Genomic DNA, 71,215 nt, shown 5'->3' with positions numbered 1-71,215 from the left:
AGACTGTAACAGGTTTTTAGTCCGGCTACTTGCGCAGGTACCCAACCAGCAGTAAGCTATTTTAACAGAGCTTCTATCTTTCTAAGGGTATTCTGAGTAACTATAACCAAACAAACAAACATATATATATATATATACTTAAAAAAAGAATTGACTTATTTGCTTATTTCTATCATTTAATTTATGTCTAGTACTGCGTAGAAAAGGCTTTCGTACTTTAAAGAAAAATTTGCAGAATGTGCCAATTTTTTTTATCCGATTAACCAATGAATTGTTGATAGATTAATTGAATACTAAAATAATTGTTAGTTGCAGCCTTACCCGGCTGTTGATTGCAGTGGAGGTGAACAATTCGGAGGCAAGTCTTCCTCCTTCGCTATTCTGTCCACTTTGGATTCAATGGGATTGAAACAAGCCCACAGCATGTTGGTGCAACCACCGTGCTTGATAGTCGGCGCAAAGTTACTAGCTTCCAGTGCCTCACCTCAACCACACCAAATGTACTTAGCGGTCCAATAGATCTTAAATTTTCGTCATGTTTAAGCTCTGCCTCGTACATGTGACCAGCTGCAATTTTCAGTTGCGTGACCTTAGGGTTTCCCTTCTACAAAAACAGAACCTTCGATTTTCTAAAGAAAAAAAAAAGACATTAATTACCACAAAAACGAGCACCGCTGATATATTTTTGCGTGCGTCCTACCTCAAAACCATTTGAATGTGTTGGGAGTTTTTTTTTTAGGGGTGATTATGAAAGGGTCTCAACAAGCTTTTTAAACTTTGCATCAGAAGTTCATCAGGATGAAGCTGGGTTATAGATCCAACGGACCAAGTCTCGATCCTTTCAGAAATGTGTTTGCCGTTTTGTGTGTGTGAGCCTTGACGCAGCTTTTTGGGAGCTTGTCTCCTCTCTGTGATATTCATCGATCCGTCTGCTTAAACAGAGGGGGGAGAAAAAAAATCTGGGCAGCACAGCAAAAATGTGCTTCCTCTCTCGGGTTCACTTCCTCTGTGTGTGTGTGTGTGTGTGTGTGTGTGTATGTGGGGGTGGGGGTGTGTGTGTGGTTTCGGATGTCTCTCCCCCCGCATCCTCTTCTCTTCCCTCCCACCACCGCCAAGCGGCTGCGGCCGCCGGGGGAATGTTTGTGGTTGACTGTTTGCAGGCTCAGAGTCAAACACAGATTTCGGGAAGATCAGTGTTAAACTGGTGGAGCTCGAAACAGTCAAAACAAAAGAGGAAATGCGTCAGTCATTTTTTTTCTTTCTGTTTTTTTTGTGACTTGGACTTCAAGTGCCTGGTCTGCAAGCTGCTTGTCGACACACATTTAGACTTAAGAAAACTTCACCATAACCACAAGACAAGGAAATAAAACAAACGTTGTTGGCATCCTTCCTCGTATTATTTATACCATTAAAGGAAGACGTCGCTCACAGTAAGCTGAAACCCATTTAGTTACTGCATTTTTTTTTTTTTTTTTTACCAAAGCTGACTCACCAAAGATAATTAGGGTCACTTCGGCAACCACAGGAAATGAGGAATTGAAAGGTGGGTTAGTAAAAAAAGCAACAAAAAAAAGCCTGTGCTTTAAATTTAAAAAGAAAATGTACCATTTCCTCTCGGAGTTCAGTGCATTACCAACACCAAATAATAACTTGTATTCTTAGAACTGAAATAAAATAGGTTACCTGTGTATAACTACAACGAGATCCTATCATCATGTCAAAGCATAACGCATCGGGATCTGCTCAAAAAGGAGGCGTCGTCAAAGTCAACTGACTTTATTGAAGCTCTGTTAAGAAAAATGTACTTAAGAATTGAAAGAAAACAGTGACTGAATATGATCAGTCATACCTTGAACACCATGCTAGTCCATCCTGCAGACTAAAGACTGTCAGTAAAGATTAGGGTTGGGTGTTGCTAAGAACCTCACAATTCAGTTGCAGATTTTTAGGCCACAGTTCGATTCAATAACAATTATATCCATATTGATTTAAATACTTTGCGAAACACGTTGATCTTTGATTTAAACATATGAGGCAATGATGACTAAAACCTTCACATAAACATGTTGTAGTTGTACAATTGATTTGTATAATCTATCTATATCTAGGCATTTATATGTCTTTTACTTTTGTCTAGACCCTATTTGAGTTTTGGAAATGTAATAAACTGTTTTCCGTGCTCTACATGCTCTGGGTTATGAGATTGACAAAGTTTAACAATATCTTGCGCTTGTTTTCCACCCAGTCACTTTGAGCTCAGCACATTGGTAATGATAACTGTCAACACTTTGTCAGAGGTTCAATTCCTCCAGGAAAGGGACATTTACTTAGGGACAAATTACGACCACTGATTGGTCAGTTGCTGGCAAACCCACTGGATTGATTTGACAGGTGGGTGTCAAGTCAATTCCACTCATGAAAGTTGGACGTAGGAATAAATAACTTCTAAACACATCTCTGTGCATTAGTGACGAAAAAGAGAAAGATATTGATGAGGCAATGGCAGCAAAGGATTCACTTGCGCGTTAATCAAAGTGGACATGCAGTTGTAAATATGCACCATCAACGCCTTCATGATAATTGCAAAAATATGTCCATCTTGTGGCCTTTTGTCTAGATATTTGGATACGTCGGTTCATCTATGGAGTGTGGACCTTCTGTACTCTATTCTCCAGTTTTTAGGTTGCTTAGATTGAATCTAAAAATGTCTCCAGTCTCCAATTTACAATTTGAGTGTCAGGAGAACCTGATATTTGGAAAAGCCTTCACATCACCATGGGATCTGCCATGCGATATTCAGTGAAACCTAGCCTCCGCCGGATTCAACAACAAAGGATGTCATCACAGAACACAAGGTAATTACGGTCACATCATTAATGAAGACCCACAGAGATCTTTGCGATCTTAAAGGATGTTCTTGGATATCATGGATCATCTAACAGGTCCACTGATGTGCAGCCTGGTCTCCCAGGAAGATATGAATTACAGAGTCACCGTCTTTGTGGGGTGTTACATTCCTACCTGGAATCTGTTTCCTTGATCTGCTCTGAACTATGTTTCTCTTTGCTGTATAGCATGCAGAGATGACAAAATATGTTTCACCATATCATAATCAAAATATATTGGCAAATATTATTATAGCCAATATATTGTGTTCCTACAAAGTGATGCTGTATGCATTTATTGCAGAATAGTGCTGAATAGTGTGCATATATTGGGATAAAGGATGTACAATTCACAGTGGTAAAGGTACATTAGTTTTAGTAAAGGAATTAAACTATCTTAAGATTTTTTGCTACACAAAATGGGGATCACAAATATGTTCTTTGTATTAGTCATAAAACAACATCAAAACACACTTAAGTTTGTGTTTTCAGTACAACAAGGGGTATGAATACCTTTGCAAGGCACTGTGCAGATAAAGAGAGCGGTGACTTCTGCTCGTGGTAGAGCTGAGCTCCATGGGTCTGATGTCCCAGTCATTTGGGTCACTGGAAGTGATACCGCCTGCAGGACAGAGTCTGTGTGGACAAGAGTGAGAACCAGCACTAAGAGCCAGGCTCACGCCCCCACTGAAGTAAAAATGTTTATAGCCAACTCTTATTTGTTGTGTTTAAGCATATACAGAGGAGTGGACATTCTCCTTGTGGCCAAACAGGAAGTGATCCCCGTCCCCACCTCCCTGTTACATCACAGCTTGGTTGCAGTTTTTGAGTACCTGCCATATTTGATGTTTTCCCACTTGCAATGAACAACAAGAGTCTAAATTTATCATTTATGTGAGCTAAAAATAAAGATTCACCTTGATTCAGTGTGTATCTGAAACATGTGCAGTGATTTATTGTAAACCGCCACAGAGGTTAAGCCTCTCCCTCTGATGCTTGTGCAGATTTAATTCCTCTGGCAACTGCTCATGATCTCTCGTCGTCTGCATGTTTTTGTTTCTTTTGCTGTTGCAGAGCTCCGGTTTGTTGACTAGGTTTGGAAAAGTTCTGCATTGTTTATATATACTGTATATTTATTTATTTATTTTTTGGTGATTGTTTTTTCATGTACTGCGTGAGGAGCAAATGTGCAGCGATGACTGCATGAGCCCAGCTGTGGAATCATTCCATAAATCCAATCTGTCTGTATTTCACAGTGGCCAAAATAGTGGATAAAATGACCCAAACACGCAGGCCGGCTGAACAACACAAACAGCATTGAAAATTCACTGTACTTTCACACACACACACACACACACAACGATTGCACAATTTGATTTAGGACACTCATCTTTCCCCCCGGTGGGCATAATCTGCTCTGCAGCTTGCCTCTGAATGAAACGCCTCGGTGGGCCTGATTGGATTTGATAAGACCTGATTCAACTGAGGCAGGAGGGAAAGGACACAAATGCATGCTTGCATTGTGCTTGCAGGCGTGCATGTGTGTGTGTGTCTCTTTTAGATGCTACAGGATATTATCAGGGGTCAGCTCAAGGTGTTAGCCGCTTGTCTGTCTTTCACACACACACACACACACCCTCAAATACATTCTGCACGTTAATGTCTGACAGCATGCACCAAAAGCTCCAAAATCAGCAATGCTGCAAACTAAATGCAAATAACAATAATAATGTTTTTAAAAAGTTGGTTTTGTTCAGCTGTCAGCCCCAGTTCAACAAAAGTGCCGGCATCCCTCTTAGTGCTGGTTATATAATGGATTTCACATCTGCTACTGACTTTTTTTTTTTTCCCCCTCACTGACCTGCATGTTGCTCTCCATTCACTTAGCTACGTTGAGGTATTAATATCAACAGGAAAACAGTCACCAGGGAGCCTTGTCTTCTATTTTTAACAGGCTGGAAGCAAAACACAATGACTTCCACTGCATACCTTTTCTATCATGTCTTGCGCTGACAGGAGGTGCCTTTACTTTACGTTCCAGTGGCGAGATGAAGTCATTGAAACAGAACTGTGACAAGCGCAGGTGCAGAAGAACATGAGTGATAACAGATTTTGCTGTAATTATATGGTATCTATTAGCACAAATGACATTGGCTAAAAAGCTAACATTGCTAACATGAGGTTTAGCATTACTAACCTCATGCTGTGCTAATCATGACATGCTTAAAACTACGTTACCATCGATTTTGTTAATAATTATAAATATTTGAATGAAGTTAAAACACTAATTCATTCCCAGATGAAAATGATTTTCTTTTTTCCGTTTTCTGCTGGGTGCTATTTTAATTTATTCTCCCTTAGTAACATGACACAGTAACATTAGATACCACATTTCAAATACACTTTGTACTTCCTAAGATGTATTAAGTTAATTTCAAATATGTCTCTCAAAGAGAGCAAAGGGTTCAAGAGGTTAAATATGATTAATTTTCTTTTACACATATTAACGGGTAAACTCACATTATGACAAAACTATTGTTTTGCAGAACACTTCCACACCATTGATCCCAAAAACCGCACACTATTCAGAATGGTAGCCCATCTAAAATCACATATGCTTGAAAAATGTGACAGGACTTGATTTTCCAGAGAAATTGCTTACTTCCATGGCATTTAGACTGGTATAACATTCATTTTCAATGTGCAAGATGTTAAACTAGAGTTTAAAGCAGCTTAAAGTTAGGTAATTATTCAGGTTTTGGTCTATAAGGTTGCATACATACTTGACAAACTTCGATTTAGATTTAAAACAATAACATCTCACCGTTATTTCTGTTGACCTACAATGACTTTATGCGATGAGTAAAGTAAGGAAGCTATTGCAATGTATTAATGTATCTAAAATTAAGGCCTTAAAATGTCTTAAATTCATAAACAAATGTAGGTTGGCCTTATGTCTGTTAACCACATACACATCGTGTTTTTTTTCTTGCAGGACGAGCTGCTAACATAACCCTTGCTAGCTACCTATATAGCAAGTTTTTGTTTACATTTATCATCGGTAAGTGGAAATTTATTGCCATTTAGCTGGATGATGCTCATTTTCACCACTTGCTCACTTCTGTTGCCAACCCATATGAGGCCAAGTTCATTCTGTGCAAAAAACTTTGGACACTATGGAGGTTAAAGAGAGCATACAGAGAGCCACATACAGTGTGAGAAGCACAAAGCTACTGCCAAGAGCAGCAAGCAGACCCCAGAAATTTCACAGTGTTTGCTATGCCTGATTGTTAACAGCAGGTTACCCTCCATCCCTATCTTACAGAGTCTTAAATTTGACTTGCTAAAACATGCAGGTGCACTTACAGATGTTTTTAGCTGCCTCATTGCGTCGTGTTAGCCACTTCTCTAATAATCTTATCTCTGGTCATAATATTTATTCCATGATCCATCATCTGCCCTTTGTAGAGCGCCCACTCTAATTCTTAACAACGCTTTACAAACTTGACATTTTTTTGCAGTTCATCAGCAATTTATGCTAATGGTTCCTTAACCATTGATGTTTCAATACTTTAACCAACATTATTAATACCACAATAAACTACAACAGCCTCACTAAATATGTGCACAAACGTGTGTGTGTGTGTTTTAGACAACTTTTTGGCCAGTCTTTGTCATCGTAACAGATGACGAGCCAGCATGCGGCACAGTGGAGAATCTCGCAGTGCCCATAGAGGTGGGGGGGCTGTGTCTTTGCGCTGCTTCATCTGCTCGTTGGATGATGATGTTGAATCTTTGAATCTGTATTTGTGTGTGCCAGTGTGTGTGTGATTGTGAGTGAAGGTTGGGGTGTGGGTGGAAAGCATGGCTTTGGAACAGTTGGACTTGATGAGCAATGCATGCACTGATGGGACTCTTTGTGTTGGTGAGGTGATTCAGAGCTGTGGCCGCTTATTTCTGGTGCTCTGAATTGGACGTGATCTGCACCAAATGTTTGCATGGTTTCACTAACAGCATTTGTTTTCTGCTCCACGCAGCTGTCTCAGCTAGGAGCGACCATCCATGTCGACGGGGAACATTTGCTTTCTGAAATAACGTGTTAAAAGTCCGTATGTGTGAGTTCATTTCTGGTATGGGTTGGAAACAAGACATGCAATGAAACACACCAGCATCTAAACACGCATATACACACATGCTCGCAACGTCTCCTCGCTTCATTACAAATTCAGGCGTCAAACTTGTTTGACGTTGTTTATATAACCCTCAGGGGACCCGAGTACCCACATAGCAGTCGAGGTACGGCGACTTGCACTAATGCATTGTACCGTCACACAAAGACCCGCCTGGAAGCTTTTATGTAACGCCTCGCGCCAAGATTTCTGAGAATTCAAATGCAAGGTGGGCATCAAGCAGCAACCCTAACCACATCTGCTCTTGTTGTTTTCTTACATGCAGTCTGAACCCGTCTTTTAGAGCATCTGGGCGTCAATGGGTTATGTGAGATTCTCGGAAAGCATCAAAAGAAAATCATTCAGTAAGTGCACAGAGCCTCTCTGTTCGTAGAAAACATGTCTCTAAATCAGACTTAGTCTAGTTTTCATCTAGACATATGAATGTAGACGCACTCAGTGACTAATTATTGGTTTTTGGGCTTTGGGTGCAAACCACGGAATCCGGTATGTCACACATCCACGGAGATAACATGTAAACTCACCTGAGATAGGACAGAAACTATTCAATTGTTACATGTTTAAATATGAAAATGAAATTAATGTTTGTTTTTGATGTTTATGCAGACCTATAAACTCATAAAAAATGACACATTAGAAGCCCTGGTTGCGAAAATCAGTGGAAATCTGAATCAGTGCAACAGGTACTCCTGCTGCACTGATTCTATTCTTTGACTAATAACTTACAAATAAATCTTTGCTAACCATGCTAAATGGAAAGCGTCACTCAGTTTCCATACAAAAGAGGCATTTCTCAGATTTGTTCAACAGTTTAAGTGTGCTTCCAGCAGTAAAATATTTAAGACTTTATTGTGTGCACACCATTACTGCTAAACCTTCCAGTCATCACAGCCATGCGTCACTGCTTTATGCTGCACACTTTACCACAGAGGTTTAGACAAAATAAATATTGAGAGGCTGTCCATGTTAGGAGAAAAAACCAGCGCTCATCCAGAATGAGAAGAAAATGGTCAATACTTCCACTGTTCCCCTTGTTCCGTAGCTCCTGGGCTGACATCAGGGAGCCGTGTAGCTAAAACAAATAGGAGTTCAAGGCTTGTATTACATGAGCAGTAATTGAATTTGTGCAATTGTGGTGATGAAAGTTGCTTTTTACCCATGCTGGTAATTACTGCTGGGAGACAGAGCATAGAGCTTTGCTGGTTGCTAAGGCAGGTTTGGTTACTAAGAAACTAATTAGAAATGTGTCAAATTATTGCTGCTGGTGCTTTCCAGCGTTACCATGATACAGTGGGGACGATAAAGTGAAAAGAACGGCAAAATGCCTTAAGGTTTTGCTCTGGGTGTTTATCCCCAGAGCGATGGACTTTGTTGGTTCATTTGTCTCTTGCTCAGGGTCAGAATCTAGATCTTCATCACATCCTTGTCAATCAACAAGTCGCCCGCACATTAGGCCAGAAATGTTGTTCTGCCAACAGAAGCAGTCGTTTAACTGAGTTATTACCACGGCAACATCAAGCATAGCAGCCTGGACTGTCTCGCAGGGAATTCATCTGAAGTTGGGTTGTTACAGAAATCCATAAAGAGAGGCTGTGATGTGCATATGAAGTGCGGCTGCTACCTGATGCGGGATGGTGGACGGAGTTTCATTTCCTGTGAACAGTACCTACCTTCCTCCCCCGGTGCTGGTGCGCTCAATCCGGTAATGGAGCAACAGGGAGGACTCAGTGACGGCGGCAAGAGAGCTAGAGTGTAATAAAGGAGGGCAGGTTTTTAAGTCTTGCCTGGAGTCTAACACAGACTGAACAAGCTGTTTAATCTCTAATGGACTCTTAGGGGGTCTTTGAATGTGTGTGCGTGTTGGGCCGCTTCCCCGTACAGTCCCTGATCGTTTGACTCCACTCCGCTGCAAGTGTGTCTGCGCACGCCTTTCCCTCTCCCCATTCAGCAACCAGTGATGACTCATACTAGCACCCCTCCGCCCCACATCCTTCTCTTCTTCCTCGCCGTCCTGTTTTTGTCGCCGCCTCTTCCTCTCTTCCTTGTTCCCGTCCCTCCTCTTTCAGTGGCTCAGAGCAGCAGATGTGCCTTGGGCTGGTAACCGTAGATGAAAACTTCGGGTGTGAAGGTAGTAACGGCCCACGTCCTTTAGATTTTGTTAGTCACTGACAAATAAGTGGTTATTATTGTGCAATTAATAACTGTTTACAGTGTTAAAGGTCTTCATTTTGGGGCTGGCTCAATAGAAACAAATAATAAAACAAATGAAGACACAATGTGGAGATTGTGTTTTGCAACAGGGATTTGAACTCAGGACAAAGACGGGCAGTCACGGCCTGCTTTCACTAGACCTGTAACGATGCAAAATTTTGTTGGATGATAAATTGTCCAGGAAATTATTGCGATACATTTTTTATTTTGAGACCATTTTCAACTAATATAATAGTAATAGTAAAGGCTTATTAACCCTCCCACCATGCTCAGGAGGAGCGCGGTAGATGTTACTGTCGAACGGTGGGGAGATGAGGAGGTTGTCCCGTCAGACCATCAGTTCCCGAAACCACACATTTTCAAAAACAATTGTAAAAATGCATGTGGCGTCAAAGTGACTCCACTGGACCACACACAAGGCAAAAAGCTTGTGGGGTCCAAATGACCCTGTTTCTTGAGAATATGAGAGCAAGAAAGCAAGAATATTCACCGAAAGATTAAAAAAAAAACTTTAATTTCGAAAGTATTTTAGAAATGAATCAGTTTCATTCAACACTGGAACTGAAAAACATTTTACATGTCCAAAATAAAACAAACAACCGAAACAACAACTATTAAAATTAATTATGACATCTCTGTAACAAAATTATAATCATTCAGTTTAGGCAAGGAAAATATTCAAACGTGGCAGGTAGTGCAAAGTAACTACTTTGTCTTGGGTGTCATATGTTTGCAAGATTTTTCAAAATGCTGCTTTTTTTCAACTATATTAAAAGACAGCGTCTCTTTCATGACTTGTCCAAATGAAAGTTATTGCGCTCGTTTTAATTTCATGTTAGTAATTGATTTCTTGGTTGTGACTCTTATTAAGCTAGTTTAAAAACTACAGTTCGTTAAACACTAAACGTATAGTTCTACTGTACTAGCAGATAGCGGGACTATTTTTCCAACTATTATTTGCTTGTATATGTAGTTGGTGCGTTTTGTAATGTTTTGCTTAAATGTTTATCATAATGACTAAATATACAGTATAGATGACATGATAAACATTTTTGGAAAAGTAGGAATTGTCTGTTTTAAATCAAAGCGGTTAGGTCATGTTACACGTTTTTGTTTTCAGTTATTCTGTGGTGGTTTTATGGAAGGGTAGGGTATCGTTATATCGTGTGAGTTTCATTCTCCAAAACAACTTTTTTCCCCTGTTTTTAAAGGCGCGGCTCAAAGCTCTTGGTAAAATATCAATGGTTGTACCCTGTGTTTGCAAAAGAGTTAACCAGCAGATACAGTCCAAACACTAAAGACGTTGGGAAAGAAAATCTTGGCTCCCTTCGCCTCTCTTCTTGCAGAGATGGAAAGTACAACAAAGGCAGCTTTTCCTCCTCCCAGTTCTGTGCTGCTTCCAACTCCTCCACCTCCTCTACTAACTCCTTCTTGTCTCGCAGCAGAGCTGCACAGCTGCAGACGGCACTCTTTTTCAGCTTTCCGTAGGGGATGCAAATCTGTGTTCAACGAGTTCATTTCTGCTGTTTTCATGATGTGTTACTGCGCATCGAACAGTAGTGCTGATATTTGTGTACGGCTTAAGTTATGTGTGGGTGTGTTATCTGTGCATCTCTGCAATCTGTCATGTAGAATGTTACAGGCATGGATGCGTGGCCTATTTCCCTACGTGTGTGTGTGTGAATTGTGTATGTGCGTGTGTGTGTGTGTCTACAGCTGTGGCCTCTGCCCTCTATGTAAAGCGAGGTTATGGCATCCTGTTCCTCTTCCTCGCTGCCTCCATCTGGAGTTGATCCAGCCTCAGTAAACTCTGCTTTACAGTGGGATACAGCTCCATTATCACAGTGGAGAGCGTGGGCATCCGGACCAAGGTTTGCTGTGTTAGTGCATGGATGTGTGTGTGTGTCTTCTTGTTAGTGCTGTTTAATTTAACAAACTGGCATAACTTATTTTTCTGTTAACAATTTTGCTATTGTATTTTATTTGTTTATTTTTTTTAAAAAGCTACAAAATAAAATAAAACGTTGAGCCGCCACGGACGGCGTTGGACGGCGGATGACCTACCTGCTTTTTCGGGCCTAGTAGACTCTCCTCATCAAAATTTACAATAAAGTGACAAGTTTGCTTAGCGTCGTTGTCCATTTATGCAACCAACAGCACAGCATCTATGTCTATGTCAGTAAAATTAGCTAAATAAGAGCAATTCTAGGTGACCAACTGCTTTACAGGAGTTGGCGTGCTGCGTCTTGTTGTTTTGACGTCAAACATGGCGGAGTGCACCGCTTTCTGAAGAGCGTAATGTCTCGTTTAAAGCGTCAATACAAAGTGCCAAATTCAGAATAAACACTTCTGAAAACTAACCATACATGAATGCAGCAACAAAAACAGGACCAGTCACGTCAGAGAGTATGTGATTTACCATTAAGCTGCTGTCATATCCTATTTTGCCATGTATGCTAGTATATTGGGGAGAAAAAGATGTTATGTGGCTCTCAACAAGACGAAATGATGCGTATTTACCGGAACATCAGCCCTTGTCATGTATGTAAAGCACAGTTTTGATGTGTTTATGTTCTGAATAGTTCATGTATATTAGTATCAATGCTGTGGAAGAGTTGAGGTACAGATGTGGTGGAATTTCAAAACATTTAAAAAAAAATCTTGTGGCAGTCTGGCCAACATGATGATTGAGCTTCATTTTTTGCTACAGTTTCAAAATCATTGTAATGCGGGCGTTTTTCTCTGTCATTATGTCTTCCTTTGGCATAGAAATACTTTATGGCTTTAGGATCATTTATTACCTTTAGCTAGCTAACTGGCTACTTGCAGCTAAAATTTGGTATTGAATTTGTCATTTTGTTTTAAAAAGTAGTGGAACTTGTAGTTATCTACTCAGATAATATGCTTGTATAAAAAGGTTTGTTTTGTGGCAGTGTCCTGTTAGTTGCAGTAACAAGGGACTTCATCTTTATTTTTCTGCTAAAGAGGAAGCAACTGCGGCTAAAACTCAAGCAGATTATATGTCGTTTGAAATTTCTTATGAGGCACAGTGAACATGTTTGGGTCCGTTTCCATCTCGGTTCTGGCAACCGAAACAGCAGCTGCCTTAAAGGCGCCGATTTGCGGCCGGAACGAACCCTGGGATAGCAGGCTAACACCCGTGCTAACGCGACACATATGCCTCAGGTTTGTCAATACTACCTGCCAGCAGCGTTCTATCGAAGGCGAAATGTTCACACGTCGATGTTGGCGCGGAGGCAGCGACAACGTGGGCTTGTGCAGGTACAGATGTGAGCCTGACAATGAAAACACAGACGTGGGAGCGAGAGGGGGAGGAGGCGGTTTGGTTATGAGGAGAACGAAGTGTCGGTTGGGATAAACAATCTCGATTCTGCCACAGCACCTTTCCATGAACAAAATCAGACGAAGGAACAGAGCTCATCGATTTGTGAATTAAATTATTTTTTTCTCAAAGTATAGAGTGAGCACACTCTGCAAACAGCAAAAGTGGGTGTAATAAAGCATTGTTTTGCATGTCTATAAAAGTGATTTTCACTCTGTGTGTGTGTTTGGCTTGGCTCAGCATTCATTTCTTTGTCTTTGCATATTGCTGAGGGAAGAAGAGGAAGTACAGAGTACAGAGGTGCTGCTGTTGTTTTTTTTTTTAACAGAGCACAAGAAGCCATGTTACTTACAGAGAAGGCTTCGGTCTCTTCGGTCAGCCATACTTTGATTGTTTCCTGCTGCTGAAAAGGTCAACACATTCGTTACAAGAGGCAGCGATCTTGTTCGGCTTTTATTTCAAAGGTTCCAGCTGAAAACCTTTGAGCTGTTACAACCACATAGCTCAGACAGGAGTCAATTTAAACGGACAGAGCTGGGAACTGGGCATTCGCGCTTTTGTGGCCAACCTCACGCAAAAAGTAACTTTTTTGTTGTATTTTTTCAACTCTAAAACGTAAAAATTAGTCATTTCAATTAATTTTTTTTTTTCCAGCAAGATTTGTTTGTTTCAAACAGACACCAGAGCTCCTAGTTCGAAAATCAGTCTTCTCTAAACATAGATTGGCGAGATCACGTGAGTATCACTATGTAGGGGAAAATAAAAACTAAAAAATGACGGATTGAATGAGAAGGAAGGACGAGAGAAGGTGTTATAGAAGTTTGAGGCGGAGGAAGGCAAGTGCCGAAAATGAATTGGGTTGTTGAGAAGAGGCGTTGGAAAGGGAAAGGATGTGGAAAGAGAAAATGGTGCAACATGTTTTTTTCCTTTTATCCTCGTCTTTCGTGTAGGATGATCTCACCTGAACACATTTAACAATTTTTTTCCTCATCCAATCCCTACAAGGAAATGACAGTTGTTCACTCTCTTGAACATATTTTAAAAACCGAGATATGGTTGTCATTTTCAAGCTAATGTCCCTTCATCTTATTTGGCTCTTTAATATTCAAATTGGGCAAATTGTTAACGACATGAATTATATTAGAGATTTTTTTTATTTTCTGAAAGACCAACAGTTCATCAAACAGAAGCAGCCGGTATGTCATTGAAATAAGAATTTTTTAATATTAATTCATCAGAATTAAAAACATGCATACATGTTTCTGTACATGCATGCACTTCTGTCTTATTTTCTGATACTCGGTTTGTAAAACTACACTACTTCACTTTCATGAACCCTCATATTAAACCCAGCGAAGCCTTCAACTCCATAATTAGGTTCTGAAGTGAAAAAGGCAGCTCCTGCTCAGCTTCCTGGACATGATTTAGCTCGTCTTCAACCGTTTCCTCTTCGGCGGATGAATCCATGCTGTGAACTTTGACCCCTTGAGGAAATGAACCAGTGTTAGAATGACATGCTCTCTCATCGTGGAGCTCATCTCCTCGTTAGGAGAGTTCCGTAGACGCGTCTCAAACCCAAGTCACAGCTCTGTACCAGTGAGACGATCCTCTAATACACCTCGGTACTGATCGTTTTTTTTTTTTTTTTTTCCTTCCCAACTTTCTAACACGCCTGTTGTCACACCGATGCACACACACGCCCACACACACACACCTAGCCCAACTGTCATCAGATGACCTTCAGAATTCAGCTTGATTTTTCTGATTTCTGGGCGTCCTGCCAAGGCGTCCGACAGCGTTTCACCGCAGGCTCGCTGTGTCCCAACATTTTGCAGCTCTTAATTAGATTTACTGCATGACTACCTGACTACCTGTTTTTTGGCTCTCTTTCTGGCTAAGAGAAACACATTAAGCGGCACAATTCTCAGTAGCTATTTATTCGTGTCAGAGTTATGTTTTTTTTTGCAGCTTCAAAGCAAAAGCAAAATACATCTTAATAAACTTGAAGCGACAAAACTTGGCAACTAAAACACATATTCCTCTTGATATATTAAACACTGCCATTTGTTTTTATTAAATGGATTATTCTGCCGTTGTTTTTTCCCCCCCTGCTGATTAAATGTAAAAGTAAGACTTGCCTGAAAGAATCTGCTATATTTGAGCTAGGAGTAATCATGGTAAAAAAATAAATAAAAATCAGTGAGCTCAAAAACAAAACAACTTAATCTGAATATATTTAAAAGTTTCTGTTTGTCTGATAGTTCTGATATGCAGAGAAAATGTCAAAGATTAGAACATGGCATTTCTTAATTACATATTTAAAGAGAATAAATAGGGGAAAAAATGACTGGTAGCGTATTGCACAAAATAACATTAATAAAATAAAGTGTCACCGTATGAAACGGCAAATCAAAATTAAGTCTTTTCAACCCTAACCCTTTATTGGATAAAATAATTGTAGGCTAGCTACCAAAAAAAGCTAACTCAGGTCTGCCTGCAGACCTACGTTCTGGTTTGGTTGAAGTGAACTCTGGCGCAGTTTGAATGCCAAGTGGACCAGAGACCGCTCCAAAAGCAGAACGTGGATGATAGAGGACGGCATTCTGGGTAAATACACACAAAACAAACACGGGAGTTTAGCGCTAGCTGGAGAAATGGCTTGTGGTCTTTAGGAAATCCTACAACTGCTAAAATATCACGCCACTCCATTTTTGTCTACATTTTGTGAAGAAGTGAAATTGCATTACAGCCTTTGCAATGAGTCTCCTCTTGATATATATTTGAAAAGTAAAAAAGAGAAAGGAGCATTGACAGGACACCAGTCAACACCCGTGAAGTCTGCCTCTACACCTGCAGAAAGGGCGAAAAATAAAACCGAAAAAGCACAGCAGCAATTAACTTATGCATATATTACAATTGTAGCATACATCACTGACAGTTTAATACAAGATGTATTTAGTGGTAACTGTGGCCCAGCGTAGAGTGAAAATCATCTAAATCCAAACACCTAAACATTCCCTTTTTGTAATTCAAAACTGTACACATTTTATGGCATTTTTACACATCAATTGGTCATGACTTTCAATTTTAGAGACATTCTAATCATTCTCTCTTAAATCTTGGTAACCAACTTCTCCGCTACTGTATTCGTTACATAGGCGTTCAACTGTGAGGGATTCGGGAATCTGGATTCTGCTCGGCCTTTTGGTATCAGGGGTCCAAAGAGTTCAACACTTTGAACCAACTGTTTTAACCACGAATGCTTCAGTATTCGAAGCCCCCCTCATTTTCTGCAGTATAATTTCCCCGCTGCCCACAGCAAAATGTTTGCATTTTGACATAAATGCTGTCTGGTGTGGTTATTTATTTAGGTCTAACAGGCGCTCAGCGGGCTGCCATTTGTGGCATATTACTCTTGATTGGACTCCGAAAGGCGCAGAGGTGAGAATGTGCGTTCAACAATGGGTTCCCATTTTCTTTGTGGCGTTCCCGCTCACCGCCACGTGCTAATCACAGCTGCATGCCTGCTGAAAAAGCCTGCAGTCACTTTGTGATTAAAGCTGAGGTAAAGAAGAGTTGAGGAGAAGATATTTTTGACCTAACTTTTAAGAAGACTCAATTCTAACCTTTTTTCCGTGTTTTTCTATGGGTTTTTTTTTTTTATTTTACCTAATTTGATGCAATCTGTGTGCTTTCGCCTCAGTGCTCATCAAGAAATCAGAAATTTTCAGCTTCAAAAAAGAAAAGTTCTAATTTTGTCCCCACACACCATGCCCCTCCCCTCCTCAAACTCTCTCCTCCCAGAGGCGCAGAGATATTTTTATCCTCCATAAAGCTCAAACACTAATGAAGCATTGACGACACAAATTCATTTCCATGATTTTTTTCTCCCCCCCCAGCATCTGGCTTCTCCTTCTCTAACTTTTTTTTTTATGTTTGCATTATTTAAGACTTTTTAGTTGGGCTTTCAGATATGAATCTTCCATTCTTCCAATAACACATAATTATCAAGTGATATTTTCAATTTTCTGTCAATTCTAAACATTTTTTAAGTCAAAACCACGACGGGCAGCTGGATGAATGACTGCCGAGCGCCCCAACCACCAGGGCTTAGCATGTTTTCTAGCCCATCTTCAGCGTTTTACGCAAAACGTCTGGGTGTAAATAATAACGTTCAACGTGCCTACAGCTGCATTTCGCTAAAACAGCCCCTCCAACTCTGACTGTTCTTATTTTTTTTGAATTTGTGTAAAATCGGATCACTTGGTGGACGTGGAACTACTTTGAAGCGTAAAATGGTCCTGATTGACTGCGCTGCGTTATGAGGTTGGTAACTGAGCGAGATCTTAGCCGCCTGAAAACAGGATTAGGGTGGATTAGGGAATTAGACCTGACAGTTGCTAACCTGCTTTAGGCTGACCAGTGCTACAGACGGGTCACCAAGTCATGAGGATTGTTCTAAATAAACTTTGAATAGGGGAAGAACTGTGTCAGACGTGTGAGGAGTTCGGGATTTGGCTCCTGAAATCATAAAGATTAAATGGCTTCTCTTCCGTTTATGAGTTGAGTTTTTCTTCCAGCATCTATACGCCACATCTGGACTCCCACTTTCTGCCCCTGGCTTTAGTCGTCCAGGCCATCTGGGGTTTTGTAATTCCAACAGCGGTTTTATTTTATTTTATTTTTTTTAAGGGTTTAGATTAATGAGAATGCAGCCTCTGTGACAGGCATAGCGCTCTCCACTTTCTGCCTTTTCAGCTTTTGGCCCTCACACACAGCAGCTGTTCACATTCACTCAGCCTACAGGCAATCAGAAGAAGGCAACCGAACTTATACCTTTGATAAAATATGAGAGAAACATTAAAAAATGCAGAATTTCAACTAATTGTGATAGTTTCAGTTATCTACAGTTGCATCGCAATTTGTCGCTTCGATTACCATTTATCGTGAAAAATATATCATGAGAATTTTGTATTATCGTTGTGTCGACAAATTTTAATTTGATGTTTTTAATGACAAACAAAACCGACAGTTTTATCGGAAATTATTTGTACTATTTTCTCCACAGTTTGTCCACAAGAGCATCAATAAATATCAGCAACTTTGAAAATAGGATTAAATACAGTTACTGTCAGTCAAGTGATATAAATCAAGCATATTTTGATTTAATTTGTTTTCACATTTTCTGAAATACAGAACTGTTTTCATTTTGTTCTGTTAGAACTTCATCTGCTCAAGTTTTTTTTTTTTTTTTTTTTTAACCTTTGCATTAGATTAACAGAACCTTAATAGCACAAGTGGATTAGGTTTCTGGGCTGATTACAGTCTTTGTGTTTGTAATTAGTCTGTGTAATTAGTTATGTAATGTAATGAGAATGAAAACCGTGAGATGGAGTTTAATTGATAACATCCGGTGTCTCATAGAAAGATCCAGACTTTAATTTGGCCAATCAGTAGGGGGGATTATATTTTAACACACTGAAAGATTTCCAAGAGAATTCATTGCTTTTTTTACTTTCCACTCTATGGTTCCCTGTTATTTTTTTCTACATATACAAAAAGCTGAATTTGTCTTTTTTTTTTTTTTTTGAAAGTAAAAGAAAAGTGTAATAGTCTTCTTTCAGCCAGCTGACCTGTAGGGCGCTGCAACAAGTATGGGAGGTATAATTATACTTTATGCTCAACACAACAACAATAAAAAAAATCAGGCGTTTCTTCTGGCATGTCATTATAAGACCTTTAATCTGTTAGGACGGTGTGATGGATTATTCAGCAGTTTTAAAACCTTCGTGAAATTTGACTTTAAATATCTCAAGTATTAAATTTCGAATACTTTGGTCGTACTGAGCTTAACCCTGCATCTTTTGTTTCACTCATTCTATCCCACTCACATGGCCGTTTTTCTCGCAGCCTTAAACCTGAGGCCAGGAAGTGTGTCCATGGTAACGTCAGGAAATAAAAAAAAAAAAAGGAACCTCAGCTTGTTTAGCCTCGGCTCGGCCTCTGTGGAAGTTCTCACTGAATATGTTGTTTTCTTCCTCACGTAAAACACTCGGATGTCTCAACCTGCCATGTTTGTCACTGGTAGTTTTTGACTCAAAGTTGCAACAAACCTGCTGTTTGCGTCGCATATTGGTTGACGAATTATGCTAATAAATTGCAGTTTGGGCAGAATCAGGACAAGTCCCGGAAACTGGACATAAAACTTTGATTATTCTGGTAGCTTTTCTTTTTTCATTGACCCTTAACCTCTTGCTTTTCCAAAGCTGTTGACCAACCCCTCCCCCCCAAACAAAAAAAGAATAAAAAAAATAAGGAACATCTGTATGCAGGACACATCCACACAGTGTTCACAGTGTTGGTGTGTGACTGCCTGTTGTGTTTGTGTGCCGCTTGGAAGGATTGATTGTTGGCCCTGCCTACACAAACTCCTCGGCAATGCCGTTTTTCTTCAGCTCCGGGGAAAATAGGAGGGCGTTAAAATACGAAAACGTGCATGTAAACACATAAATTTACACATGCAGCTGCGAGTCAGTATATAAAAGAGATTGCCGAGCATTAAAGGGATGTCAGGTTTAGATTCTCAGTATACTGCCGTGTGTGTTCTTGTCTGCGTTTGTGCAGACGCAGCAGTAAATCGGCTGATAGATTAGGAAACAAAACAAAAATCTGATTCCATGGTGGCAGCTGCAGGATTGAAGGATTGGTTTATGGAATAAATACCAATAACCGTTCAGTGATATATTTGGTTTGGTTTAAGTTTAAATGAAAGAAAATATTCAGGCCGTCAAGTTTGCAGCAAATCGAGATATAAATGTGGCAGGAAGCATGAAAATCTTCAAGCTATGTTGCTGTATACCTCATAATTTAAGACCAAAATTGTATTAAAAGAGCCTCATTTTTGACGATTTCCGAGCACTGCTGAACTTTGTCCTCAAGCCCCCTTCAGTAATATTTAATCAGCATCACATTCAGCTACTGATCAAGTTTCATTGTGGCTGAATTTGGGGTTGTGTGAGGCTGTAACTGACCAACATGGCCGATCAGAAAACATGTTGTTAAATTGTTCGCTTCATTGTGTGACCCATCGACGTTAAACCTAGTCTGGTAGTCATAGCCTTCAGAATAAAATCAGTTGGGTTGTCGATTTACTCCTGATGGTTCCCACATGAAACAAAGAACGGGATTGTAATTTCAACTTTGTTTTATGGTAGTTTGTGATTACACATAAAATGTTGGAATGATTTTGTTTTCATCGCTACACATTTCTCTTGTTGAAGCCAATATTATGGGACATTTTTTGAAGATATTGATCAATATAATATCAAGACCAAAAAAAATCATATTTTTAAGTGAATTAAATTCATGGACAGCTGTGTATGTCAGTAAAATACACTGTTGCTAAGATTATTAAGGCTAGCTAAATATCTGGTGAATGCTAACTTGTAAATACCAATATGAAAGAAAGTTTGACGTAAGAGGACAAATGGTTTGACAATTATTATAAAAGTTGACTTAATATTGTGGCTATGACTTAATAACTCTTGGCCATTACCGACTATCTTGTACCCACAACTAAATATCTAATGTGGAATCCAAATGCACATTTCACCAAAGCCTTCACTGATTGTCTAATCTTTTTCTCCCAAAAGAGAAGGGTGGCAGAAACGTTTAATATTCTGAGCATTGAGCTCTGAAAATCTATTACTATATCTAGAGGGTGTTTCTGTTGGAGTCTGTTCATCCAAATCAAAACAAGAAAGAAATGTTTTAGTGTATATCTATATAGCCGGATAGATAGCTAATACACGCCAATGTATTTTTACTTGAGAATCCATATTTGTACAAAACACTGCATACAGCTCACATAATTGCTATTATTTATACATAATGTCATATAATTGTGAAAGGCCTCCTTGTAATGGAGCTATCGCATTGCTTGGTCTTGACCCAGAAATCCTACTTTTCTGAGTTACATGTAAGAGTTTCATGGTTTTGTCTCGTTTGTCTCCTGCTGTTCGCAAGGTTTTAATGCTCGTTTGGTTTCTTGTCTTTCAAGCCCTCTTCGCTCCTTTCGCTCCGTCGTTCTATTTATGCCTCAAACTGCAAACTTCAAAGTTTTCCTTCAACAAAGGAGCAAAACAGACGTTTGCGTCGTGACTTTTCTTTTACCGATTGGTGAGATGAGGCTCCGAGACGACGGCGTTCGGCCCAATAAAGGAGACGAGTGAAACATTTTCAAGTTGGTGGATAATATAATAACAAAAATTTAAAAAAAATACAAACCAAAAAAAGTCTGAATCAAATGCTCTATTTATATACATGGCAAATCTTCTTTTCTCTTCAGCGGAAAATGGGCCAGTGGCCTATATTCTCCGGTGCTTCGCTGCTTCTCGTCAGATTAGCGCTTAGCGCTTCCTCCTTCCCTCTGTTTTTCTCCTTGTCTTTCTCCTGCGCTCTCGCTCTGGGCTTTTGAACTGATAAGTGCTGGCAGCCCTTGCTGCCTCATTGGACACGAGGCCCTCTTTAAGCACTTTTTCTTTTTTTTTTTTTTCTCCACCCCCTCCCCACTCCTCACCCTCTCGTGATGTAATCCAGCGTTCAATATCTCCGCTTTGGCTCTTCCTCTCATCCCTCTCTTTTCGCCGTCCGGGGCCGCTGGCGTAAACGGCGACGGTTTGCGGCGAGTTAATCCTCTGCTGAAGTGCAAGGAATGTGTGCAAAAACAATCAGGACATTTGAGGAAGACGCACACAGAGAGGATGTGGCGAACAAAAAAACAAAAAAAAAAGCCAGCACAAGTATTTGGATGAGAGGGAAAGCAGAAGCGGTGGCGTTTTATCAGGTGTTCTGATCTGTAGCGCGGCTTTGTCGCCGAGAGAGACATAAAAATACGACTAATGGTTAAAAAAACTATTCTAATGTCTCATCCTGGTAACGTGATCCCAGCGTGACGGTCCGATTCTGTCTGTGCAGGACGCTTTGTTGGAGAAAATTGTCATGTTCGTGGTGAAAATGGCAGCTGCTAAGAATCCATCCTGGCCGTAATCTCTAGGCTTTGCATTTGACCTTCCAGTGACGGTGGGATGTTTTAATTTGTGTAGCGCGTAAACTGCCGTACCAGATGGCAGCGCTCTGCCGAGCCCCCGGAACATGACATCTTGAATAAACGAGCAGCAGAAATGTCATGAAAATCCGCATTAGTCGAGTTTTACAGAAAAGAGATTTCTGCTTTTATCAAAAAGTAAGTGCTTAAATACTGCCTGAATAAAAAAATAAAATAAAAAAAAGTTTCTCCTGTGAATTAGAGGTAGGACAGAAATTTTGAATTGAGGATGTGGCAAAATATTAGAAGCAGTTAAAAGGGAAGTATTGACGTGTTTGAGCTTTAATCATCAAAAACATACCTGGAGTGTTTCCTTGATTCTTTCGTGGATGTTTGAGAAATCCTTTAATCTCCCAGTTATCGATTGGGGAATGAGATCAGCTTCATGTGTAAGTATCAACCAATCACCGATTTCCCAAAATTAAGAAAATTGGCACCAATAAATCGGCTGGCCAGTAAAACAAATCGGTGCAGCCCTAGTTTTTAAAGAGACAGAGGTGTTAAATTAAGATAGGGGCATCAAACTTAGTTTCATTTTGGATCATATCAAAAATCTGAACGTTCTTAAAGGGCCGGTTGTGCCAGAATGTAATGATAAAACCCATTAGACTATTAAAATATTAATAAGTAAATATTAATAAATACTCCCGGATTTTGCTATTGTCTTTGTGGGTTTTTTTAATGTCTAATTGATCAAGTAGTGCTAATTTAGAAATATTCGTAAGGAATTTTTATGATATTTGTGCTAATGTATGACCTTAAATGTGACTTTTTATTCCTCCCTGCATCGGTCATGGACTATAACTTGAGATCAAGTTAAGTTAGTTAAATTAGATTGAACTAATTGCTGAGGCAGCAATTAGTTAATTCCAGTGTTTTTGACTGATTTTGAGAAAATGTAAACAAAATAAGAAAAAATGTGGGTATCTGTTGATTTTGTGTGAATGTTGCAGATTTCTGAAAATCTGCAACATTTTGCAGATGTTATTGCGAAATGTAATCTGGAGTCTAGAGGGCCACATAGAAAGCTACGGTGGGCCAGATTTGGCCACCGGGCCTTGAGCTTGACACATGGGATTTAAGAAGTCATATTTCGGGCGTGGCGTAGTGGTTAGCGCGACCCGTATTTGGAGGCCTTGAGTCCTCGACGTGGACGTCGCGGGTTCGACTCCCGGACCCGACGACATTTGCCGCATGATTTCCCCCCTCTCCTTCCCCGTTTCCTGTCAGCCCACTATCATATAAGGGACACTAGAGCCCACAAAAGACCCCCTGGAGGGGTAAAAAAAAAAAAGTCATATTTCTCTTAAGTCATTTTTGAGTTATTTAGCATTCTCATAACTGAAGTCAACAAAGTTACTTTATTGTGCTTTAAAGTTGTGTCCTGTATCTGCTGATGACCATGTAATTTATCTGATCTATTTTGCCGTCACTTTTGGTTTACTTAGCTCTAGTTTTAGGTTGAGACAAAGGTTTAAAAAGAACTGCAGGGCCTCTTAAAACCGAAACAGGAACCAAAACAAACCCAGAAGGAGACTGAAAACGAAGCTTTCTCTCTTCTGTTAAAGCAAGAAAGGATATACAACTGCTCGCTGATGCCATGCTGTCTTTCCGTAGCTCAGAGGGACGCCACTTTTGGACAAAGCTCTTCCACAACAATGCGCAGCAAAGGCTAGTCAGGCCCCACAGTGACTCGGACTGTACTTCCTCTACTTTAGCTCCCGCTGCCTGCAGGAGGTATGGGCTTGTTTGATGTTTTACAGGAGACACACAGAGAAGCAGGCGGGCTCGGTCCAGCGTCAGAAACAGATCGATGTCTGAACACCAGCTTGGTCGGTCGGGTTTTTCAGTGGTTCACACGTAGCTGGTGGAAGCCGTGCAGCGTGGGGCTTTTAGTACGTGATGAGACATTACTTGTAACCCTGTGAGGCGTGAAAGCAGGAGGTGAGCACATGGCGTAAACGTGGTTGTTAAATGAGCAACGCGGCGGCAGAGGGGTCAGGAAGTTTCCCATTACTTTAATGACAGTGGCTCTGAAATCTCTGCATCCTTTTGTGTCCTGTCAGAGCATATAGTATAAAGTGCCAGGAAGAAATATGAGACCAGTTATCTTTATCTGACTCTTTGTTTCTCATGAGAGAGATATTGCTGACAGCAGGAGGAGTTCAGATAGGTTTCAGTGAGGACACTTTATCTCCTTGAACCAATGAACAGCAAGTCCTCACTTTATAGTGCTTCTTTTCATTTGAGGGATTATTATTTTAATGGTGGGTTTTTTGGGGGGAGGAACTTCACATTGGTATTGAATTACCTTGTTCAATGTTTGGCATATGAGCAAAAACAACTGTTCCAGGTTATTTTGGTACAAGTGTACAACTGTAATATCAAAAGATTCTGAATAATTAAAAATTTCTCTTAATCCCAAAAGGAAATTAAATATTGCTGTAGTTAATGTCACCCAAGTTTCTTCAAAGAGTTGTAGAAAATTATGGCTGTAGGTGGGAAGGATCTCCTGTAGCAGTCAGTGTTACAGCACATCTTAAAAAGCCTCTGAATGAAGATACTGTTGCAATTGACAGCCACATGACTTTAGAGGAGACTATATCTGCGTCGTAATCTAATGACCTTGAAATGGTGTCAGCTATAGAAATCTTTAAAATCACGAGTCAGATCTTAGTTTAATGTCAGATATTGAGATAAAATTCAGAACCAGGATTTTTAAACCAAACAAGTAAAATGTAAAATTCCAAACTCGGCACAACTTGATTTCAGTGTCTGTTTTTTATTATAAACAAAATGACAACAAACAACTTCTTACCCATTACGTGAGTTCAGAAACATTGATTGGTCGGCCAGGAAAATTATGGCCAACTGCCCAAAACTTAGTGGGTCCGGCGGAGCAGCGCTGACAAGCTGCTGCACTTAAAAATAACATCTGATGGTGTCCATGGTCAGGGAAGGTTATCAGTAAATGTTGGTGTGTGGCTGGATGGCAGCGTGGGACCTTTGTGGAAAAGCCTGTACAGTAGTCATGTGCCAATAGCAAGTGTCACATGTGAATGCATGTCGTCACATGAGCAGATGAAGTTCTGCTACATTAGGCTGCAGTGAACAGCAAAAAAAAAAAAAGTAGGCGGAATCAATTTGAACATCAATTTTAACTTTAAGCACAAATGACTGCAAGTAAGTTAGTTCAGTAACGCTCCTTTTGCTTGTAATTCTTCCTTGCAGCGGGTTTTATAATCAGGAAAATTTAAAAGAAAAGCAAGGCATGTGGCCTCATTTAAAAACAGTTATTATTTTCAGCAATCTGTTTCATTGGGCTGGGTAAGACTAAGAGATGGATGTGGAGAGAGATTTTTACAGTAGATATTTGGTTCCTTCTGCCGCTGTGAGCTCCTGGTCCTCCTACTACGTTCTCTGAGAAACTCACTTCGCTTTTTTGTCATCAAAATGACAGATTTGGCAGAAAGAGACGTATTTCGACAGGGGGTAAGATGACTCAAACAGTGGTTTTTAAGTGGCGAGGCCTGAATTAATAAACACGATTACGTCAAGTTATTATGTAACGGCTGGAATAAAAAGCTGGGCCGTTTCAGGAGAGCCACCGCCACACTTAGAGAACTCGTTCGACGCAGTTCATGGGTGTTGTGAAGATTGAGAGTGGGTGGGACTCCCACTCGCTGCCTCTCAGCTCATTAAAATAAAAAACCAGAGAAGTGAGCAGAAAGGGAAAAGAGACAATGTGAGGTTCTCAAAGGCCAGGATAGATTTAATGAGCATGATGGAAACTAACGGCTCTGTGTTGAGGAAAACGTGAAGGGAGAACAGAGAACAAGGTAGGAGAGAGAGAGGAGCCAGTGTCCTTTATTACAAGTCAATACTTTGGGTTTGTTCCAGGGATGTTAGAATATCTTGCTTCCATTTTAACGAGTCTGTTTGGTGCAAAATAAAGCGTCGAACTTTGGTCAATAATGATGAGTATTTAAAATAGGAAAGTTTAAAGAAGAAAAATGTCACCAAAATGAATTATTTTAAGGGTGATGGTTTATAGGTAATGAAAGTCCAAATTGAGTTTCTGTGGAAATTAGAATATGGCATTGGACTAATAAACGAGGGCTTTATTAGTGAACTATTGATGTGCTGAAAGGTAAACTGTTAAGTTTATTGGTGGTTCAGTCTTCACAGATTTTTCTGTGAAACGAGACTATAAAATGAAGCTTGGGAAGCTTAAATATTTTGCCGCGATCCGATTTGACATGCTACAGATTGGCATTGGCAAAAAGCAGTCAATACAGGAATACCTTTTTGTTTCTTGGCATTTATTGGCTGTACCTCTTTTTTTTTTTTAAAGTCCACATTTCCCTGCAAAGTAAATTCCAGCAGCTGAATACACTAAGGAGCCTTAGGAAGATGAGCGAGAGAGCCGACAGCTGAAGTAGACAAAAACACAGTGTGTGAACGAAGAAGCAAGAGAATGGAGATCAATAGATCTGGTGAGCTGGCGAAGGGAACCCAGACGCTCTGTTCGGTTGTTTTGTTTGGAGAACAGTAAAGACGAGGCTGTGTCTCTTTCCCTGATCGCCGTCAGAGATTTTTCGAGCTGCTTTCCCGGTGGTTTGGTTGCTATGGTAAAAATCTAAAGGCTCGTCTCCATGCTGAAAGTCCAGCGCAGTTGGCCAGAGTGTTTGAAGAAGGGGGTGTGTGTTTCTTTTTTTTGTCTTTCCATCTCTGTGTGAGATCATATGATCGTTACATCGTGTCAGTCCCTTGATGGCCACTTTTAAAATACCTCTTTGTCCTCGCTTGTGTGTTCTTGTTTTGACAGTTTTCTGGTTTTAATTCCAAATCATTATTTTCCTTTTTTAAGCCAAGCACATGCATGAATCTGAAAAGAGGTTACACTTCCTGAACTCGGAAGGACACGCTTCTTTTAACGCGTTAGTCGTGTTAGTGCGGGAGCTTTTACTCTTCAAGTAATGAAGAAGGTGCAAGGTGAAGTAAATAATGGGAATATAGTGAATGGGGGAGGGGGGATATCCTTTGCCCTGTCGCTAGGTAACAGTCTCGAGGCCCAAAGGCAAAGCCAGCCCTGGTCTCCATGGCAACATCATTGGTGTGCAGAGTAAATGGAGTTTTCATGGTTGTTGTCTGAACTGTATAGTGTTTTGTACACATTACTACAGAGAGACAGGCGATCAGATCGACTTTGGAACCGACTGGATGGAAGCAAGTGAGCGAGGTCACATTATGTGTTCACACTCTGCCTCATGTGTTTAATTAAAAACACAGATATTTATTTATCTTCTGATTTTCTATTCCCAAAGCCCATTAGAGGTGAGCACAAAGAAGAAGAAAAAAAGGGATCATAAGGTGGCAAACAACATGAGATGTTTGTGTGTGAAGATCTTATGTTGGAAAGCAGCAGATCATTAAAGGCGGTTTAGTCAATTCAGCGACGGCGTGGAAGAGAGCTGCTTTACTCCTCAGTCATCGAAGCTCTTGGACTCAGAGAAGGGGGGCAATAAATGCACTTTCATCAAATGAAAAGATAAAACATGTTTTGAAACATGAGCCATTTTTACCTTACACTTTGTTAGTGACTGAAAAGTAGAAGTGAAGAAAACGGTGGCGTCAACATCATCCCCACACATGGATAATCTAAAAAGCAGTTTTTAATGTCTCAGCTAAATGGAACGAATTAATAAAGTGATTTTCTAGACTTGCTGAACAGGACCTAGGAGGGCAGTTGCCCAGGGCTCCCAAGTTTGGGGCGGGGCTGTAGATTGTGAATGTTTTTATAATGAATGCATGTTTTACATTGTAGCTGACTATAAGACTAATAGATGTGCGTTCATTTAATAATGTTATATTTTTATTAATGCATACGATACTCAAATATAAAAAAATTCTGAACATATAAAACATCTTTTTGGACTAACATTGTGCCATCTTCCATGGGATGTGTTGGCCTTCCTATTAATGTTTTGTAATTTGCATGAAAGTTCAAATTACAAAACATTCTTATTTTAAATGTTTAATTTTTGGGGGTAGGGCACCAAAACTGGCTTTAGCCCAGGTCTCCTCATCCGTCTAAATCCGGCCCTGATTGTCAGCATCAGCCTGATCTTGGTTTGGATATACAGTAGATTCTCTGGGGAATACACACAAAATGGCTGCTTCATTAAGGCTAATTGATCTGTTTGCTAATATAAGATACTAAAGACATTTACAAATGTTAACTCCAAATCATTTGAATTACAATAGCTGAATTTGAATGATTTTTCTGGGGGGGCAATAAGCTACCTCCATACCTGGAACTTCCTGAAAATGAGTCAGCTGTCACAGCTATTTCACTTTGTAATTGTAATTTCACTGACAGTCCTCTGCCCTATAACACACACAAGGCAGGCAGGCAGCATAGACAGCGCAGCAAGCAGGCAGACAAAAGCATGTTTGTGTTCAGGAGAATTTCAAGCACAGTGGGTCTCTATGTATGGAAGCAGTGTCAGGCTCGTCCCAGAGAGGCCGGGGAGGATGGTGAGGGTGTAGCTGGAGAGGATTTCACAGACTCTGTTCCTTCCAGCAAGACTACAACAATCATTTAAAATGTGCATTGATCCTCTTACTTTATTTTTATTTATTTGTTTTTTAACGTTGTGCTCATATATGCAATGAAATCTCAAGAGAATATGATCTTTATCAGTGAGAGCGAGGATGTTTTTCTCTTGTCTCCTTGGGAGTTTATTCCGTCATCCATTATCCACATTTTCATCTTTAACAACAAGTTTGAATGCTTTGAAATGTTTTATTATATTGCTTAGTATAAGATTTCATCATACAAGAGATTGCTTTTTATTAAAGTATGGCAACCTTTTTATTACAAGATGTTGTCAGGCACCAGCATGCCAGAGGCGTCCGACCGATTACCGAATGTTTGCTGTGGCAAAATTGAGTTCATGGGTAAAACACTTATATTTAAAAAAACAAAAAAAAACATTCAAGATTATGAAAATATGTCATGCAATATAATATACAGTACAGATGGTGGAGATGCTCATTCACTTTTTTCCCCCCCATTATTTATACATCTAGTATTTTTATAGGAATGACTCATAAGTTTTGATTGTATCGTTTATCGGTACAGTGAAAATGTATGATTGTGATCACAATTTAAATATATTGTTTTGCTAAATTGCAATTATTGTCTGAAAACTCTAAAACCTGACAATATTGTCGGAGTTGTTACTTATACAATATGTTTCCATTGTTGGGTCCATCAATAAATATTACTTAAAATAAAATTAAAGGCATGTGCTGTGTGCAGTTTAACATACAAAACATACTTTTTTATGCAACTACTAAAAATATGTGGGGGGGGTTTAGGAGCAGTATTTATATTTGCCATGTTTGTGGAACTGCTGAGAAGTTGTCAATACCTTTCTACCATCACTTTTTATCATCATCACAATAACTACCACACCATATCGTGACAAAATGTTAACATAAAATGACACGTTGAGTGCTGTGGGCATCAATTTCCAACATAGCAATGAATCTGAATTAAATTTGTATTCAGTGGTTCTACTATATGCAAAAACAGTGGAATAAACCTACATGCCTCACTGTTTAAAATCTCTTTAAAAACATCAATGCTGTAGCAGATTCTTGATTCTTATGCCACAGTTCTGGGGGCTCTGACTTTAACGGAAGAAATAAGACCCAAACGGTGTGTGTGAAGTGAAAGAATATAAATCTCTGCAGTTTTCTCATAACTGCAAAGCTCAGCAGGAAACTTTAAATTTAGATTGCTTCACCTCACACCAGCCACTCCTGCAGGGCATCCTGGTTTAAGGCCTGGCTCATACTGGTGCACAGGGATCAGAAGAAGAGGCAGGTTGCAAATTTAAAGAGAGCAACCAATCGAAAACTACTTTTAGTTGGTCCCCTCTAACGACACTGACTACAGCATCTGCCTCAATTTCACCACATTATGTCATCCCAAGATGATGATTTTTTATTTATTTCTGGGCCACTCTAAGACTTCCATTAGCCTGGTGCCAGGCCCCCTGCTATGAAAGTTTTCTGGGGACGCCACTTCTTGAAGCATCGCAACATTTGTTTGATATGGCAGCTGGCAAAAAGACAAAGTTATGAAATGTACACTGATGTAGAAGTAAAATCTGTGATAAACATTGGAAAAGGTGGAAAAAAAGAGCAAGTTTTTTATTATTAAATAACATAAACCTGGTTAATTCAAGGCAGAGAAAGAGTTAGAGCAGCATGATGTGTCTGCACAGTGAACTAGGTAGGTAGATGAAAACCCAAAGTGTAGCCACTTCATGCGTCGATGCGCTTCCCACATACTCGTTAAAAGTACACAAAAGGTACATAAAAGCAGTGGCAGTCCATTATGGTGCAAAGTAGGGAGCGCTCTTGGCGACCTGAGACGAGAGTAGAGGCCTGAGGACCCAACACACACACACACACACACCTTCTGTCATCGAACGCAACAATTGCCGAGCGTGTGTCTGTACACACAAAGGGACGCAAGCCCCCTGTTGTACTAAGTGAACGACACCAGCCTGTCCCAAGCAGATGAATGTAGTGTCCAAAGCAAGGACAAACACACACACACACAGTATAAAATGCAGCCTCATCACAGAGCTCTCACCCCGAGGCTGGGACCGTGGGTCAACCAAACTAATCAGATGCTTTAGCCACTATGTCTGATTCTGCTGGTTAGCTTAGCACAGTGTTTCTCAATTCCAGTCCTCACGCCCCCCAGCCCTGCATGTTTTAGGTGTTTCCCTTCTGCCACACACCTGGATTGAATATTTTGGTGATTAACATGCTTCTGCAGCACTTGATGGTCATGCAATCGTTTGAATCAGCTGTTCTGGAGTAGAGGCACATCTAAAACATGCAGAGCAGGGGGGCCTGAGGACTGGATTTGAGAAGCACTGGCTTAGCAGCTAATTAGCAGCTATTTTGTTAAGAAAAAAAAGTGCCACAGGTGGCCCTCTTGTGGCAGCAGTAGGGAGCTTCGTTTTTATGTAGGTCACAATACTCGCCACGCGTCTTGTGGGCTTTCTGTACATTTTCTCTATTCGTGACGAGACCGAGTGGATCAGCAGCAGACTGAGCTGAATGCCATTGCCCATGATGCACCACTGCCGCTGCTCGCCAGCTGCATGGATGCCAGGGAACGAGGAGGAAGAGGGGGGATTGGTTGGAGTCGAGTCGGGGCTGCCGTTTGTGACGAGTGACATGGGAAATTTGTTTAAACGAGGAGGCATATGGGAAATTTAGAGGACCGGATTGGTTCTGATCTAAGATCATGGTTATGCTAGCCTAAAAGCAGCTGTTCCGCTCTGACCTTAAGCACTTCCACAAAACTAATCTGTCGCCTCATTAGGCCCACCAGGGGCCGGAGGACTGAGTTGCTGAAGCAGCCGTGGGCTGTGCTGTTTTTGTGTCTTTTCTTTTGTGTAGACAGTGTGCCGGTTCCTAGCAAAGGTTGGTGTGTGACAACAGAGTCAGACTTGAGCAAGAGATTCTCACAAGTAGAAACATCAAGGTTTCCAGGACCTAAAAGCAACAATTATTTCAAAGATGGACAAAACAGTTATGTAATTTATTGCATTTGTTAAACTATAGCAGAAATTTGAATTAAATACCTCTGTCATTTTCTATTCTTTGTGTAGCTATAAAGGGATTAAATTTGCGGGTTACTTAGGAAGGCCATTTTGGCATTGGTGTTCCCAAACACTGGTTGATGGTCCATTAATCAAGGGTATCCAATAAGCATATTGGGTTCATTCCTTTTTAAATTATGTGGAATTATCAAGGATCCTTTTTCAAAAAATACTGACATGGTGTCTCTGTATTCACATAACAATGTTTACATCTTTATATTATCTTATGGACAATCTTTTAAACTTCAGATATTCACTTTGCCCATGGGAAGGAGATAGAGTACAGCAAAGGTTTCACAAAAATTTGGGATGTTGTGAGGAAAACAAAATAACATTGTCTCTTGCTGGTTGCGGTCAGAGGGCAGTGAAGAGATTCTCAACCTTGATATTACTGTCAAAGTCGTCTTGATGTGTTTTTTTAGAGTTTTGGATTTAACGTCTAGTAAAAGGTGTCAATAATTTGTTGTTTTTTCTGGGAATAAAACTAAAGGAATTGTAGAATCTTGCCAGTTTAATTGAACAAACCTAGAACACTGAAGCCTTCCTTTGTTGTTGAGTACAATCGATCTGCCCCCTGGGTCTTTCTTAATTAAAGTTCCAACCTTTGTTTTGCTGTGGTTGGTCTGTTGGATCAATCTTTTTCTTTCAGCTGCCTTTTAAGAAAAACATTGAGCAGGTCCACATAAGAGAAGGCATTTGTGTTTTGGCTTTTCAGGGCCCACCCTGGTAGTATGCTATTGCCATTAGCAAAGACTGTTTTCCACTGTGGAATCTGGGAAGTCGGTGGGCTGTGGCATACGTTTCAATCTGCCTAACAATCTCTCTTCTTCTCTCTTCTGTTATCTGTTGACTTTGAGCAGATCATGGCAGAGTACACCTCTTTGCTCAGCGACCTGTCTGAAAACATAACCAACGAGGACTTGGAGCAGCTCAAGTCAGCCTGCAAGGAGGACATCCCTGAAGACCAGAGCAACAACATCACCTCCTCCAAGGAGTGGTTCAGCTACCTGGAGAAGAACGACAAGCTTGCCCAAGGTGAAAAAGCTCAAGTTCCAGAATTCTTACAGTGCCCGCCTTGTTTCTGTGATTTACCTTCAATCCGTCTTTGTTAAACCAAACCCTTCCTCATGCAGATAATCTGTCTTACATCGAGCACATCTTCGAGATCTCTCGGCGGCCGGACCTGCTGACCAGGGTGATAGAGTACCGCACCACTGTGCTGAAGATCTCCGAGGACGACGAGATTGACACCAAGCTCACACGTATCCCCTCAGCCAAGAAATACAAAGGTAAGCACAATTCTGGAAGCGTGGATTCAACAATGTGAGAAACAAGTTAGACGTTTCTGGGACTGGTTTCTTGAGACTTGCCCTGTTTTTGATTTTTATTTTTTCCCACCTTCTTTCCTCCTTTGTCCTTCTGCACGGGATCCGCAAATTGATTCCAGCAATGCACCTTGAAGGGCATCTCTGTTCCTGAAATACACACAGAGGAAGGACAGGCAGGGAGGCGGCTTAGGAACGAGAATCTGTGGCACAAGTCTGTTCCAAACGCACAACACCTAAGGGTGGTGTGGCAAAAAAAATAAATCCTGGCTTGTAAATTAGATTTAAAGTCGATGTGTAAAGTAAATCATTCGCCTCGGTGTCAGGCATAATGAAATACAGAGGCAGGCTGTAAGTGGCCAGTGCTAGGTGTTGCAGCTGTGTCCCAAATATCAAATTGGCTTTTATTTGAAATGATGAGCTTTCTACAAAAGATTTCATTTATTTAAGCACCTGTTACCCTTGCCTCCTCCGCTTGTATCTCTGTCCAGGTGGACAAAGATGCAAAGAGCAAAGTTGAGAATTATCAAACTGAGAAATGAGAGAAGCAGCACTCTTCCAAACAAGGCCACTGTCTGCCCTCTAGTGGTTAAACAAAGCAATCGCAAGAATGAATTTGTGGTTTTTGTTCCAGCCTTTCTGACAAGTTTTTGTTTTTTGTCTAACAAGTTTCTAATAAGTAAACTGTCTGTTGTGTGTTTACCTGGAATAAGCTGCTTATCATACCAACAGAGATTCTAACTTTCATAGCTTTGTTGAAAACCTATGAAAGCTTTTCACCTTAAGACATGTAGTTTGGAAAATGTTAGAGCTCTATGTAAGTGTGACTTTTTAAAATCATTGCATTCCTTATAAACAAAATCTGGCCCATCAGTCAAAAGCTTTTTCACTAAAAGTAGAGCACTTAACTCCACAATGTTTTATAATGTGATTAAATCAGGCTTTGAATTTTAATAAAACATCATTAAAAGCTCATTTTGCAATAGTCGTTGCAAAATTTAATAAAACCCTTGAACGCATCTTAAATAATTTTGCCTTGAACAACATGTAGGTTAATACTGAGGATGAAAAGACAACTAACTGACCAGAAATTCATAATTTATTGTCCAGAGTTTTGATTTAAATGCACATAGGATCTTCAGCATGATAGAAGTATAATGATTAAAATTACACAAACTGTTTATGATTTTTCTATGGCATAATGCACCACAAAATTACATTATTTCTTAAAAAAAAAAAAATTAACGAGTTTTGCATTTTGCAATCAACCGCACAAAATGTAATGTTATTATGGATTTTATTACATTTTGCGTCCATTATTACATAATTTGGTTTTAATGATTACATTTTGAAGCACGTTTTATATTACATTATGTCATAATGCAGCGTTAAAGAGCTATTACATGAAGTAGTGACTTTGGAAGGAAGAGAAAGATCGAAGGAAAGTGTTGACTTGTTTATTGTTTATATTGACGACTTTCTTTCTCTGTCTCCTGCTCTCTCCAACACACTCACATCTGGAAAAACAAAGACATCATCCGCCAGCCCTCTGAAGATGAGATCATCAAGTTGGCGCCGCCTCCTAAAAAGGCATGAGGTCAATGTCCAGAGTCCCAATCTTGGCACCTTGATTTCTCCACCTCCGGCACTCAGATCATCCAACCAAACATTCCCCAACAGCCCTGTTAACCAATCCCGCCTCAGTCTCCCCGACACCACCTCCAGACATATACACACACACACACCCTCCCCTACCATCCCCTGCCGCACCCTTGCCTCCTTAAGTACCACAAATGACACGGGACCACGCAAGACGCTGTCTACAACGTCGACCAATCAGATCGTAGCGACGCAGCCCCTTCCCCAGCTGAGGGGGGGATGGGAAGTTGCGGGGGGGAAAAAAGACACTTTAAGATAAAATTTGGAGATGGACCAACGTAGTATGTGTGTGATGAGAACACTGAAGTCTGTCCTGGATGCTGAGTGGGTCAGTTCTGAATGAGTGTTTCGTGACGTTGCGTGTTCATGTCGTTTAAGTGGTTTGGTTAAGTATGAAACAAAAGCTAGGCTAACCCATGATGAAGCAGAAATTACAGATCCTGCGTTTGAGCAAAATGAAAAATTACAAGGCTATATTTTATTCTGAAATTCTGGAAAAGCCTACAGAACTTAAGATATGAAATTATATTTGTGGGAATAAGTGCAGTGACACTTCACTGCAACTCATATTTTGTCTTTGCTAAAGCTAATTTATCGAAATTTAACTTGATTGTACAACATAGCCAAACTTTTAAGACCATATTAATATTTGAGCACTAAAACAACTAGATGATGGAAAACGGTTTCAGAAGATAACCGCCAGGTAAGGTTCAATGGTTAAAAAAATAAAAATAAATCTTACGCATTGTTGTTTTTTTTTCTGTGAAGGTGCTTGTGTTAGCTTGTAGCTAGCTGAATAAATATTTGAGCGTGTTTGTGTTAAGAGGAGTAGTCTAGATGCTAACCTCACATCTGTCGATTAGCCAAGAGTTAGCATTAGTGCTAAACTTGAACAAAGATCAAGTCGTTTTTGCCTCCCTGTTTCAATACAGTAAGCTGAGCTAAGCTATCTTCTTCAAGCTAGCTACAAGGGAGCGTCGGTTTCCTAATATCAGAGCGTGACTCGTGGGAAAATATGTCTCAGCAAATCTAGCTGTTCCTTACTACGTCATTAGACTGGTTACTTGAAGCTAAATGCTAATGTCAAATTTTATCAATGGAAGAGTCTCTGTTCCCCCAAGGCTCTATGAGCATTCCCTTCACTCTAACATGATTAACGAGAAACAAGAAACATGTCGAACATTTTAGTGAAACATATTTAAAATTGCCGATATTTGCCTTTAGCTTATAGTCACTTCAAAGAGTTATTTACAGCAGATATTTAGTTATAGCATTTATGTCTTCGCAATGGAAGATCCTTTTTTGTAGGGACCTTTCCATTATTGGAACCAGTCAGAGTGAATGTTCTTTTTAGGGACAGGTTAGAGATGTAAATAAATAATATATTACAAGAACATATAGTAGAAGTAATATAATGATCCATAACTTATGCTCTTTTGGGCAAACTCTAGCTCTAGCAAGAACCACCTATAGGTTCAGTTAGTGTAGCTAGTTTCAATAAAAGTTCAGCTAATCCCAAACCATCTAACATCTCTTTGTAAGCAAAGGGTAGTTGAACTACATCATCCATACGTACATTTTGGGAGAGTTATTGTATGTAGCCTGTTTTAAGTATCTTCGTTGTCATTGTATTTGTCGCTCAGAAAATAATTGACCAGTGTATTTTGAAAGACTACTCAAGGCTTCTGAGAGGAAAAATAAAAAAAAAGATAAATCAGTTTTACGTGATCGTTCAAATTCCTTACTCAAACGTCAACGGTCCCTATAATGCACACATTATCGGACTGCGCCATTTCCGCCATGCACCGACGCGAAAAGAAAAGCTAGCAGACTGTTGAATCTAAACTTTAATGACCACTCTTCTGAACACTGTGTATCTTCTCTCCCCACGACGAAGCCTTAGCAGAGTTTTTGCGTTTACGTCCCCTGAATTTTTATTCTTTTTTTCTTTCTTTCTCCACAACTCTTGAGCGTTCAGGCGTGTGAAAAGCAGCGACGGGCGTCGGCGGCACACGCGTTCGGTCAATCAAAGCAGCTCTCCATTTTAAAGAGAGCTGTGTGATCTTTCTTTTTCTTTTTAAAGATTTGCTAAGGACTTCAGTGTTGGTGAGTACAGAATGTGTGTGGTCTACTTTCTTTGTCGTCCTCAAAGCTGTGGGATTTGAAACTGAGGCATCGCGATCTTTCAGTTGTAATGACTAGTTACTTACCCGAGCACTGACTCTGTTCTCGCTTGTACTCCTTTGCCACTATGCTCCAATTCAGCCCTAGTGCCAACGATCGAGACGTTTCGTTTGGATCACGGTTTGTGTGGTCTGTTTTGTTTTTACTTTATATAGCTTGACTTGTATTGTATTGCTGGACAGATTTGTATCCTATGCATCAATGTCTGTAAGAAAAAAAACCTTCACAAACTGCAATTTTACAGAATGGAATTCTGTGTTTGTCCTTCGCCCGGGTCTTTGACAGGACCGTGGCTTGTTTTATATTAAATTTGCATGATCTCTTTGCAAAGTAGATTTGACTTTTGGTCGTAGAAACTTGACAGTACGCACCTTTAGAAAGAGGAAGGGGGTGAAATAGCTGGAAACTGGGGTAAAAACAAACTTTTTAATGTTTCGGCACTGCATATTACTTTTGCTGCATTCCTGCATCCATTTAATTTTCACATTTTAATATCCGACTCTCAATTGTTAGTAATATATTTTAGCTGTTTATACCTATTATTAAGTATATAATTTGGTTTAATGGCATTAAATTGAGAAAATGTATTTTTTCACTTTGCCTGTTGAGTAAAACATTGCATAATTTAGATATTAACGTTTTTTGGGGGGCGGGGGACTTTTGGGTAAGTTAATTGTCACTAGTTTGTATCTGTGTTGTTGCCGCTCTTCCCGTATTCACAAATAACCACGTCATACCTTTGTGTAACAAATGCATGTCAGTATATTTGTCTTGGTATTGTAAAAAATCCAGAATAATAATAATTATCAAACGGCTCAACTCTCCCCTGCAATTTAATTGGACTGTGTTTTCCTCTCTAACGATTTGATATTACATCACACAGCCAAGCATTGGTAAATAATTGGTAAATAATTGGCTCGGCTTTATTTCAGTGGTTGTTGAAAAAGCCCGGCGTTGGGTACCATTAGAATCCTGGTTGTTGAGATACAACTGGTGGTCTTTTTTTTTTTCAGAACCAAAAATCCTACTGGTATGAAGGGACCAAATTTATTAAGTGGTGAATGGGGGAAAATAACATTCAAGTCTTGAATCTTCTTGAAATGTGAGGCAGAGGCTACTTTTTGAATTTAATTTAACAAGTAATAGTCAAATATCCCAAATGTGGACTATGTGTTAAAAATAGCATGTTGAACATCTGAGGTGTCAAATTATTGATTTTTTTCCCCCCAGTTTCCAGGCTTGCCCTTCCTTGACCAAACACTAGGTGAATTGGTGTTAGCTCTTCTTTGGATTGGAGCTGTTGAACACAAAGTGACTCCATCTCGCAGCGTGGCGATGACCTCTGCATAACGCTTATTCCCAGTGTTACAATGCACGCTGCCTTGGCTAAATGTCGAACTGCCATTTAACAGTTCTGTTGAACAAGTTTGGCTATTTGTACAAACCATACCAAAAGACAGATTTTTCTTTGCCTGTGTTTCCAATATTTGACACAATATCACTAAAAGGGGTCAGGGGCCAATGATTTTACCTTCTTTAATTTAAAGTAGGTTTTGAATACCAGCTTGTGAATTTCAATGTGTGATTTTTCTTTTTCTTTTCCCATCTCTCCCCAATAGAATTTCAGTTAGCCGTGGACTAAACAACGGTTTTGTTTTTTTGGATTTTTTTGCATAGATTTTTGATTTATCCTGATGAACGCTTTGGTTTGAACATGTTTTGAAACCGCGTTTCCGTCAAAATGTGGCTCTGCTGAGCTTTTTGTTGTTTTTCCCGAAGATTACTTACACCAAGTTGTGCTCCTTAAAGTCAGCTCCCATAAATAGCACAGTCCCTCCGACTTTTAACACAACGCAAGTCACATTTTTGACGTAGCTTAGCTTATTTTCTGTGTAGCCATTGGCGCATAATATCAACATATCAGCCACAGATGATGTCAAATTTGGATTTACATGTACAAAGTACATATCAGCTCGGTACATGCTGCAAAAGTATACGCCTATTGTGTTTAAGGTGAATACATAATTAGAACCAATGTGTGAGGCAAACATGCTTTGGACGTATTTAGCATGTGATGCTAACAGTCGACTAAAATCCATTCCAATATTTTCCCTTAATAAATGAGACTGTGTTTTTTTTCTTTACATCTTAATTGGTTGTAAATATGTATTTTGGATGTAAGTCGCAGTGTTTGTTTTTAAATTGATTAATTTATTTAATGCCTCTATATTGTTGGTTTTACATGTCTTGATTTTGTTTTACTAACTGGAAACATGTCGAAGGGTTGGTTAAAAACCATGTAGACCTTGTATTAATTTCTATTACTTTCTTCATTTATGATTTGCTGTTTCAGCATTGGGTGATGGTTTTTCAAAGGTTTTTAAAAAAAAAAGAAGAAATAAGTGGTCATTTATTTGTATTTTCCAATATGTAACTTTATGTTCAAACTGTGTTGTATTTTGATGAGATGTGTCGTGGTCACTGCTTGTACAACAATTTTCTTTTATTCAGAGTTTCCAAATCATGACAAAAATATGGAGGTTTTGGCAAAAGTTACTACTTTGGTCGTTGCTAGCATGTTAGCTCTGAAAAAGGGGGAAGAAGTCTCAAACTGTTGAAACTAAACTATCCAAATCTTTCCTATTAATATCACAGGATAAAACTATTGAGCTGGAAATGTAAGTAAACTCAAAACTAAATATGCTACACCTCTAGCTAGCAACATATTTTATAGCTAGCTAGCTTGATTAAATCATTGAGTAGGCTAGGTGAGCTAAATCTTTTAAATCAAGTATTTAAGCAACAAAAATAACAAATGCTAACAACGTTGTCTTTTTATTACCCTTTTCTATTACTTACAAATTACTAGCTCATTTGTTAATGTTTTTTTTACAATGTGCTGTTCAGGGTGTTTTGATTTGCTGCTTTATAGTTCAAGGTAAATGTTAGTGACTAGTCGAAGGGCGTGTGACGTAAAGAGGAGGTAGCTTTAAGCTGAAATGAGTTGAGTAAGTAGTTAGTGAGCGTTGTGGGGGGAAAATATTTAAGATGTAAGCTGAGCAAAATATGAAGATTTTTAACATGGAAGGTATCAATTGGTGCAAATCCTCAGTTGGCACAGCATGAAGTGAAAATGTCACAATGCAACTTTTGTAGATGTATAATTTATTCCTTAACCCAACTATCACTGTAATGAGTGCTGGTTGGAGTTGCACAGCAACAAACTAGTGTGTTTTTTTTATTATTCTTTCTTTTCAAAGCAGTAGAATTGAGTCTCGTATTACCTGCACACGTTGCAACTCGGTGGAGTCGCAGGCAGCTGGGCTGAACGGAGCAAAACGTCACGGTGTTCCGGGAAAACGATCTCGGTTTCCGGTAAGAGTTTGTGGCTGAATCTGAGATCATCTGCGGGGTGCGCGAGCGAGTGTCTTGTGTTTTTGCGATAGACATAAGAAGAAGCTACACGGAAGTGACGCAGTTTTTAAGCGCTTTTCGTTTTAAGTTTGTCAGACTATGTCGGGATGGGAGGTTTCACTTAAGGCTGGAAACATTCCTCTGGCGGGATTTAGGACTTGATGGCAATCTTAATGTTTTTTTTTTTTTTAAATGTAAGTTTTTGTGTGTGGACAGAACCAGTGTGTCAGCATCACTTATGCATATTTTTGTTGTACTCGAGAAAATACGAAACGTTTTGGGTTGAGCAAGTTTTTTTGTTGTTGTTGTTTTAATTTCTCTAATTATTCAGTTTGCTGATTTCTCTCATTTCCTGCTTGCCCGTTTCGTGAATTGCATCGCCCTCCAGTGGTGTAGCAAGCGACAGTCCGTCTTGTCCTCTTATGTTAGTTAGAACTTAAAAAATAAAAGTTATCACGTAGATGTGCTGTTGTTCAATGTTGTTACACAATTGATTTGGTTTGAGACAATAAAGTGACCCGGCTCTTTCCCAGCGTTATTAACACAGGTGTGCTTAATTTACGAGGTAACGAGGAGCGATACTGCATCGATTATTCGCTCACGTTCCGCTTACATAACCGCGATAGACGCCGTCGGCTCAATGCTGTTACAAGTTGTCTGTAAGAGCGCCCTCTGCTGGGGGTGAGAAGTACTTCAGGATCATTTTTGCAGTGATTGTAATAGATAAGAGGGAAAAATAATCACGTGGCTTTTTTTTTTTTGTCATGATTTATGAGACTGAACTGAAATTATGCCATTTTTGTCATTGTGCTAAAATGAATATAAATATTATATATTAAAATATATTTGCTAACCAAAGTTGCTCTGTCTGGATCTTTTATTATTAATGTAGCTGAGAGGATACCGTAAGTAAGGATAACTGATTAATTTAGAGACCTGATGAAATGAGACATCCAAAGTTTCTTTAGGATTGACCTGCATTGAGAAAAATCTTTATTATTAGTAAAGATCTATATTGTTTCACGGATGTAACGTCGATTTCCCAGTCCAAGATTCATGACATGAACACCACAACCCGTTAAACCAATCAAGTAAAGTTTATTTGTATAGCACATGTCGGTAACAATGGCGTTCACAGTGATTTTCTGTATTATATTTATGGTATAACCAATTATGAAACAAGCACATATTTGTCAAATGTAATCAAAATCATCAATAGTAAATAAAATATATGTATTTAAAATATATTGATCTTTGTTCAAATTGAAGCATTGGTTAATAGGAGCTCAGTATGTCAGCATCTTTGCAGTTTTCTGTAAGTTTCTCCCAGATCTTTGGTGCATAGAAGCTGAATGCACATATGGACTTGATGTCTTCCATTGATTGTCACATAAAATAAAAATACATCGTCATAAAAGTGTTATATTTTTTACAGGAACACAAAACTACATAAATCGATACAGAACGACAGTTTTTTACTGGATTATGATCATTAGGATGTGACTTTTAGGAAATACAAACGTTTAAAAACTGCAGCTGTGTTGGCAAACAAACAAGCTCTACTACACTAAGAAAAAAGTAAATTGTTCATCTTGGACTCACAATGTTTTCATTAAGCTCTTGCCAGCTGGAGTAGAAACTTATGAATCACAAGTGGATCTGTTTAAAAGTTCATTCTGTATTACAAGTAAACATTAGTATCAGCATTATGTCAAAAAAAATATTCCCATCCTTACGAAACCTCTTAGTAACCATAGCTACCAAACCCTACGGAAGAAGATTAGGGCCACTGAAAAAAAAACACCAAAAAAATTCTGACTTTAATCTCAGAATTATTTTGTACCCTAACATTAAAAAAAATGTAGAACAGTAAAACATTTTTAATGTTTGACCTACATTTCTCTTCAGCAAGCAGATTTTGTTGTGTAAAAATATTAACAATTTCTTTTCATAGACATGCAAAAACCAAAGGGTATAAAAGGACTATTTAAAAACGAAACAATACTCAAGTATTGCATTGAGAAAAATTTTTATTTTATTTTATAATATTTATTTGACTTATTTGACTTTATTTTACAATACTCAAGTACTGTTTCGTTTTTGCGCTTGAGATTAGCTTTTTATCTAAATTTATATTTTGGTACATTTTTTCTAACATTCGTGAAGAATAACAAAAAACAAAAATGCAACTGTTTGCAGGGCACCACTCCACCTTTAATCAACGTTTGTTGAAATTTTAAAGATTATGAATATGAGATAAGAACTGAAACTGATTATGGTCGACACTAAACGCGATCAGAACGCCTTTTCCACAGAACATGTGTGTGTGTGTCTAGTGCAGCTGAAGGAAAACCAGTTGGTTCGCCAGAGTTGGCTCCAGGCAACAGTTGCGGGTTAATTAACTGCAATTAATAAACGGCAACCAACAGAACGTACATTTTGCAAGTCTCAACATTCAACTACAACAAAGATTTAATGCAGAGCCGAGCGCAGAAGATGGTGAAAAATGTCATTTTTAGAAACTGTTCAGACATAAAACCAGGAAAACAGGAGAATCTGACGATGTGTGTTAGAAACCGAGGAGTATATGGTATATATATTGTCTCTGTTGTTTGCTGGTCTGTAATGTTGGTTTCTTATCTACTAATAGATGAATTAAGGAAAAAAAACCAAATAAATCTGAGGGACACTGACGATTCAAGTGAGGATGATCATCCCATCATATTAAACACACTATTGGGTTTTGATCACTGTTGGGTTTTTCGTTATTGTGCCAGAAAGGTCTTGCCATATTAGGTTTAGTTCTTTATTTCTTGTCTTGTGTATTTAGTCCAGTGTTAGTTCTTCCTCTTTGGTTTCTAGTTTCCTTTCTGTGTTAGTCTCCTTCCCTCAGTTCACCTGCTCGCCCCTCGCAGCTGTTCCACATTCCCCTTGTAAAGTTACCTTTGCTCATTTTAGCCATTGTCAAGATTACATTCTTTTATTTTGGTGACTTTCTTGTCAAGGTATCTGTGGTAACTGAATGCAGTTCAACCTGAAAAGGTTAACCGCAATAAGCAGAAAAGTTTAGCAGGAAAACAGACAAATGGATAAATATCAGTTAAATTTCAGCTTCAGTCGATAAGGGAACGAGGTCAGTAACTGGGATTGAAGTTTATTTGAGAAACCTGAAAATATTTATGGAAAAATCTGTGATTGATTGTATTAATGACAGGAATTGTACTGACATAATGAGTTGGTGAATGACAAGGATGGCTTTAATGCATCCTCATTTAATCATCTGTTCTGACCTTGTAAAAATCGACTGGATGCTACGTCCACGATTAACTCAACTGGATCCAACGTCATAGTCCACTTCTCCCAGTGTCTATGAATCCATGAAGGCCGGATGTCTGTAGTTTTTGACCCGATTCTGGGGAATGTTTTGAAGGCGGGGCTAAATCCTGACGGGTTGGGGGAAATCCAAGAGGGATAATACTGCATGAACTGAGGAAAGTTTCCTCTTTAAGTGAAACAAAAGCGAAAGTGTAGACAAGATGGGAGTGGAAAAAACAACTGAGTGTCAGATTCCATTTAATATTTACAAAAAAAACAAAACAACAAATCTTAATATTTAGAATCTTGAGTTAAAAAGAGTCAGACTGTTGGCATTGACTAATGCTAATCCATCCTGAACTCTCTCCAGACAATGAGGTAAATCTAGATTAATTTAGTTATTTGAATTCGGCTTCTCTGACTGAAGTTGTCCTTAATTGTTTTTTTGCAGACATTAAATATTTCATAAGCTGATCAAGTCTCTTTTACAGAACAATAATCTTGATGCCTTAGTAATAAATAATGGCAGCCCCACAGCTAACCTAACGGTTTAGTTAAAGATAATTGAAAGGTTAGTTGGTCTCTGGTCTGTCTTGGTAATCTGGATCTCAGCGCCGCATTTAGATATAGTAGATTATAACATCATAATTGACAGAATGGAAAAGCAGACAGGATTTACCTGATGCGGCGCTAAACTGATAATCAAAAATTAAAGCAAACAAAACCACCTTTGGGGTACCTCAGGGCTCCATTCTCAGACCACTTTTATTTAAAATCTACATGATATTATTACATTACTTTATGGAGCACTATGGTATCTCTATGGTAATATAGACCAGAGTTCCTGAAATCCATTCGTTGAGGGTCGGGTGTCCGGCAACTTTTGGACGCTCCCCTGGTCCAACACACCTGAATCAAATGGCTTAATTACACCCTCAGTGTAGGTCAAGTTCTCCTGCTAATTACCTTATTATTGGACTCAGGTGTGTCAATGCTGAGACACACTGAGACTGAGCTACACCAGTCATTACGACGCCCTGTTTCCTAATAAACATGATTAAAAAAAACAAAACAATTGGTGTTCTGTAAATCCCTGAATGGCCTTGTGTCTAAAAACCTTTCAGCTGCTCAAATCCCAAAGCATTAAGAGGCTTTTCTGTACATATACTATCGCCCCCAAAAATGTACTATACCTTCATAATTTTCATATACTTGAGTATTATGTCACAAAAATCCCCAAATAGAAGTGGAATTCATGATCTGAGCTTATTGTTTTAATAATATATAAAGTGCAATGCAAGACATGCATTATAGAAACAAATGGAGAAAAAGAACAGAAAAAGTATTTGCCGCCCCCCAACTCCCTCAAAATTGCTGCCCTGGGCTACTGCCCCTGTCAGCCCTGACTCAGACAATGAATGAATTCATACAAGTTGTAACGTCTTTCTATGTGTCCTATGAGGGACAAATCCATACTTTTCTGCCTTAAACACCAATGAAAGCAAAACACTTCCTGTTAGCAAAAGAGGAACAGCCACAAGAATTTGTTTATCAAATATGCTGCATTCAAAGCATGTACGAACTAATCTAACCGTGGACGCTGACTCACTAACCTGCGCCACTTGTTTTGTTCATTATGGGTTTCCCTAGAAATGAAAGTGGAATAATTCAGTTTTTTTTTCTTTTAAAAAAGAAGCAGAAGCCCAGCTTCGTAATACAAATATAACTCAGCTTTCCCCAACATAACGTGGAGGTGATTCGATTGTTTTGTTGATTTCGTTTTTCCTGAAATGATGGTCATCCAAGTGGCTGACACTCCCTTTGCATACCAGCCGTGTCAGACAAGCAGCAGTACCTTCCCCAAGTGGTTTCTAGTTTCATTTCTGCTCTGCTGTCAGAGGGAAGAGGCACTGACTTCACGGAGGCAAACAGAGCCTGAGAGGCTACTCTGAAAAGGTAAAAACAACTTGATACATTTTTTACACCTTATAAAATACAACCTCTGATTATTTCTAATGAGCCTGGCAGCAGAGTGTGTATTACATTTCTCTATTTGAAAGGCTTGCCTTGGTAACAGATCAGTACAGGATTTAACTCAGGATCATGTGGTCTGGCAGTAATCACAGCTCAGTGTTAGACTTAAAGCATCAAAGGCCTTACCTCTTTTATCTGATGCAGTTAGACTGAACTCTGTTTACTTAACCATATTGTACTACAGTTACTATTATCCCTCGTTTGGTGTGTGGTATATCTTTATTTATTTTTATTGCAATCTGGGCTTACAGCCAAAATAAACGCAATCCAAAACGCAAGTTCAATAAAAACAAAGCAGGGTAAACAGAGTCACAGGAAAAGAAAGTCAAACATTTACTACTTCTAGTATCATCAACACAAAGCATAAAGGCTCTAGCTTTCACCAGGATTCAAAATAATTTAAATCTAACCCACAAGGGACGAAATCCATAGATTAAAAATATCAATTACAGCCTAATATCTGTTCCGGGCAGAGAGCCTGCTAGCTTAAATAGCTAGCAGACACTTAGCTAAGAAAAACATCCAGCTGTGCACCGTTTGTCCGCCAGGGATGTGGGGTAGCTGGTGCGCGTCTCCAGCGGTCATTGGGTTTCAGGTGGGGTCAGTTCTGGACAGATGGCCAGTCCACCACAGGGCAACACAGAGGTCTGTTAAAAGGCACCTGGTGATAAATATTAAAAAATTGATAATTATCGATTATGTTCACGTTGTATTTTAGGCCTAGAAATAAACGGTCCAATGAATGAGTCACAGATGTGATCTACATGTTGCGGATTTGATGACAAAATGTTTATTTGTGACTGCAGAGTCTCTCTGCCTCATTCATTAATTATTTAATCCTAAATGGGTTGGACAGAAACTTCCCTCCAAGTCAGAAGTGGGGCAGCTATTCGATTCCCTGATCAGGGTAATAGGGTACCAGAGCTCATTTTAGCTTCCATACAGTCTGAAGTGAAGCAAAGTTGCCTAAAAGTTGGCATTCGGTAAAATACATTATGTTCAATAATTCAGAATCTGCCAGTATTCAGTTTTCTTCATTTTGAATATGCTTCTAAGGTTTTGTACACAGATAACTGGGTCTTTATAAAAACAAATATCTCCGTCACATTGATTTAAAAAGTAATATTGTACACAGGATCGCTTTTCAGAAAAGTTTATATCCACAGGAACCCGCACAAATCCACCCTTCAGTGTTGCTTTAAACATGCCAAACCCATAGGGGGCAGTGTAGTGCCAAACTAAAACCTATGTCAGTCAATCAGATTGCTTCAAAAGAACCACAACTTCTGGTTAGAGATTAAATGTAGTGCCAGGTGCATTTGTGTGGACAGATATATAGGTTGAACTACTTTTAATTAGCATATTAGAATCTAAAATAATACTAATAAAATACAAGATAATGTCGATTGGGAATCATATCAAATTAAGTATGTGGCTATATTAGCGTATTATTTATCCCAGACTAATGTGCGGAATCCTGATTGTTTGTACACATGCAAACACAATTAGAGAGTTTTCTCAAATCTTCATTTTGGTTGGAGTTTTCATAAGTCATCGTTTTCAGTGATATAAAACAGTTTTCATGTGGACGAAAGGCCAAAACGCATAAAAATGCATTCTTTCCCCCAGGTATCTGGCTATGTGTGGACTAGGCCTGAGTCATGATGTTTTACTTTGCAGTTTCACAAATCTTGCATGTCTTTCATCTGCAGGTGAACAAGACAAAAATGTCCAGAAAAACAGCACTGCCCACATCTGCAGGCAAAAAGCTTGTTTCGGAAGAAATCAGAGATTACTTTACTGTTTTGGATGTCATTTACGCAGATCAGTTTGTAGAAGAGACCATAGACCAAGAAACTGCTGAACAAGCAGAAGAGAAGTTTCTCAGAGGAGCACCACCTGAATGGTTAAACTTTCACATCAGTGATCTGGCTGAGTCAAATGGCACGGGATCTTCATTCATCAAACGAGATGGGTATAAGAGACTTGTGCAGCAGATTCACAAACGGAGAAACTACATCGGAACACCAACGGTTAAACTGCTTCACCAGCAAGGATGTGGGGGAACCACACTGGCCATGCAAGTATTATGGGACATGAGAAAAACCCTCAGATGTGCTGTCTTAATGGGTTCCCCTCTAGAGTGCACAAAGATTGCAAAGGAAGTTGTTCACCTTTTTACAGGAGGCAGCAAAGATGACCTCAACACTGTGCTGCTCTTGATAAATGAGGAGTTCATTTTGGAGCATCTTCAAGACAGCATCATGACAGAGATTGAAGAACAGCAGATAGACATTGATATTCCTGTGGTAATTTTATTCATCTGTGTGAGAAGTGACCACGCCGTCCTCAAAACCGAACACTACAGAGAACAAGAGGGGTTCATGAAGGCTCATGACACTGACTACGTCACCCTCAAAAGGACCCTCTCAGATACTGAAAAGGAAGAACTGGATACCAAAAAGGAAGAGCTCAGCCAAAAATATGGAGCCAAAGCCTCCCAGTTCCATGGTTTCAACATACTGCATAGTAATTTCTCACAGGATTATATACAAGAAGCATGTGCTGTCCTTAACATGGTTGAAAGGAAAAAGAAACCCTTGAAGACCCAACTTTTGTCCTTCCTGTCCTTGCTGAATGCCTATGTACCAGGCTCCTACCTACTAGAGTCTGACTGCTTAGACTTCCTCAGACATGACAACTCCCTGCAGGGTGACCTTTCAGTGGTGACCCGAAAGCAGCCTTTCAGTCATCTCATTATCTCTTTTCAACATGACAAAAGGTGTGAGAAAAGAATCCGGATGGCTCATCCAATGATTGCAAAGCATTGCACTGAACTACTGGCTATTGCAGGGGTGGCCAGAAGTGACACGGCAAGAGACTTCTTGCTCCAATTTTGTCCAGATGAGGTCTCTCCATGTTTGCTTGGCTTCATCAAGGACTTGCTGACAAAACGAGAGCATAAAAAGGATGGGTCGATCGAAGATTCGGATCTGGAGAAATTTTCTACTCTGATTTTACACATTAACGAGGTAGAAGACAAAAACCAGAGTGCATTGGTTCTCAAGGTGGCATCAGAGAAGTTTGATAAGAACTCTTTGTTCCCCCAGGCACTTGCTAGGCTTTGTTATGGAGAACTTGAAGACTTCAAAGAGGCTGAATTTTGGGCAAAAAAGGCAATAGAACGAGACCCCAAAAAATCCTTTATTGCCGACACGTTGGGCCAAGTTCATAAAAACCATCTGAGGAACAAAAGGTTTTCAATTGAACCAAGAGAACTGTTGCAGTTGGCCCAGAAGGCTATTGAAGCTTTTGAGCATGAAGAAAAACTTGCTGAAGAAGAACACAGGAAAAGTTTGACAGAAGATGAGAAATCTAAAGTCCTGTGGGGTTTAAACACCAGAGGGCAGTTTGGTTTCCTGCAGGTCTATAACATTCTCTTTGACCTACTTGTCTTCCAAAATGAGACGTGGAAGGAAGTGCTTACAAAGAGTGTGCCGATGGGCTCAGTCCTGGAATCACTTGGAGATACCAAACTCTTTAGGTTCAGGGACCTCGTAGAGAATCTCAGGGAGAAAGTTGAGAAAAAAATGGAATTCTTTGACAACTTTCTCACTTATTCACAGTCTGTCCTGAGAAAAGACAAAGCTTATGTTTCTAGAGAAGCTTCAGCATGCTACAAAAAGTATGTTGGAGACTCTGTCCCTGAACACAATGGCAGACTCCAACAGACTTTCCAAAAACTGAAACAGAAACTGGCCATCACCTCTGCTGGGGTCCTCTCATGTCTAGACCGAACATGCACATCACACATTGAATATATCATAGAGTGGTGGAGGGAAATTTCACAAGGAAATAATTCCACTACTGAGGCTTTTGTCAACTTTATCCTTGCGCAGATCATGCTTTCAAACAAAAACAAGGCTATATCCAGTTCTGATTATAAAAATGCTTTAAAACTAAAAAAGCCACCGTCCTCTGTCACACAAGCAGAGTATCACCTTCTATCTCTGCTTCTGTCTTGGCCTACAAATGATGAAGACAAACCAGTTCCCCATCTCTATCAGTTAATAAAAAATGCAAGTCATGCTTATGAGCGAGAATACAAGACGATGTTTCGATCAAGATACCTCCGACCTCTGTTTTTTCTTGGACCAGGCATAAGCTTGAAGAGATTTGTTCACCGACGGGTTCTTGAGATCTTGTGGACCAAAGATGCACTACAAGAATCAAACACAAACTGGAAGAATGAGAGTATCTTCAGGGATTCCATAGTTGAAGAACATCTTCTCAAAGTTGAAGGAGTGGTGCGAAACTACGGAGTCTATGCAAGAGTCAGAGGCACTGAAGTTGAGGTAGATGCAAACCGAAGGGACTGTCTCTGTAGATCAGGTCATGTCTCCTTCTACCTGGGATTTACCATCAAAGGTCCAGTAGCCTTCAGCATTCGGAGAAAATTACTGGTCACCGAGGGTAAGAAAGCTACTCACTACAAGAAAAAGAAATACTACATATTTCTTTACATTATAATGTGATGGGATTTACAAGACCTACATACATTAGTTAAAAATTGTTCAAAGCAGATAAGTAACTCAGGTACTTAGTTTTTGGCCAGGGTTCCACGCAATACCAACAGAACAAATGATATAGACGCAACTTTTGTTTAGTTTGGGGAAACTAATTGCCATCTCATCTTGTTTAGTTTCTGGAGTAAAAGCAGGCCTCCGAAGGCCTGAGAGGTCTAGATGATTCTGACAAGGAACTCAGAAATGCATTTAGACTCAAAACAGTTTGTTTTGAGTCTAAATGCAAACTTCTGTTCTGAGTTTGCAGCTTTAAAGTCAAATCGAAGAGTTTCTAAATCAATTCTCTGATAAAGTACTAGTGTGATGTGATCCACGTTCCTAGTGTTGGTCAGGATAAATATTTTACTTTACAGACATCTTCATAGAAAGTATTACAACATACTAAAAATAAGAGCATCTGATTTTCTTTGTCTTATATCTCATATCATGAGACATACTGTAAATCTCATGATCTGTGGTGTTTAGCCCGATTGAGTCTATTTGACCCCTCCCACTTTTGGGACAAAAAATGATGGTTTTTCTACCATTTCTATCAGACTATGTGGAAAGTCTGAACCACTGTTACCATGGACACACTGACCCATTGAGTTTAATGAACTAGGTTTATATGTTGGTATATAAAATTGTGTCGTCAGCATACATTTGGAAGTAAAGCCAGGACACTGACTGCAGCTGAAGGTGGTGGGTCAGGGGTCACCACAACACATATACAAATATGGACTGACCACGAAACATGCCTCACCGATTCTCCATAGAGAATCTATGGAGAATCGGTGAGAGACACAAAACCCAACAATCCATAAGAGATGGAGGCTGCGATAAATTCAGGAGAAAAACAGGCTGATGCAGTGATTCATGCAAAAGGAGACTCAACCAACCAACACTGTTCAACACATGGACATACAGTGTTTTACAGAAGGCCAAATACTTGGTTTTGTTGAAAATTTGTTAATTTATTTTATGCAATATTGATAGCATCTGAGAAAATTGAATGTAGGTCTTCATTAGTTATAAGCCATAATCAAAACAACCAAAAATGTTTCAAATATATTACCGTGCTTTTAATAAAGCTATTTAAAATTGAATTTTATTTTTGAACAGTTACTAAAAAGTTAACTTTTTGATATTTGAATTTACTGAGATCCAGCTGTATGTTCTGTTCTGAGTTTTCCCTTGTTCTTCATTTCAGGGGCCCAAAAAATGAAAACCCCTGATCACGCAGAAGGTAAGAAAATATCATTTGTTCCGACTGTAACAGCTTGTTCAAGTGCATTTGTGATGCTAAGACTGCAATAATCACTTGCATTTGCTCTCCTTATAATTGTGACGGTCCTTCTGAACAAGTGTTTATACTGTTGTATAATTGTAGCAAGCAGCAATGGAATGACAGAAACAGGAAAGAAGCAAGGTGCTGATGTGGCCTAGTTAAAGACCAGAGATGAGACTGAAAGAACTGCTGTGGGGACAAAGTCCAAGATCTGCGGATGAATGGACACAAAGTTAGAGAGAAGAGTGTGAATACATTTCACCGTTACTTTACATGGCACTACGATGATGTCTCTTATATGTGGTTATGTAATTGCACTGAGTTTTGTATTGTTTGTGATTTGTGTTTTTGTGAAAATTACACTACATGTCATGATTTAGCTTCAATGAAAAACATTAAAAAATGTTATTAAATGTATTTTTTATCACCGTAGGGTAAAAAGGGGTACTTGCTTTTTATTTTGTCTTAAGTTTATTTTCTGTACACAACTGCCGTTTCATCAAATGTTCAGTATTAATCATTTTTTTAATGTTTTGTATTTAGTTTTTTTTTTTACAAAATCAATGTGAATTTTTGTTAAATTTGTTTTACTCGTTTAAAATAGTTTTTCACACAAAGTTAAAGAAAAAAACAATGTATAAGAATGAAAGCAGGCATTTTAATAATTTAAACAGTATTCATTTCTTCTGTGAAAAAGGAAAGTTTTTTCACCAGCCACTAGAGCAGCAGGTTGCTCCGTTACCGTAGCAACCTGCGCTCCGCTCCGTAATGAGCTGCTACCGTTACCGCTCATTCCAACTTAGATTAATTTCTCCAGAAAAGCGAGTGAATTGAAAACACTTATTTAATGTATGCTGTAACCTGCATGTCTTTAATATGTGATAGAGTACACAAATAAAAGTTTGAAAGATAAATGATGTTTATCATGCAAATGTGTGATAAAACAGCATGGACTTATTTTTTTTTGGTTCACTTAAACATAACATCAATCCTTGCGTTACAGAAATGTCCCAAAGTACAAACGACGACAGTTCGCCATCACTGTTAGACGCCATCATTAACCATCTCAGTTTGAAGATACTTTGGTATTGTTGAGTGCACATGGACCAGAGAAAACAAATGTAAAAACTGTCTGAGGAGCTTAGAGACAAGTCAGCTACAACACCATCGCAGACGTTCTTGTAAATTCTGAAGTTACTGGGACTGTAGCCAACCTGGAGGAATATGGAAGCAGAATAAAATGTAACCCAAGTTGGGGGAATTTGCTGCATTACAATCAAGGATAGTACAAACTGTGAACCTGGCTTGATGTTTTTTCCACACTGCATGTGGATCTCTACAGCATAAAACCCCCCATTGTGCCAAGCTTAAAAGTTGTTTTTTTTAAGAAGTCAGACGAACGTCGTCCAGCAAACTGGTACCCATAACGGAGGCAACAAAGCCAGCAAGAATGTAATACTTGTTAGCTTGAGGTGATTTGAGTTAGCCACCTCAAGTCATACAACGAAATGGAGATATTTGCATGCGACTCAAACTTTTATCCGACATTAAATAGTTCTGCCACGACAAAATTTATTTCCTGTGATTAACATATTTAAGGCCAACTTACTTTTTGATTCCATCATCCTGCTGCCACATGAGGATGTGTTCTTGTAAAGAGATTTAACCCCAGGTTGCCTGCGTGTGATGGTGCCGTTGACTGAACGTTGAGCTGGTGTAAAGCAATTTAAGCGGTCAGTATGACCAGAATAATGAAAAAAAAAAAAACTTAATAAATTCAGCTAATTTAAAATGCTTGTTTCCGACTGACACATTCATATCTACTGTAAGCAAGCAAAACCTCTGATCATTTACAGCCACATTGAACTGATGAAAAATAATAATAGTAACACATAAAACTGCAGCACAACATCTTCATCTTGGTCTGTTCCCAGTTTTATTTCTAAAAGACGCACAAAAAAAACAAAAACAATATTTCTCTACAGCTTCTCTGTTCATATGTATGACAATACAGGTTGCAGGAATCTTGAGAGCATCTCATTGGTTGATCTGAGCAATGAGCCCCTCCAGTTCTGGACGTGCCTTAAAGCGCGCCTGATAATCTGCCTCTGTGTGCTGAGAGAGGGGAAAAAACAGAAGTGGAATGTTACAAATAATTTTTATTTTACAGATGTCACATTCATTGCTGTCGATTTCTATTACTCAAGGGAAAATTCTAAAAACAAATCTCTGCATCTCACCGTCAGAGAAGCGCAGAAAAGACTTTCACGTTCATAAAAAAACTGAAATGCATATCAATAATGCAACAAATGTCTCACTTTGGTGATTCTACTTATTCAGTTCAGCTTATTTATAAAGTACCAAGTCAAATGTTATCTAAACGCACTTTACAGGACGTATGCAGCTATATGGAATGATATAAACAAACGAATCCCAATCATACCAACACGATGTAATATCCAGGATCAGATCTGACTCACCTCCTGCACCGAGAGCTGAACTCCCTCCGGTTGGTTCTTCAGAATAACGTCCACGAAGACGGGACACAGCGAGGCGTTCAAACTACTCAACTAAACACAGAAACAACACGTTCCATCAACTTCCACACTGTTAACCGGGATCTAATCAAACCCGCAGCTTAGGAGGCTTTTAGAAAGACCTGGACGACGCGCTGGTGGGTCTTCAGGACGCCGTCCACGTACGTTTTGTTGCCTTGTTCGTGCATTAGCAACACTTCTGTGCTCTTGGTCGGCAAAGCATAGCTGTGAGTCGAGGACATAAAAGGAAAATATTACTGTGTTTATGTTTGGTACATTATTTGAGATATACACAACAACTTATTTAGCAGTTTAACTCATTGCTCCACATTCAGCCAATTTATTTGGATTTAACATAAACTTTCGATGGACATCTGTTCACTGCTTTTGGTGGTTTCATATATACAACATCTACATGATGTTTCAGCAACATATCAATCTCTTTAAATAGCCTGATTTGGCACTTATATTTGATAACTTTTCTTGACAGAAATGATTCAGTTCTTTTCGTGATTTGAGACATATCCCATACATTTTCAATCAGTTTTTATAGTTCTAGAAAACCCGTCAGCTCAAACGTCTCTGACCACTTCTGGTTACAGCAGTGGTCAAATATCCAGTCAGAACTTGACCTTCTTGTTCAACAGGTCATGGAGTTGACCCTTGTTGACACATCAACATGTTTTGAAGGGTTTGCATACACACTCCGCTCTGCTTCACGGATGAGGTTGTGCATTTCAGATCATTTCGTTAAGACTTCGCATCGCTTAAGTTTACACAGCAGACCGTGATAGCCTCACTACCGCCCTCTGGAGGCTGTTTTCGGGTCAGCTTTGAGTAAAAACTGCTGCTTCTGTTGAATTTGGTATTCTTTTACAAATAATGCCATCTTCTGAGGCATTATTATATATATAGAAATAAAAGCACAAAGTTGCTCTATTTTCATTTATTTTGTCAAACCCAACATGTTGGGGACTGTACAAGTCCTGTATAAAACTTCTGCATTCATGGGAGGAAATCCATGCTCAACTCAAACTTATGTTTTTTGAGATGGCTTTCATATCCGTGACGATCTATATGAACTTCTGACTGAGACTGTAGCTGCACCGCGGCGTTCTCCTGCTGACCGTCACCTTTCTGCCACTTTGATGTTGAGCCGGTTGCAGAGGTTGTGGATGTACTGGGAGTAATGCTCCACCACGGTCATGTCGTAACCGGACACCTTCACGTTCAGAGTCCCGTACGCCGTGTCGGTCGCTGAAACCAGCTCCTTTTGCTGGTTTCTGTCTTTCTTCTTCTTGGCCTGAACAAAAACACAAAACGGCTTCATGAATTAAAGCATACCAGGTGTTTTATAATGACACATGGTGTGGCTTAAGAAGATCAATAGCCAACATCGAGATATGCTTCGGCACCTTCTACTCTTCAGGAAGAATTTGAGAGAGAAGAATTTGGTCTAAAAAGTGTGAAAGGTGCTGATACATTGATTTCCTTTAAATCAAGACTACAAACCCACCTATTGAGAGTAGCCTTTGATTAGTAGTGAAAACATTGATCAACGTATTTGATGACATTTGACAAAATGTAATATTTATTACTTTTTGTCATACAGCCGTCAATTTGTGAGTGTATGATGTTTTTATGATTCCTTGTTGCTGTGAATTGCTACACAAATAAGCTTGACTTTTAGGTCAAGTCACATTGGACTTGACACATGTTGAGATGAGAAAACATTAATCCTAATGTCTACCCAATGACTGTAGACTATGTGTCAAAGAAAGCTAAAACCTCACTCTGACCGCAGAGATAAATCCTCAAATCTTGCCTGATGAATGTATGATTGTATTTTAATGCGCTTGACTTTCTTTGTATCAAAGCAGAGTTTTGGAGACTTACTGCCTGTTTGGGTAACAAATGCCTCCACCTTCCAATCCCGTGAGTCGGCATGTCTCTGTACTGTCTTTCATTTATAGATGCAGTACCTGAAACAAAACAAAAACTCAAAAACATATTGACACGAACAGTGCGGAGAAGCAATGCTTCTAAGGTTTTGTACTCACACCACATCGGATGCTGAATGGATGGTGTGGCTCTGCAAAGATTACAGGATAAAAATCAATCAGAAACATGATAACTGCTGTTTAAGTTGCAGCTTTCAACCACCAGAGGGAGTCAGCCATTAGATCAATTGATAACATTAAAAGGCAACGTAAAGACATACCTGCATAACGACTGATTCAGGATGGATGCCTGCTGTGGGAAAGTCACTTGCAACTGGGTATAATGAAAAACGAGGGTTTTCACACACCTTATACCGACCTTAGAAATGTTGGTGATATATTTAAATATATAAACTACATAAAAAAAAAATACAAAAAGACCAAGCGTAACATTATTATACTCAGAACATAAAAGAGCAACATATGTGCCCAAAAATAGTTTTTGGTATTAAACAGCAGAGCTCAGCTAAGTTATGACCTCTGGTTAAAAGCTAACAGCTAGCACGAAAAGCTCCCATTTAGCCTTACCTTTCGGAATATGTGATTCATTTTGTCTCCACTGTGTTGAAAACACACTGCGCGAGTCACAGTAAAACTGACAACTTCAGCTCAACCACCAAAAACACAAAAATACTCCTAAACACGCATTTTTACTACACTTGATGAAAACGGAAGCACACACAGGAAGTCGGTACGTCGTATTTTCGGTCCGTCGAAAAGAGTAATAACTAAAAGGGTTCCGGTGTGGTACGTTCCTCCGTCAGTGTTTTCTCCATAGACAGGAATTCATACGAATAATAATAATATATTCGTTAATAATTAATATAATAACGTATTCATGTCTATGGTGTTTCTCCCCCAGCTGCGCCTCCTCACAGCCCCATGGTGCATTCAAGTGAAGCCTTCAAAATATATATAAATATTTCTAACAAAATATATTTTCTTGAATAATTACAGGTTACAAATTTCTTATTCAACCCTTCCTGAAATACCATCATTCATCAAATTAAATTAGAAAATGTCAGTTCAGTCTTAATTGAAGCAAAACCAGATATGGTTAATCTCAGAACGGATTCTTGGTGAAATGTTTCCCTCTTCTGAAAGGAATCGACTCAGCAGTCTCCATGACGACTCCAAATTAATATTTCTGTAGACAGACATTTTGGGGTTCCGTTAATAGGAAGCCACACTTTATTTACCATTTATTTGTGTGTAGGTGATCTAGATGACTTCCCCTTTTTAAGTGAATTACTGTGTTTAATGACTGATTTATTGCAATGCACTTATAGTGCAGACTGAACTGGGTTTCTCCTGACCATCATACTGGACAGTCAGATCCTAATAAATAAATATTTAATAATGTCCTAAATAAAACATATGCTCTCATTCAGTTATTAATAGACTATGCTGATGTTTTCTGATGACAATCTATTGTTAGCTGCTAGCATTTGAAAAAAAAAAAAAAGACATTCCTGTTGTGGAGTGAACTTGATGCTCCGTGTCAGACAAGCAACATCATTTGAAATATTAAATTCAGACTTTATTAAGAATATGTACATCTTATCTTAATTTGGCCCCTTACAATCACAATCAGGAAAAAAAAAACCCTTTAGTACAAAGATGTTCTGATCAGCCTGGAATATTTTAATGTTAAAGTGCAAAATTTGATACGATCTAAAACTGCTCCTTTAAAATTCACGTATGAAGTGTGCATAGAAACATTTGACAATTATTTATACAATGCAAGCGCTGCTTTTAAAGCCTTACTTTTTTCCACCATCTATGTAAACTTATCACATTGCAATACTTCCCTTCGCTGCCACACACACACTTTAACTTGTAATGCATAAAACGGCACCACACACACACACAGCTTGTTCAAACACCAGGCCAGAGGTTTTGTGTTCACTGTTCCTTGAGAAACCAAATATGCTGACAAAGTGAACTGAAAGGAAGCAATTAAATGCCTTTTCTTCAAATGAATAAACATTCATTTCTTATCAGGCAAGTCTACGGTTGCCTTCCAGGGAAATCTATTGGATTTAGTAAAATATTTATCAACGCGATAGAAAATGGAGCAGTGCAGCCATGCAAAGGTTTAGTACATATTCTGTCATGGTACATTCATGTTTTTGATGTGAGCCAGGTTTTTATTTACAGTGAATCTCTGATATAAAGCACTTTGATGTAGCTTAGCGGTAGCATCACAGTTTAGCATTGGGTTGTCAGTGCAGTTAGCTTCAAGTGGACCCAGTGGGAGGAAACGTTCAAACATCTGGTCCTACCACGGCTAATCGCTTCACTTAAACCCCTCGCTCTTCCTCATCGTCGTCCTCCTCTTCCTCTGCATCCTCATTGTCTTCGTCTTCATCTTCATCCTCATCCTCCTCCCCTTCTTCTTCCTCCCCTTCCTCCTCCTCCTCCCCTTCATCGTCCTCCCATAGGTTTATGTGGTCGTCGTGCGCTGCTTCTTCTTCCTCTTCGTCGCTCCTCATTTCCTCTTCGCTGCTGTCCTCCAGTTCGTCTTCATCGTCGTCGTCCTCATCCTCGGCCGCCTCTTCCTCGTTGTCCTCGTGTTCCTCCTCCTCCTCGTGGTCAGAAAGACTACCTGAGGGTCGGTCGGGTTCAAAGCAAAGTGATTTTCTACACGTTTGGAATGTATTGAACGTCTAAAAAATAAAATAAAAACTCACATAAGGAGTTGATGGCAGTGACAATGTGACAAGGTAGATCGTCGAGAAATTTGGTCATTTCCTCCTCCATCCTTATTCCGAGGATCTCCGTGTCCATTTCGACGTACTCGGGGTAGAACATATTTTTCCTTAGCTGTCTACGGCACCTATCATAAAGAAAATAGTTACAGTAAGGAGACATTTCAATGATTTGCAAGTATGAGGTAAAGCCTGTTTAAAGGTGATTTATAGATCTTGTGTAACGTGGTGGCAACAATACACAGACTCATAAACAATTCAAGTCGAACATACACGCCACCATTATCCTGATTAACTTGAGTCCTGTCAGGTTCATAAAGTATTCCTGTTTTGGAGAGGACGTCCGTGGGACTGTGATTCAACTCGAAGTCTAAAGTCTTGTTTTTGCCACTTAACCGCAACACAAGTATGAACCTTTGAGTGTTTTCACACCAGACTGTTGGACTGGGGATCAAAGTTGTAACACTTGTTACATTTTCAGCTGGTGTGGGTTCTCCTTCACACTGCACCGTCAAACGAACTAAAGCAATTGAAAATCTTTTTCCTCTTCTCGAAACAACACAAAAACGTCTAACTGAGACACTGAATGCACACATGTGCAGCATATGTAAATACTGAAGAGTTACAATTCTACTGCCTTGGAATTTTGACACGTCCAGAAAATATCCTTGGCAGCCAACAATAGCTAGAGATGAAACTGTAAAAGCTACAGCATCAGATGTGTAGAAAGAGCTGCAGGAGCATAATGACACTATTGAGACTCAAGACAGATACACACTTTTGTAATGGAGATATTAAGTTTCACTGTTTTAATTCAAGATTCCCAAGCTTAACTTGAAATATTGGTCTTTTTATCACTCTTTAATTTTCTTGTAGAGAACTGATTTTTATCTGGAAGATGTTTTAGAAATTAAACACGTTTACTGGTATTTAATGAAGACATCGATAAGTCGACACATTAACTCGTCAACGGCACAAAATGCGTCAAATCAGGTTGTGAAAGGAATAAAGAAAGTGTTTGGAGTGATAAAGTCCATCACTACACTGAATTGATGAAGACCATAGCTACAACATGGATAGTTCCTTGTACTTAGTTTGAAAGTACAAAAACAATTCCATTGTATGACATCAAACAGATCAAATTAAAGATCCACCAATAAATAATAAAGATGAAATTGGTACTTACTGTTTTCCTGTGGTTTTATATGCCTAAAATCAAGACAAAACATTCAGAAACACAGAACATGAACAAAGTTAGACAAGTTATGCATATCAACAGAAAATTAATTCAAATGGGTCTCAACTTTTCATTATTTCTTTTTTTAATTCAAATAAAGATCTTTTTTTTTCTCCAAGCCAACTGTTTTAACATTAGTAGGTTCAAATTTAAAATCATTACCAGCAGGTGTTGCGTTGGAACAAGCTAGCGTACAAAGCGCCATTAGCAGCGATGTCTTTGTGAGAAGTGCTTACCTCCACAAAGCGGAAGGGGTCGCTCTCCTGCACGAGGCTTTCGATGCTGCAGCGCACCTCGTCGAGGCGCACCTGGTCCTGACAGATCCTGGAGATGTTCTTCTGAATGGCCGAGCTGTTGATCTCGCACTGGGTGCGAGTGAATTCTCTCAGTGTGACGATGAAGCGCTGCACTCTGGTCTTCATCTCGTCCTCCAGGAGCGTCAGGCACTGCTCTGCGTCCTCCCTGAACTTCTGGATGAGACACCAGACGGGAAGGACAGAGGTACAAACTCAGTTTCAGAGGAAAAATGCACAAAATAGTGTCATTAATGACGTCACTCTGATGTTACAGAACACAAAATTCCATGATAAAAGTTACTAAATCAAGCCCATGTTTGATCTAATTGAAGGTACATCGGAGGCAGAGCTAGACTTTATTTTCTGATGGACAGCATAAAAAAAAAAAATTCCGTCATGTACGATTTTTTTGCATCACATTATAATCATGTTAAAGTCTGTTCAGCTGCATTTTTTATGCAGTTTAGTTAATATTCACCTAGTTGAACAGTGAATCCAGATCCCATCACACATAGGGCAGATAAACTCATCTTTTTCTCCATAGTGACAAAAACCACTGACTGTGGCCCCAATCATTTATAATAAATGACTCCACTTAAGGTGAAGTGCTTAAGTGCCTCACCTGTGCCAGTTCAGTCAATTTGGATCAGACAAACTGATCCAAACTGATCAATTGAATCCTACGTGCTTTTTACCCTGTGTGCGGTCCGGACGTTGCGCTTCTACAGGGATTTATTTTGTGTGGTTTTGCTTCCCCAAAACAGATCTTACCTTTACAGCGCTCCTCCTGAGCGCCGCTCTCCTTCTAGGTGCGAGAGGGTAACATCTTCCAGCTCCCATTTGTTAAAACCGCAGGGTGAGTTAAGTTTAATTCTTGCAGCGGCAGAGCCGCGTCCTCATCGGTTGTGTAGCGCACTTTGCTTGTTACGGTCTATTTAACTTCTGCATCTTTATTTCTTCAAGATAAACTGTCAGCTCCTCTGTTTAGAATATAAATGGATTTACACAACTTGGCATTCTCTTTAATGTTTTCTGTTCTGTATGTATTGGAGATGGTTTGGAATGCGCTTCTGAACCAGACGCGCTCCAAAGTGTCCTGTCCATAGCTCCAGAAAATTGCTCACCGCAAAAGAGATGCTTGCAGTCTGGCTTTAAAAAAAAATAAAAACAACAAAAACAAAATCATACAATGGGGGAAACCCTGTTATGGCTTAATACGTTTGTGTTTTTATGATCCAAAGCACTTTGTACTGCCTTGCTGCTGAAATGTGCTATAGAAATAAACTTGATTGATTAACTGATATAGGTTGATGGTTTGGCCTGGAGAATTTCTTAATATTAGGAAACCATTTTCTAAAGGTACATTTAAAAGCAGCTATTGATTCTAAATGAACAGATTTCCCAATTTGATGTATATGTTACAACAAATTGATTGAGGCACAGTGAAGTAAAAAAAAAAAGCTTTTATTTTGATGTTTTCAGATGGAAGAATTTTTGTAATGTTTCAGGTACTTTAACACAGAAAATGTCAAATGTAAGGCGACTTGATTTTGTTTCTGTGACCTAAAGTCATATCAGAGAACATAATCCCAAACCAGGGGTGTCATGAAAACAGCAGTTAAATCCATTGAACAGGTTGGATTGTTGCGTTTTACCTTATTTTGTCTCTCCTTCTCTTTCTGCTCCTGCAGCTTCCTCTCTGCCAGGCTGTTCTTCCTCTCCAGCCTGTACAGCTGTTTGTCCATCACGCTCTAAAGGACAGCAACATGGAGGGGTTCAATTCAAGTTATACTGCAGAAATTACTGGCATGTTGTACAAGCAGCAAGATGACAATACCTACATAAAGAAAATAATAATAATTAGAATTCAATTTGGTCTCTGGAGCTCCTAAAACATTCATGTGATGTAACTAATAAAAAGAAAATGGTGTCCATAACAAAACTATATCCTGAAATAATAGTACATGTATTCAATGTTTGGAACAAGGCCATGTCTGCAGGTTTTTGGTGGCTTATTACGCTACATTTTTAAGTGAATTTGTGCCATTTCTGCTTCTTGTTGTCTCCACAGCAGTAGACTGGAAGCATCTCCTCTCTATGTGGCATTGTTAATAGGAAACAAAGAACAGGAAGTGGCTTTAACACCCAGAGAAGACAGACAAAGTCACATGACTGTCCTTTCATTCTCTAACTATTCTTATTATTCATTCATGTGGATTCTATACATTTGCCTTGGTTGAAGTAAATCTGAAAGAAAATTGATTCTGGCTGCTTATAAACAGATTTCTAGTTTGTCGCAGCTCTTCTATGCATTTTTTTTTATTTCAAAATCTCACACATTTTCCACACTCAGCCTTCTATGTTTTTTCTGGAGATTGTGTAACATCCAGTACATTTGACTTCAAAATTTTAACCTAAGACTGATTAGTAATTGAATCTTATAATTTGAGGCTCCACTAATCAGAAACCAACTAAGTGCAGAAACTGGCTTCCAGTTTTCAGAGAAGATCTAGATCACTCTACTCGTCGTGATGATGGTTCGTCTTCTACACTTGGATTCCTTAAAGCATTGTTATCGTTGGCTTTTCAAAATCAGACAGAATAAGAACCAAAAGTTTAATTATGACTGAATTTAATGTGCAACTTTCCTTCCTTGAAATATTTGAATAAGCCTGCAAGACAATAACTAAAATGTGGTTAAGTAAATTACTCAAACTGAGGCGTTTAATCACAAACTAAACAAAGAAAAAGGCACTGAATTTATTGAGCATCAACAGGTTAATGTCCTGTAGAGATAAAGGGGGGGGAAAAAACACACCTAAAAACAAACTAGCTACTTTCCTAGACAATATAAACCTTTACATTAATGTAATCAAATGTTAAAGTATGACCAAATGTGACAGACATTGTGGTAGAAGTTTTTTTTTCATATTTTCTACATTTCAGGAAACTCCAGCTGAAAGAGTGAGAGGAGGAAGTGTGCAGCACTAAATAAAACTGATCAGACATTTTTCCTCATTTTTGGGTGGCTTAGAAACAACGACTCAGTGCCACTGCACTGGTGGTCACATGGGTAAACCAGCCAATCAGTTTCAGTGTTTAGAGCCGACATAAGTGGTCAATTATTTGATAAATATGTTTAACGATTTATTTTCTTCTGAAACAAAATCTTAAAGCAGTCAGTAGATTTTAATTCTGACTTTTTGTTATTATTACTGTTGTACTGGAAACAGCATGAAGTGATTGTGGTGGACTTGAAGTCAGCAGAAGCAGCAGACGGGATAAAACTAGGAGGTTCTGTTGGTACCTTCTGATCCTTCATGGTGTTCTTCAGGGTCTTGATGGTGTGTCCTGAGTGTCCTCCCTCTATGGTGCAGGCGTTGCAAACACACATCTTGTCATCCATGCAATAATATCTGGAGAATAACAGGAAATAAAATGTATATATAAATAAAAAAACTCAGTTCAGATCAAGTAAATCTTAAAATCTGATTACTGTGAGGGGAGAAGCAACATTTCTGTAGAAAAGCTGAGGAAATAAGGAGGAAAAACAGAGTTGGGGAAGAAAATGTGACATTTCTTTCTCGTCATTAAAAAAATATTTCCTTGAATTGAAAAACGTATATACAGAAATTTCCACTTCACAATATCCGACTACAGTTTCCAAACAAATGTTAATTTCACAAAAGCAAACAATTGTGGCAAAAACCTTTGAAATCCATTTCAATCACAACGACCAACAAAACGTGCTGCAATCATAGATGAAACATTAAGAATCGTAACATGTGACAGTATTATTCTGACGCTTATGTGAAACTGTGCCATTATTGAACCATTAGTAACTTTGTTGAGACCGGAAAACATGAAATCCTTCTGATTCCGATTCCTTTATTGTCACAAAAATAAACGCAACTTGGAAAAACTGAACTCGTTTCTTGCCATCTTATTTTTTAAAAATGGACCAACCTGAACAGATCAGTAGTGTTTTAGAAAATAAACTCCAACCACTGCAGTAGATATGTTTGCTGTGATTCTAAAAGTGAGAATTTGCAGCAGGTTGTCAGCAGCACCAAATTCCTGGGGGTGCACATCACTAACGACCTCACCTGGACTGTGAACACCACGTCTCTGGCCAAGAGGGCACAGAAACGTTTGTATTTCCTGCGGAGGATGAGAAGAGCCCACCTGCCCCCGCCCATCCTCAAGACATTCTACAGAAGCACCATAGAGAACATTCTGACCAGCTGCCTCTCTGTGTGGTGTGGAGGCTGCAGCGCCTCCGACTGGAAGAACGTGAGGAGAGTGGTGCGGACAGCAGAGAGGATCATCGGGGCCCCCCTTCCCTCCATCCAGGACATTTCATCCCAGCGCTGCGTGTCCCGAGGCCGAAACATCATCAGTGACCCCTCACACACCCACCATGGACTGTTCTCCCCGCTGCCCTCTGGAAAGAGGCTCCGCAGCATCCGGTGCAGGTCCACCAGGTTCCGAAACAGCTTTTTCCCACTTGCCATCAGACTGTTGAACTCTTAACTGGACTGCACTTAAAATCTGGTCTCCACTTTATACCTTGCACATGTACAGAGCTAAATAACTTATATTTTACTGTCATTCCTGCACTTTATATTCTATATTTATATTCATATTTTATACGGTATTTTATTTTAGTCTGGAGTAACCTCACAACATTGAAAGCTCAAAACATTGTCCTGAGCCGTATGCAACGAAATTTCGTTCTGTATACACCCTGTGCATGCAAAATGACAACAAAGTCAGTCTAAGTCTAAGGTTGTCTGTTTACTTGTCAGAAGACCTGTGGGTTTAGGTGCGGCAGTAACACAAAACAACTTTGTTCTGGACACCGCCCGGCACTCTGAGAAATTGTTTTCTCAAATAACAACATGGCACCAACCATGACATTACAGATGATCCGCTGCTTAACAGAAAACTCAACTTTAAAAATGAGAATATCAGCAAATGCTTCACAAACGCGCCGAACTCAATCCTCATCTGGTTGAACCCACTTCATATTGGATTATCCATTGAACTGAAGATCATGTCCAATATCATCATTTATCTACTGCCGCCAAACTAAATATTGAAAACCTGAAACATACAAGTAGTTTCCCATGGTTACATAAGACGTAACCATGGGAAACGGCTCATATGTTGGAGGACGTTCCTCCTAAGGAATGTGTTAAAATTAGAGCTGGGTGATATGGCTCAAAAATAAAATCTACATTTTTTTCCTCATACTGATTCACCTTCTTTGCTAAAAAAACCCAAAACAAAACAAAAACAACAGAAGAATGTCTGAAAATTACAAGAAAAGTGCTTGGATAACTATTTTTTTGTGTTGAGTTCTCATAAAAGGGGGGAAAAAAAGTTAGAGTAAGCCTTATATTCCAAATAAATGGAAGCTGTATAACACGCTCGTCAAACAAGATGGTGATGTGGATGTCACTGAGAAGTATGAAAATACTAGGAAACCATTTGTGGTAAAAAAAACAAAATTCTACAAAAAAGAAATATTCAAAACACCCAAAATTCAATTCATGGATAAATCCAGTGTTTTCCCCAAGTGTATTATAAGCCTGGCGGGCCACCAGGCTTTGCTTGCCCCACCCCCAGACTAAGCGTTGTTTGTTTGTGACAGTCACATAAAAAAACCTTACTTAAACATAAAGATGGACTAAGCTAGGTTTATGGTTGACACATTGAACTGAGTGTGGGGGGTCCACAGCAACTGCGCTGTTCCTGCACCTTGCAAGCCGTCATTTCTAAATTATACATGTTCGTGAAATCAATTTATTGCCCAGCTCTACTTCAAATACACTCTTTTCGTTTTATGATTAGAAGGGAATGGATTACAGTTTTTTTGCAGTTTCATTCTAAAATTAAGAACTTAAAAAAAGAAGAAGAGAGCACTGACTGTAACACCCGACTCCTACCTGTAGACTTCGTCGTGATCCAGGCACTTCCTCTTCCAGAAGTCCAGCATTGGGTCTGCAAGAACATGCTCCCGGAACGCCGGCAGCTCCAGGTGCGGCTTCAGGTGCTCCTGGCACATGGACACCTCGCACTTCAGGCACGTCTTGACCGCCAGCGTTGACGAAGCGGAGTCCTGCTTGTCTTTGCCTTCCTGAGAAAGACCAGCACTAGTAGAGGACTTGTCCCCAAAGGAGCTGAATCCTGAGGCGCCGGCGGCTGCTGCGGGGCAGTAGTCGCACTGAACGGCGAAGATGGTCTTGGCTAGCTGTGCTGCGGAGAACGAAAGCGGTTCCTGGGACTTTAAAGCGGAGGCGGCCGCTGCCATGGCCCTCCGCCTGCGGAGGTAGTCGTCGGCGATGTTGGCTAGCTTGAAGTTTTTCTGGAAGTTGGTGCCGCACTGGTGGTTTTCCCGGCACTCCGGACAGCGGACGCGGCCTCGCTCCGCCTGCCGCCTCAGCCGGTCGAGGCAGATCTTGCAGAAGTTGTGTCCGCAAGGGAGCAGGCGGGGGTCCCGGTATACTTCGAGGCACACCGGGCAGGTGAGCTCGTCCTGCAGGACGCTGCACTGCTCCGAGTCAGCGGAGGCCATGGCGCTTTTCAGGCAGCGGACCCCCGAGGAGAGACCTGCAGGAGGAGTAGGTTGAGGGACGGGTTCAAAGAAAGGTTCAGAAGACATGGAAAGAGGAATTCTGATCATGGAGACCATGGATTGCAATGACCTACTCTGATTACAGATTCTTCAAAAGGTATTGACATTTTTTAACCTTTTACTCTGATTGTTTCTTTTTAAGATTTCCCTCAAGATATCGTCAACTCCACCATCTCTCTGCTCTGCTCCTTTAAAAAGGAGCGGCAAAAGCAAATAACTCTTTGAGGATACTTAGACGAGACCTTTAAGTTTCCGTACGGGATAAACAAAGTATTGTTGAACTGAGAGTTATTAAACGCCTCTCTCGTCTTGCTTTAGCGAGCAGAGTTTCTGTTGATTTCTCAATGACTTCCAAACTCCAAGAACTTTCATAGCAAGGAAAAACAATCCAACTACATGTAGTTTCCAAGACCACCTGCTGATTCTACTGTAAATAAAGTGAGTACATTTTGATCATGTGGGTTGGTGATTTAATGGTATTAAAACAACATTTAACTCCGGTCAGAGTCTGCAGCAGCCATTTTGCTTGATTCGGAGTTTCAGGATTTCCTGTTGATATTACAAACAATCCCAGGATTTCTCTTCTATTATTATTTTTTTCTTATCCCTGCTGATGACAGAGCCTTGGTTTCATCTTAAACTTTCGGCCACTGAAACGGTGTTTAATGTCCACCTGCACCTGAAAATCAGCCACATACTTTCTTTTTAAGCATTCATCCACCACTTTGTGGATAACGATACAGTTTAACCACCAGGGGATAAACCATGAAATGACCGAGATCAAATGGGATTTTAAAAATGCAATAAACTTTTTCAAAAAATAATAATTTAGGTTAACAACTTGTTTGCACAATTAAACAAACGTAGTGGTTCAACCAAAAGTGATGAACAAAAAGACCTTATTATTTCCCTTGATTTAAAATAAATGGATTTAATCATAAATCTGAGCTTAACCTGAAGTTTTAGTTGTTCATCCAATAAAAAAAAATATATAATTTTCACTTTCTTTGGAACAAAAATAAATTAAAAACACATATGATCAAATAAATCCTGTTTTTAGGCTTTATTTTGCCGTCAGCTGAGATGGCTTTAGTGTAAACAGCCGCCGCCATGCCTGAAGTATGACCTGGAGATAAGCTGGGACCTGCTGGTTGTTTTTCACTCTAGCTAAAAACTGATTGCTGTTCTCTGGCATATTTCTACATTAGTTGGTGATTCTCCACCTGACGACGCAGGCCAAGGCTTTATTTAGTCGAAACCAACCCGTTAAAACCTGTCAGATTTGAGTCGTAACGACCCTGTTGGAGTCAACCGATAATTAGCCAACTCTCTGCACCTGCTCCACTAATCTCCACTAGTGCCGCTGCTGAGACCCGAGATAAGCTAAAGCGAAACAAGTCAAAAACAAGCATTCCCGGCTTCATACCTCTACAATGTAGGCGGTTTAAGCAGCCTGGCGTCCAAGCAAAGCTGAACTCCCGGTTTCCAGAGCGATAAATGTCTGTTTCTCGGCAAGGCTAACGTCTGAAATCCGAAAGCCGCGGTTCACCTGTCGTGCTGTGGCTAACACGTCAACGCCAAAAACTCGATTCTTCCCCCCTTTCCTCTCACAGAAAGTCTCCAAAACACTGCGGTATGATCCCAGTAAAAGCTCCGGTCACCGGATGGTCGGCTTTCCCATCTGGAGTTTTCGGTATTTAACGGGAAACGGCGAGTCCACGCGCACACAGACAAACGGACGGACGTCGAACTGAAACTAAAGCAGAGAGCAGGGGGATGCGGGGAAAAGGACGCGTTCAGTGCCCCTCGGAAATCTAAACAACAAACCGTCAGTTGATTCGTTTTTACCGTTTTTTTTCCAGAAATCTAAATAGGTAGGTCGTTTTAACTTTTTAAAACTTTGTGATAATAATCAGAATCAAATGACTTCGTATGTTTTGTTGAACAAGTTCAGTGTTGAGTTTTTTTTTTTCCAACTGTAAAATTTGCGTGTCATATTTTTTTCCCCTTAAGCAAGTGTTTTAACAGACTGATAATGGTAAGAAAACAGTAGTACATATGACTAAATAAGTTTTTGTTTTTTAAATTCAAAAGAACTTAAACTGTGTAGTTATACTTTACTTCGTTTGGATCAAATATAGCGTAATTTCCAACAATCACAAAATGTGCCTGGTACTCAAGGTACAAAAAAGCTTTTATATTGTTTTATTTCTCCGAGTCTGTCCTGCATGTTTTAACTAATCAGAATCAAATGATGGCTCATTAGAAGGCCTAAGAACATTGACATAAGGTTGTTACTAAATCATGCAGGACGCAGGTAACTATCTGTGCTACTCAGAACACCAACTTTGGACACCACTAGTCTACCATCTATTTTGTACTTTAATGGAGTGGTTCAAAAGATTGGTCCAGGCTAGTGAAAGTAACAAATGCACACTAATAAGGGTTGTCACAATCGCAAAATGTCAGCTCAACACTGAATGGCATTTTCTTCGCCTTAGTAAATTTCAAAGAAGAAGAAAATTTTCACACCATTTTTATCCAAGAAACCAATGAAATTTCATTTTAAACCACCACACAGACTGGCTTAAAACAAAACACCAGCAATTCACATCTAGAACATGCGAGCAGAAACTGAAACGGCATCTTCAGGGAAACGTTTGGATTGACAAATGTTGAAATGAATGCAGTGATTCACGTACTTCAGAACTCCATAAGAGACCTTACCAGCCCCATTAGTGCTTTTATTCAGATTAGTGTTTTATTCAGACTAGGAGAAGTTCTTACAAGGCAATTAAAGTTTGTACTCAGCAAAAAAATTGCATTACTTCAACCCATTTTTGCTCAAAGAGTAGTCATTTTTTAAAATTAGGATACCAAAGAGGAGAAAGGCACACTTGATTTTTCCCACACTTCATTTTCCTTTTAAATGCTTATTCAAAGCTACAATAATGCTGATCCTCATTGTAATGTCAGTGTGTGCAACATCATAATTTAAAAGTAATATTTGGTTGTGATGTTGCAATTCAAGTGTCATGGAGTTACTGGATGACCAGTTGGACTGACCTCCCCTCCCCCAACTACTAGTTGTGTCCTTATTGGCAGAGATGTTCAAGTTCACAGAAAGTAGTGGGAACATTTTTGCAAAAGTCAGAAAAATGTGGGTTCATTGAGGTCAAAGTTTTTAGTAATAGTATTACAATTATATACAGTATGTTTTTGATATTCTGATGCAATATTTCTGTAATAGTGTAAACAAGCATCTGTTCTATGCAGATCTAATCAGCAGCAGTTTTACTGAGGCTCTGCGTGTCTGGAGGTTTTGGTGATAAACCACAGTTAGGAGGGAGGATCCCTCTGACATATTTAAAACTCCAGTCTAGAACATATTACTTTTAGTGTCAATATTTGCAAATACTGCTAGAAAAAAAAAAAAGAATTGGACAAACTGTTAAAAACATTTATGTTTAATTCCATCTGTACTTGAAAAGCTTAACTGCTTCCTTTTAATTTTCGGGCAAAGCTGTTGGCAGCAATTGTAGAAGAGCCACAAGTTGCAGAGCTATATGAGGGGAAGGGGTTGGATGTGCTCACTAGGAAGGTAGGTAGTGTCCTAAAGCGCCTCCTCGTTCCACTGCAGACGGTGGGAATTTCAGAGTTTGGAAAAGCCGGTTCACGCCTAACTCCGTTGGCAAAACGTATCGTTTAACAAAGACCACACACTCACACAATTTTCACTAAGCGAAAAAGTGAAACAAGCGACGACTGTTCCAAAGACATTTTCCCAGAAACTTCGGCTAATGCTTTTGAGAGAAACGCAAAAAGAAGTATGATTTTTTTTTGGTGAAAATTACCCCCTCCCCTCCAAAAAAAAATTACTCACTGCTCAGTCCATTTTTAGCAACATCAAATAAAGTTTCACAATGTACACGAAAAACTAACTCCTCTTGCAGTTGCTTTGTTGTCTTGTCAGAACTAGTTACAGCTTCTGGACTGTTAAACTTCTTTACTGCCTCTAGTTCTGTCTTTAAGTCTCTGTTCATTTTCATGAAAATCCCCTTAATAGTTTTCTGCGTCTGCAGCTCATTTTTTGTTTCCTCCAGTTCTTTTTGGGTGGAGGCCAGCTTTTGGGTCAATTCAAACATTCTCTCTGTCTCCATTTCAAAAAGAGATCCGAGTCTTTGGATCTCTCTCTGAACGTCAATCACAGGAGGTCTGTTCTCTTCCCAGCCTTGCTGCTGTTGTTCAGCTATATTTTCAGAGAATGGAGAGACCAAAGATCTTCATGAATCCCAAGGAACACGGCGGGGAACGGTCAGAGAAAAAGACATAAAAGTTCCAGTTCTAGTTTGTCATAAACCATGTAATTTGTTTTATTGGTGTTTTGAACGACTATTCCATGGACTCTAGACAGAAGTTGCTGGTGGATTGGAAATGAATGGGAAAGCTGCAGTTTTTAGTTTTTAATTTCATGAAGAAAAAAGAAAAAAACAATGCAGGAAGATGCCAACGCCCAATGGGCTCATGTAAAGCTTCCACCAAATAATAAGAAAAAAATATATAATAAAATCCACTAA

At 39.4% G+C, this 71,215-nt stretch overlaps 4 protein-coding genes across 7 annotated transcripts in view; 2 read left to right on the top strand and 2 right to left on the bottom strand.

Annotated features, from left to right (window-relative positions):
* Positions 1-36,168, top strand: part of pea15 (proliferation and apoptosis adaptor protein 15) — a 37,631-nt gene extending 1,463 nt beyond the window's left edge. Inside the window, exons 1-4 of one of the 2 annotated variants that reach the window (XM_028038075.1) lie at positions 25,482-25,574; positions 32,294-32,468; positions 32,567-32,722; positions 34,290-36,168. In XM_028038075.1, coding sequence (XP_027893876.1) covers positions 32,297-32,468; positions 32,567-32,722; positions 34,290-34,354 — 393 coding nt within the window. In that variant the 5' untranslated portion in view covers positions 25,482-25,574; positions 32,294-32,296 and the 3' untranslated portion in view covers positions 34,355-36,168. Of the gene's footprint in view, positions 1-25,481; positions 25,575-32,293; positions 32,469-32,566; positions 32,723-34,289 lie in introns of those variants that run through there. The other variant, XM_028038074.1, reaches the window with a different exon arrangement.
* A 3,650-nt stretch (positions 36,169-39,818) lies between these two features.
* On the top strand, positions 39,819-52,161 carry LOC114157096 (sterile alpha motif domain-containing protein 9-like). 2 transcript variants are annotated; one of them, XM_028037874.1, is made up of 4 exons: positions 39,819-45,286; positions 47,077-49,837; positions 51,140-51,175; positions 51,320-52,149. In XM_028037874.1, exons 2-4 carry the CDS (start codon positions 47,092-47,094, stop codon positions 51,373-51,375), a joined length of 2,838 nt encoding a protein of 945 aa, XP_027893675.1. In that variant the 5' UTR covers positions 39,819-45,286; positions 47,077-47,091; the 3' UTR covers positions 51,376-52,149. The 2 variants fall into 2 exon arrangements, with proteins under 2 accessions (XP_027893675.1, XP_027893674.1); XM_028037873.1 differs by lacking the exon at positions 39,819-45,286 and having other exon boundaries at positions 45,370-49,837; positions 51,320-52,161.
* A 967-nt stretch (positions 52,162-53,128) lies between these two features.
* On the bottom strand, positions 53,129-56,470 carry mrpl48 (mitochondrial ribosomal protein L48). The gene is made up of 8 exons (XM_028038047.1): positions 56,283-56,470; positions 55,976-56,028; positions 55,815-55,846; positions 55,651-55,736; positions 54,888-55,057; positions 53,877-53,979; positions 53,698-53,787; positions 53,129-53,332 (listed from the first exon to the last, which is right to left on the bottom strand). Exons 1-8 carry the CDS (start codon positions 56,301-56,303, stop codon positions 53,255-53,257), a joined length of 633 nt encoding a protein of 210 aa, XP_027893848.1. The 5' UTR covers positions 56,304-56,470; the 3' UTR covers positions 53,129-53,254.
* Positions 56,471-57,272: 802 nt separating this feature from the next.
* LOC114157129 (E3 ubiquitin/ISG15 ligase TRIM25) lies at positions 57,273-68,417 on the bottom strand. Of its 2 annotated transcripts, none has more exons than XM_028037939.1 (8): positions 68,065-68,417; positions 65,950-66,613; positions 63,306-63,414; positions 61,654-61,749; positions 59,939-60,172; positions 59,652-59,674; positions 58,448-58,593; positions 57,273-58,362 (listed from the first exon to the last, which is right to left on the bottom strand). In XM_028037939.1, the coding sequence occupies exons 2-8, from the start codon at positions 66,576-66,578 to the stop codon at positions 58,058-58,060; spliced, it is 1,542 nt and encodes a 513-aa protein (XP_027893740.1). In that variant the 5' UTR covers positions 66,579-66,613; positions 68,065-68,417; the 3' UTR covers positions 57,273-58,057. The 2 variants fall into 2 exon arrangements, with proteins under 2 accessions (XP_027893740.1, XP_027893741.1); XM_028037940.1 differs by having other exon boundaries at positions 68,188-68,417.
* Positions 68,418-71,215: the final 2,798 nt, after the last annotated feature.

Source organism: Xiphophorus couchianus, chromosome 14, assembly GCF_001444195.1.
Source record: "Xiphophorus couchianus chromosome 14, X_couchianus-1.0, whole genome shotgun sequence".
Classification (NCBI taxonomy): Eukaryota; Metazoa; Chordata; class Actinopteri; order Cyprinodontiformes; family Poeciliidae; genus Xiphophorus; species Xiphophorus couchianus.
This window is presented reverse-complemented; position numbering and strand designations above follow the sequence as displayed.

Bases quoted from the DNA above. Each gene is read 5' to 3' on its own strand.
- LOC114157129 (XM_028037939.1), bottom strand. From the start codon at position 66,578: ATGGCCTCCGCTGACTCGGAGCAGTGCAGCGTCCTGCAGGACGAGCTC. The intron at 58,594-59,651 runs GTAAGTACCAAT...TCTTTATGATAG, and splicing joins TATAAAACCACAGGAAAACA to GTGCCGTAGACAGCTAAGGA. The intron at 58,363-58,447 runs GTGAGTTTTTAT...ACCGACCCTCAG, and splicing joins CACTGCCATCAACTCCTTAT to GTAGTCTTTCTGACCACGAG.
- mrpl48 (XM_028038047.1), bottom strand. From the start codon at position 56,303: ATGAATCACATATTCCGAAAG. The intron at 56,029-56,282 runs GTAAGGCTAAAT...CATTATACCCAG, and splicing joins TGAATCACATATTCCGAAAG to TTGCAAGTGACTTTCCCACA. The intron at 53,980-54,887 runs GTGACGGTCAGC...CTCGACTCACAG, and splicing joins AACATCAAAGTGGCAGAAAG to CTATGCTTTGCCGACCAAGA.
- LOC114157096 (XM_028037873.1), top strand. From the start codon at position 47,026: ATGATGTTTTACTTTGCAGTTTCACAAATCTTGCATGTCTTTCATCTG. The intron at 49,838-51,139 runs GTAAGAAAGCTA...TCTTCATTTCAG, and splicing joins AAAATTACTGGTCACCGAGG to GGGCCCAAAAAATGAAAACC. The intron at 51,176-51,319 runs GTAAGAAAATAT...GTATAATTGTAG, and splicing joins AACCCCTGATCACGCAGAAG to CAAGCAGCAATGGAATGACA.